We start from the raw sequence: 58,792 nt of genomic DNA, 5'->3' as shown, positions 1-58,792 counted from the left end.
TAAATTAACAGGATGACTTCAGCTATGGGCTCTAGTGTGTCAGAGATGATGATTGTACAAGGTTCTGGTCAGCTATTCTTATGGTTGCTATGAGTTGTATTCAACCTGAAATCAACAACAACAACTAGGTTTGTCTGTTTTCTATTTATAAAACATACCTTGTGTCAACTATTTTTAATAACTTTGATGGATTAATTTATTTAAGCATTCCAACTATACCATGAATTAAGTACATTTTAGAACTCTGGTGGCATAGTTCTTAGGGAGTTTTGCTGCTAAACCAAAGCTTGGAATAAATGCAACATTGGATCTACAGAAGAAAAATGAGCACTTGTCCCTGTAATTTACAGCTTGGAAAGACTGCTAAGAGTGTCATTTATGAATCAGTTCCAATTCAATGGCAGTGAGTATTGAGTAATCATTCATACAGGAGCTCTGGTGGTGTAGTACAATAGTTCGAATCCACCATTTACTCCGAACCCTGATGGAATGTTGCTGTAATCATAACACACTTGATGGAAGCTGGTTTTTATATCAACTCTACAAGAATCTTGCTGGCACAGTTGCTAAGTGATAAACAAGAGCAGATCTGCAATTTGAAACCACATAGGAAGATGTGGCTATCTTCTTCCATTAATGTATACAACCTTGGGAATTGTCTGGGGAAGTTCTACTCTGCCCATAGGTGCTCTGTGTTTGTGATGTTATGTGTCTGAAGTCATATAGTTTACCTATCCCTTTAAAGAAGATAAGATGATTTAAACATTCCTCCCATCCCCCAAATGAACTCTAGGGCACACTGGAAGATTAGAAATCATAAGAGCCTGAGAGGTAGAAGCTTCCATCCTAATGTTTGCAGAGAAGAGAAAGGAAGATATTTTTTCAGAAAAAAAATTTTCTTCTAGTTTTACACTGGTAATTTAATTTTCTTTTAAAAACTTAGTGAGTGAGGAGTTGCCTCTACTATTCAAAATGTGTGTATGATTCTTGGAGTGAGGAGTAACTGGACAAAAGAAAGCAGAATGCTAAGGTTAGGAATCATATTTTCCCTACTTCCTACCATTATATTTTCACAAGGGAATTCAGACATTTTTACTGCTTTTACAAAGCTCTATTTCATCCCACCATTAAAAATAAGTAAACCGTTATCCACACTTAACACAAGCCAATGTTTCTTTGCAGATAAGAGTTGCTCTGCGAAGAATTTACATGACTCCAAGAAAGCACTAATGAGGCACGCCTTGGGCTGACAGTTACATGCAAATGAAGAAGTTTGTTATTTAATGGAAACTCCCTTTTGAGTTCCTAGGACTGTTTTCATTTATTTCTTCTCATTATAAACCAGGAAAAGGTTTCTAGAGTTGTTCTAATAAAACTTACCCTACATTTTCTGTGGAAATGTACAAACCAACTATTTCCTCAAATGTTTTTCCCTCTTTACAATCTGTTGGGTTCCCCTCTCCCCAGCCTTCAGAAAAATCTTCATTATTTTACAAAAAAAATGTGCAAGGAGCTGGAGTCAGAAAATCAAAAGGGCCAAACTTGCTCAGCATTTCTTAAGCTCAAGGAGCTGAAGAACAAATTCAAACCTTGAGTTGCTATAATCAAGCATGCTTTAGGCAGAATATTAAATGATCCAGGAAGTATTAAAAGAAGATGGAAGGAATATACTGAGTCACTGTACCAAAAGGAATTGGCGGACAGAAGAATTTCATGAAACAACATATGAGCAAGAGCCAATGGTGATGAAGGAAGAAGTTCAGGCTGCTTTGAAAGAAATAGCCAAAAAAAAAAGAAAAAAAGAAAAAAAAACAACAACAAATGCCCCAGAAATAGATGGTATACCAATTGACATATTTCAGCTAACAAATGCTTCCCTGGACATGCTGGCCAAGTTGTGTCAAGAAATGTGGAGAACAAGCACTTGGACAACCGACTGGAAGAGATCTATATTTGTTCCCATTCCAAAGAAGGGTGACCCAATTGAGTGTGGAAACTATAGAACAATATCATTGATTTAACATGCAAGTAAGTCCTACTGAAGATCATCCAAAAATGACTGGAAGAGCCCATTAGCAGAGAACTGCTGGAAGTCCAGGCTGAGTTTAGAAGGGGTCATAGTACTAGCGATATTGTAGCTAACGTTAGATGGATCTTAGCCGAAAACAGGGAATACCAGAAGAATGTCTATCTGTGTTTCATTGACTATGAAAAGTTGTTTGACTGTGTGGATCATAAGAAACTGTGGCTGACTCTGAGAAGAATGGGAATACCAGAACACTTGATCATGCTAATGCAAAACCAATACTTGGACCAAGAGGTAGTTGTCAGAATGGAGCAAGGAAACACTGCATGGTTCAAAATTTGGAAGGGTGTATGCCAGGGATGTATCCTGTCTCCATACCTTTTCAACCTGTATGCAGGACAGATTATCTGAGAGACTGGGCTCTATGAGGAGAAGTGTGGCATCAAGATTTGTGGCAGATCTATCATCAGTCTGCATTATGCAGATGACACAACCCTGCTTGTTGAAACTGAGGAGGACCTGAAGTGCTTGCTGCAGAGGGTCAAGGACTGCAGCTTTCAGTATGGATTGAGGCTCAATATCAAGAAGACAACGATTCTCACCACTGAGCCAATTGGCAGCATCAGGATGGATGGTGAAGAGACTGAGATTTTTAACAACTTCAGTTGCTTGGCTCCACATTCAACACTCTTGGCATTAGCAGCCAGGAAATTAAAAGACATATTGAGATGGGAAAGTCTGCTATTAGGGACATCTCCAAAATATTGGCAAGCAATGGTGTCAATCTGGAGACTAAGGTGTGTCTGATTCAGAGGCCACGGTCTTTGCAATCACTTGTTATGCATCAGAGAGTTGGACAATGACTAGGGAGGATAGACGTAAAATTGATGGTCTTGAGCTGTGGTGCTGGAGAGGAGTGTTGGGTATAACACGAACTGCTAAGAAAAGATTCATCCTGGACAGAGTTAAACCGGGCTGCTCCTTGGAGGCAAGGATTCTGAGGCTTTGTCTGACATACTTTGGACATGTTGTGAGAAGGGACCGGTCCTTGGAGAAGGACATCATGCTTGGGAGGTTGGACGGATAGCACAGGAGGGGAAGACCCTCTATGAGGTGGATTGATTCAGTGACTGGGGTGGGTGTGTCAGAGAAGGTGTGATTGGCACAGGAAAGAGCAGGTTTTAGGGCTCTTGTACATAGGGTTGCTATGAGTCGCAAACAACTCGAAGGTACATAATAACAAACAACAATAATGTCCCATTGAACAGACTTCTTGAGTCATTCAATGAATAACAAGTTTTGGAGACTACAAAAATTAAGCAACTTGCTTCTGTTTGACTGATACAAATTCTCATTATCTCATTAATAAGGACATGTGCTTCAAATTGAACTGACAGTTTATCCTTTCACTGAAATGAAACACTAATTTGGTGACAAGCATAAAAGAATTCTCCTTTGTGGTTATAATTTTTTATATCACTGGAGTATATACAATCTTAATATTTAAGGCACTTTATGATATAGAAAATTATGCATATGGTTCTATTTAATTCCTATAGCTTGTTAAATGTGATCATTATGGGACTTTGCCAGAGTACTGAAGAGCAACAATGTCAGTCTTAAGACTAAGGTGTGCCAAATCCAAGCCATAGTCTTTGCAAATACTTGCTATGCATCTGAGTGCTGGACAACGACTAAGGATGATAGAAGAATTGATGTCTTTGAATTGTGGTGCTGGAGAAGAGTATTGAACATACCATGGACTGCTAAGAAGACAAAGAGGTCTCTCCTGGAGTGGTGAAACCAATCTACTCCTTGGAAGCAAGGATTTTGAAACTCCCTCTCACATACTTTTTGCAAGTTGCCAGGAGGTACCAGTCCTTGGAGAGAAACATGCTTCAAAGGATGGAGGTAGAGCACAAGAGAGGAAGACCCTGGAGAAGACAGATTGACTCAGACACTGGGGTAATGGGGATAGACATGTTAAAAGTAATGAGAATGGCAGAAGATAGGACAGAGTTCAGAGATATTGTACAAAGTATTGCTATGCGTCACAGGCAATTTGATGGCACCTAAAAACAAGAACAGCAATATTCTCAGTTTACAAATGAGAAATTGAAGTTCATTTTCACATTCCATACATGGGCAGTTTTCTAGTGAGTGAGTAGATTTTCAAGGGTTCTTTATTGACCTTGGGCCTCTAAGCAATTACAAATAGAATAAAGGTTTTGGTTTCTTTGAAACAAACAAAAAACCAAAACGAACACACCACCAAACTGATTTTATCTGTAAATATGTTGTTGTTTTTATGCGCCATCAAGTTGCTTCAACTCATAGTGACTCTATGTGTAATAGCCCTGAAACCTGCTCTATTCTGTGCCAACTTTACTATCTCTGACATACCTACCCTCATTACCCCAGTCACTGAATCAATCCATCTCATTAATGGTCTTCCTCTCTTTCTCTGTCCCTCCCCCCTTTCAAATATGATGTCCTTCTTTGTAATATGTCTAAAGTATGTCAGACAAAGCCTCAGAATCCTTGACTCAAAGGAAGAGCCTGGTTTCATGCTCTCTAGGATGAACCTATTAGTTCTCCTGGCCATCCGTGATATATTCAACACTCTTCTGTAGCACCACAGCTCAAAGGCATCAATTCTCTTTCTATCATCCCTAATCATTGTCCATCTCTCAGACACATAGCAAACAATTGGAAAGACTACACACACACACACACACACACACACACACACGCATATATACATACATACATATATACATGTTATTGTTGTTATGTACTGTTGAGTCAATACCAACTCAGCTGACCCTCTGGTGGGTTTTTAGAGGCACTAAATCTCACAGGAGGAGATTGCCCATATTTCTCCCATGAAGTAGATGATGGATTTGAACCATGTGCCTTTGAGTTGACAATGCAACTACTTACCACTAAGCCACCAGAAAGTACATATGTACAGAGAATCTATGTTGAGAAAAATGCAACCAAATTGCTCCTTTGAGCCAGTGATGGTGCAACTTCTCAAACACTTTGAGCATGTTGTCCAGAGATACCAGTTCTTGGAAAAGAATATCATGTGGGGAAAGGTAGAAGGTCAAGGACAGAGAAGAAGACCCTCAGTGAAATGGATCGATATAGATACTGCCACAAGGGGCTTGAGTGTTGTGAACATTGTGAGTGTGGTGCAATATAGGGCAAGGAGTTTATCTGTTATTCACAAGTTGACCGCAAGTCATGGTCAATTCGGTGATGCCTAAGAAAATGTCCATTGTTTTATGAGTTTACAATTATTATAAACATTTACATTTGCATTCGTTTAACAAGTAGATAATAGACAACTTTCAAGTTGGTTGAAAGACTGACATCATTGCTATTTATCACTTTGGAGAGGTCCTTAACAACAAATTTTGCCATTGCAACCTTTCTTTTTATTTTCTGACTGCTGGTGTTGATTGTGGATCCAGGTAAGATATAATCATGGACAATTTCAATATTTTCTCCACCTATAATGATGCTTCCTAGTGGAATTTTGTTTTCTTGATGTTGGTATGCAATCCATATTGATGGCTGTAGTCCTTCATCATCTGCAGCAAGTGTTTCAAGTCTTCCTCACTTTCAGTAAACAAGATTATGCCATCTGTATAATACAGGTTGTTAATGTCTTCATCCAACCTTTTCTGTTACATTCTTTTTCATAATGTCCAACTTCTCAAATGATCTATTTAGTATATAAGTTGATTAAATATGGAGAAAATATACATTCCTAAGGCACACCTTTCTTGAGTTTGAACTGAAGAGTGTTCCCTTACACTGTTTAAACAGCAGCTTCTTGGTCTTGGGATATGTTTCTTTTATAGTACTCTGTATAATTCTTGTGCTTCAGGACTATAGTCTTCCTTTTAGGGCTCTTTCATATTATTTATAAGTATTTAGAGTATGAAAATTATGATATCTATATATTATATCAACAGACAGTTGACATTCTGATTTCACGGCTATAACAACATATAAATAAAACAACAACAGAAACTCTGCTGTGGAGTGTATCTTAACAACCCTCCTCTGGGTCTTGAGGTTTTAAATCTTTAAAGGAAGACACTGTGCATCTCTCCCTAGAAGTACTTATTTGGACCGCCTTTATTGACTTTTGGGGCCACCTTTATAGACCTATATATTTGTAACCTCACATTTTATGAATAGCAACATAAATTATAAATAACAGCAATCCATTCTATCCTGACATTCTCAAAATTGAACAACTTCCTATCTTTTCCATTATTCAGTCTTCCAAGTGTAGGAGGCTTATAGCTATTTCATATTTAGTATCTCACCTCTAATAACATATTATGGTATATAATAATATTTTTGAAACATTTTGTTGTCAAAAAAGGGTTTCTATTATAGCACATAATTACTTCAAGAGTGAGTTAGCTTTTCATTTGTGGTTCCTATAATTAGACATTTATTTTCTTTAATTTCCCTTAATTTTATGCCTTTATCTCTTATTCTCTTTTCTAAAGTTACCTTTTTTATCTTTTATTTAAGTGAAGTGTTCCATCTATGAAGGTCAGATTATTTTTGTACCTTTTGATTCCTAGTGCAGAGTCTGGTACACTTTAGCATTTGGAGTCAAGTTTTCTCCATTAAACAATAACACTGCTATGCAGTTAAAAGACCATACCAGTCATGAAAACTTTCATGATGCTTTCACATTAATTCTAGAGAAAGGATTTATTCAAATGGAAAGAAATCATATAAAGGCATTTTCATCAAAGGGATGAAGTCAGTAATTTCCTCATCATTAACTCTGATTTTATCTGGTTTCTGATTACCTCATTTCTTCCTATGATTCTTTTCCAAGTATTGATGCCATTTAAAATAATTTCAATAAAGACATTTACCGAACTTCTCTGTAGGAAAAGAAATTATGCTAAACTCTGTAGGACATATTCAAGGAGTTTCAATCTACAATGGAAAAATCTTAAGTAGAAAAGTAACTATTTTGTTGTTAGATGTGTTGAGTTGAACAAGATTCATAGGAACCACGTGAATAACAGATCTAAACATTTCTGTAATTTTCAACATCCTCACGATCTCAGTCATATCTAAGTTTATTCTTGCAGTCACTGTGTCAAACCATATGAAAGAGGATCTTACTCTCTTTTTCATGCCCTCTGCTTTCCCCAGAAAAATAGCTACAACACAGAGTGAAAATAATTTATTCTCCCAATAATAATTGAGTGACAACTATATATAAATGATTTTTAACGGTTCTCAAGAGGACTGCCAAGGCTGTTTCATCTTTCTGCAGTTTGTACAATGGTCAACTCCACATCAATCCAAGTAGTTTTGGATTTTCAAAATCATGACAATTCCTAGTTGTTCTTAGGTGCTGTCAAATAGAGTGTGACCCATAGTGACTCTATAAACAGCAGATTTGAACCCTGTACTATCTTGTGCTAACCTCACACTTAATGACACACTAGAGCCCACTGTGACAGTCGCTATGTCAATCCATCTGCTCAATGGTCTTCTTCTCCTTTGCCAACCCTCTGCCTTTCTGAGAATCATGTCCTTCTCCCAGGAAAAACCCCTTCTAGCAACGTGTCAGAAATATTTGAGGGGAAACTACCACTTTGCCTCAAAAGAGCACTCTGGCTGCACTTTCTCTAAGATATATTTGTATGTTCTTTTGGCAGTCCATGGAATGTTCAGTATTCTCTCCAACAGTACCATTCAAAGGCATCAATCTTCTATCATCCTTATTCATTTTCCAGCTCTCAGACAAATAGCAAGGGAATAGAAGTAGCATAGCCTGAAACAGACCAATCTTGGTCTTCAGACTGATACTATATTGCTCCTCAATAATTTGGAGAGGTTCCTAACTTCAAACTTTCCTAGGGCAATACATCTCCTGATTTCCTGACCGTGGATCCAAGTAAGATCAAGTTGTTGTCAGTTTCAATCTTTTCTCCATCTATCATGATGTTGCCATGATGGTCCAGTGGTAAGAATCTTTGTTTCCTCGACATTGAGATCCAATCCATAATGAAGGTTGCATTCATCTTCTGCACCAAGTGTATCAAGTCCTCATTATGTTCAGCAAGCAAGGTTGTGTCATCTGTATAATTCAAGCTATTGATAAGTCTTCCCCCAATCTTGATGCCACATTCTTCTTCATCAATTCAAGCATCTCGAATAATTTGCTTAGCATACATATTGAATAGGTATGGGAAAAAATATAACCCTGACACAAATCCTTCTTAATTTCAAATCATAATGTGTCCCCTTGCTCTGTTGTACAATGGCCTCTTGGTCTAGGTATAAGTTTTGCATGAGTATAGTTATTTTGGGATTTACCTTCTTCTCAATTTTAGCCATTACTTGCTATGATTCCCAAAGTCAATTCCCTTTGCATAGTCAATAAAGCATAAACAAATATTCTTCTGCTATTCTTTACTTTCAGCCAGCAACCATCTGATATGAGCAATGATATCCCTGCTGCCACACCTCTTCTAAATCTTGCTTGAACTTCTGGTTGTTCCCTATCTGTGTACTATTCTAGCCATTTTTTAATAATCTTTAGCAGTATTTTGCTTGCACGGGTTGTTAATAATATTATTAGTTAGTTTCTGTATTCTTTTGGATCACTTTTCTAGGAAATGAGAATGAATATGGATCTCTTCCAATCCTTTGGCCAGACAGCTGTTCTTATAGACTGGTGAGTTCATCCAGGGTGCATCTGTTAGTTGAAACAAGCCAATTGGCATCTCATCCACACCCTGCACTGTCACCTATTCATACTTCCTGAAATTTTTCAGTGCCAGTCAGTTCTTTTTGGTGATTCTGTGTATTATTCTCTGCATCTTCTTTTGATGTTTTCTGGGTCATTCAATATATGGCACATAGCATCTTTCAATATTGTGACTCAATACTTAAAATGTAATTTTTTTCCCATTTCTTTCAGCTTAAGAACTGTAGATAAAGTTCTTCTTTTTGATTCTCCAATTACAGCCCTCTGCATATTTCACTGCAATACTTTTTTTCTTTCCTTCTCTCAAGCTACTCTTTGAAATCTTGTTCAGTTCTTTTATGTTGGCATGTTTTCACTTTCTTTTGGCTTCTCAATGCTCTAGTTTAATTTTCAGAGTCATTATTAACATCCTTTTTTTTTCTTTCTCCTCTATCTTTGTAATGACCTTTTGCCTTCTTAAAGGATGATATTCTTGATATCATCCCATAACTCACCAGATCTTCAATCATTCAAATCCATTCTTAAGAAGATTTGAAAATCAAATGGAATAGATTTAAGTTAATAGTTGTTTCTCATTGATTGGTTTCATTTTCTTCAGCCTCAATTTGAATTCGCCCATGAGTAACTGATAGTCTGACCCATAGTCGACCACTGACCTAGTTTTGACTGCTGATATTGAGCTTCTTTAATGATTCTTTTCAGAGATGTAGTAAATCTGATTCTTATGTAGCCCATTAGGTGATGTCCATGCATAAAGTCACAGATTGTGCTTTTATAAAAAAGGTAGTTGCAATGAGTAAATCACTGAAAAGGCAAAATTTGATCATTCTATTTCCAGCCTAATTTCTATCACAAAGACTATATTTTCCAACTAATATTTCTTCTTTATTGTTTCTGACTTTTGCATTTCAATTACCAATTATCATTAACATATCTTGATTGCATGTTTGGTCCATCTCAGACTGCAAGATTTTTTTTTTTAAATTTTTTGTGTGAGTATACCGTCAAATCAGATCTGACTGGTACAGGAGGAGATTGTCCCTCCTTCCCCAGCAGAGCATCTGGTGGATTTGAACTGTGCCCCTCTTGTAGCTCCTTGTCACTAGGCCACCAGAGCTCCCCAGACTGCAAGATTTTATATTTTTTTTTAATTTTTTTTCTCTTTGGTTCTAGATGTAGGAGCATATATTTGAACAATAGTTGTATTAACAGGTCATCCGTGTGTGCGTATGGATAAAATCCTATCACTCACAATATTATATTTCAGTATAGAACTTGAAGTTGACTTTTTGACTATGAATGTAACACTATTTTTCTTTTTATTCTCAGCATTATATAACATGTGATTACCTGATTCAAAGTGGCCAAAGCTAGCTCATCTCCTCTCATCAGTGCCTAGAATGTCGATGTTCATGTACTCCATTTCACTTTTCACAATTTCTAGTTTTCCATCATTCAAGCTATGTACATTCTCTGTTCCAGTTATTAAAGTATGTCTGCCTTTATTTTCCTGACTTCCAATATAGGCTCTGCTACTATTACTACCACTATAACTATCCAAATTCCTCTACTACTCACAGGGTTTTCACAGACCTATTATTCAAAAAGTAGATGGCCAATCCTGCTTTCTAGTGTGTCATAATCTTGGAGTTCTACTAAAACTTGTTTATTGTGGGTAATCCTTGTGGCATTTGATACACCAGTGGCATAGCTTTCAGTTTTACATGACAGCAAACTGACAGGCAGGTGTTGAATCAATTAGAACAAATTCTATCCAAACTGACAATTGAGTTTGTAACCTTAACAGCAAATCAGTCTTCACATCAGGGCTTAAGTCCACAGCCCTGAGGGCCCAATCAACTTTTAATCACAAAGTCTACCCACAGGGTCCTAATTGGCACTTTCTAAAAAAGTTACAACTAGAGATACCATTTGACTCAGCAATTCACTACTGGGAATATACCCCAAAGAGACCATAACTGACACCCAAACAGATATATGCACACCCGTGCTTTGTTCACAATAGCAAGGAGTTGGAAACAAACTAAGTGCCTATCAACAAACAAATGGATAGAGAAGCTCTGGTATATTCACACAATGGGATACTATGCTGAATTGAAAAACAAGGAACTCATGCAATATTATTCAAAATGGATGACCCTGGAGGACATTATGCTGAGTGAAGTATCTCAGTCACAAAAGGACAAGTACTGCATGGTGCCACTGTTGTGAAACAGGACTGACATTAGGATGGAGGGGAGACTGAGAAAGATGGGATAAATAATGTATGTATACAAGAGAGGGTTAAACTGGGCTGTTCCTTGGAGGCAAGGATTCTGAGGCTTTGTCTGACATACTTTGGTCATGTTGTAAGGAGAGACCAGTCCTTGGAGAAGGATATCATGCTTGGGAGGGTGGAGGGCAGGCGCAGGAGGGGAAGGCCCTCTAGGAGATGGATTGATTCAGTGACTGGTGTAATTGGGATGTGTGTGTTGGAGACAATGAGATTGGCACAGGACAGAACAGAGTTTAGGGCTGTTGTACATAGGGTGGTTATTAGTCACAAGGACCTCGACAGCACATAACAACAACAAATACTGCATTGAAACAGATGAGCGAAGGCTGCATAGTGGAGTTGATCTGGGGGGAGGGATTGTAAAACAATGAAAGAATTTTTTTTTTTTTTTTACTTTTCCAAGAAGGTAGTGTACTAGGGGGGAGGGTTGGGAAGGAAGAAAAGTGCAACAATGAGTGAATTGAAATCTATGTAAATTTTCATTGAAAGTAATAATAAATTTTAAAAAAGGGGGGGGAAAGTTGCTCCCAGTCCACAACTGATTGTTAATTAAATAAAAAAAATAGCCAACATTTTACCAATAATTAAAAAAGACCTAACTGCCCACATTTATTAATGAAATAACAAAATGAATTGCCCACATTTGACTTATCATGAAATTTAAAAAGCCCAAACAGCCCCCACCTGACTGTTAATCAAATAAAAAATATAAAAGACCTAGTCTCTAAATTGTGACTTAAAACAAAAGACTCTCAGGCAAGTCTCCAGCAACTTTTAATCACAAAGATCTAAGCTCTGGGTCCTAATTGGTTTAAACAACAGGCTCCCAGCTCACAACTGATTGTTAATTAAATAAAAAAGACAAAGCAGCCCACACATTACTGTTACTTAAAAAAAAAAAGAAAGAAAGAAATCTACATTCCGATTCCAACTGCTTAAAATAAGAGGTAGTTTCCTAGTAAATGACTGAAAAAGCTCTTGAAAACTCAAACCTAAACTCGTTGTTGAGTTCAATCCAACCCATAAATGAGGATACTGTAGGTTTTTGAAGGCTATAAATCACACAAAAGGAGATTCTACATCTTGCCCATCTTTATTCCATGGAACTGCTGGTGGATTTAAAGCACCAGAGAGACACTGCTTTAGATTAGTGGCATGACTCCCTGTGGATGAGACCACACAAGTTCCCTACTTGATCAAGAAGTACCTGTAAAATCTTTTCAGGTGGAGGGAAAAAAAAGAAAAGAAACCCATGATATTCACTAACAAACCAAACTGATCTACTCCTCTCTCTCTTAAGTCTGACATCCCAATGGGGAAGCTAGACTGTTAGCCAAAAACCCTAAAATGCAAACATTAAGTGGATGTAAATAAGTGTTGTTGTTTTGTACCATAGAGTTGGAGCCGACTGATAGCTGACCCTTCTGCTGGTTTGAATTCAGAGGCAGTTTAATCATATAGGAGAAGATTGATCATCTTTTTCCTGTGGAGCAGGTGTTATTATCTAACCTGGTGCTTTTAGGATTGTAGCACAGTTTCTCGCCACTAGACTAAACAATGTCAGAGGATGAAGAATGACAGAGTGAGAGAATAGCTTACTTCATATTTTCGATAAGAAACTCCTTCTCAGACTTGATTACATTTTAGCACAGATATGGTTGAAAAGAATGACAGCATATGTAGCTATCTGAGTGAAGAGAGTACCAACGAGATAGACAAGAGTATACAACAATTCAGAGAGAGAAGTATTCGTACTGTATTGTCAGGACCAAATGAAAGAACAACTCAAGGATAATAAGAAGGAAATCAGAAAAATGGCATGGGCTTGTACTTTTCAGAGCTTGCAAGTCCTGGTAAGAACAACAAAGTTTTCCAGGAAATACATAGAATGTATTGGGGATACTGGGCAGGGGGAGGGTAATAATTTGGGTTAGTGTTGAAAGGATCCTTGTGGTTTTTTAAGGGGTTAAGGCATTAGGAGTGCAGGACTTGGAACCAAGAGGTCATTGAGGGATTAATTCTCTACTTTAAACAAAAGAAGGTGACTTGAACAAGGTCAGTCGATTGGTAGAGAAGTTGTATTTGAAATTCCCTCTCACTGAAATATTGAAAATGCTGACAGAGTACTTAGGAGGCGAAATTAAGTCAACTACATGATCAGTAGCACTTGTTTCATTAAAATATATCACTGAGAATGATTTCCTAAACAGTCTTCAACTTTGCTTGTTAGAGAAAATAAAACTAAAAAGAAAACTCCAAAACAACAAAACCACCTCAAAGTCATTGCTTTTTAATTAGATCTATCTCCTAATTGACTCTCCAGATGAATAAAGATTGTTCATTTTTCTTCTGAGGAACCACTGAACCGCGTTTGAGTTAGCAGTGCAATAACCCACTAGAAATCTTTAAAATTTCAGAGAAGTTCCAGCTAAAGAGATAAAGCATATCTAATAGAGTATGTATGGAGACAGGACACATTCCCTCATGCACTCCCTTCCTGATTTTGCACCATGCTCTGTTCTAAGGACTGTTTCCTGGTCCAAGTGTTGTTATTGTTATGTGAAAACAAGTTGCCTGTTACTTATAGCGACCCCTATGTACAATAGTCCTAAACCCTGCTCTATCATGTGCCAATCTTATTGTGTCTGATACACCTACCTTCATTATCCCAGTCACTGAATCAATCCATCTCATCATGGGTCTTCCTCTCTTGTCCTCTCCCTCCACCCTCCCAAGTATGACTCGTCACTCTCCAAGGATTGATCCCACCTTGCAATATATCCAAAGCATGTTAGATGGAGCCTCAGAATCCTTGCCTCCAAGGAGTAGACTGGCTTCACCATCTCCAGGATGAACTTGTTTGTTCTCCTACCAGTACATGGTATATTCTATAATCTTCTCCACCACCACAGTACAAAGACATCAATTCTCCTTTTATCATTGCTAGTCATTGTCCAACTTTCTGATGCACAGCAAGTAATTGCAAAAACCATAGCCTGTATCAGGCACACTTTAGTCTCCAGACTGACATAGTTGCTCTTCAGTACTTTAGAGAGGTCTCTGACCGCAGACTTTTCCAACGCAATATGTCTTTTAATTTCCTGGCTTCTGGCACCAAAAGTGTTGATTGTAGAGCCAAACAAACTGAAGCTGATGACAGCCTCAATCTCTTCACCATCCATCATGATGCTGTCAATCAGCCGAGTGGTGAGAATCTTTGTTTTCTTGATGTTGAGCTTCAACTCATGTTGAAGGCTGCAATTCTTGTTCTTCTGGAGCAAGTGCTTCAGGTCCTCTTCAATTTTCAGCAAGCAGGGTTGTGTCATCTGCATAATACAGATTGTTGATGAGTCTACCTCCAATCCTGATGCCACATTTCTCCTCATAGAGCCCAGACTCCCGGATAATCTGTTCTGCATATAGATTGAAAAGATAAGGACATAGAACACATCCTTGATGCCCTTCCCAATTTTGAACAATATTTCCTTGCTGTTCTTACAACTGCCTCCTGGTCCAAGTATAGGTTTTACAAAAGCACAATCAAGTGTTCTGGGATTCCCATTCTTCTCAGAGTCAGCCACAGCTTATTGTGATCTACACAGTTAAATGCCTTTATACAGTCAATGAAACATAGATAGACATTCCTTTGGTACTTTGGTTCGATAATTTCTGCACTTTGTTGGATCACCTTTCTTTGGATGAGAATAAATATATATCTCTTCCAGTCTGTTGGACAAGTGGTTGTTCTCCCGATTTCTTGGTCCAAGTATAGGTTTCTCATAAGAACAATCAAGTGTTCTGGGACTCACATTCTCCTCAAGATTAACTACAATTTGTTGTGATCTACACAGTTAAATTCCTTTGTATAATCAATGAAAAACGTACAGATATCCATTTGGTACTCTGCTTTCTGCCAAGATCCATCTGACTTTGGTGATAAAGTCTGTAGTGCCGTGACCTCTTTTAAGCCCAGCTGGTATTTCTGGTAGCGCTCGGTCAATGTACTGTGTTCAGTTTCTGGAAAATATTCAGCAGGATTTTGCTTGCATGTGATATGAGTGACATTATATGATAATATCCACACTTTGCCAGGTCACTTTTTTATTGGAATGGGGGAGTAAATATGGATCTTTTACAGTCAGATGGGCAGGAAGTTGTCCTCTAGATTTCTTGGCAAAAGCTGATGAGCACATCCAGGGCAGCATCTCTTTGTTGAAATAAGTCAATTGTTATTCCATCAATTCTTGGGGTTTTATTTCCTTCAGAGCAACCTGAAGTTTTTCTTTTATGACCATTTCCTCTTGATCGTATTTTTTTTCTTTGAATTCTCTGTGCCAGCCAATTCTCTGGATATAGTGACTCTTTATACTCCTTCCATCTTCTTTTAATGCTCCCTAAATCATTCAATATTCTACCCATAGTATCCTTAAGTATTGGAACTCAAGGCTTGAATTTGTTCTTTAGTATTTCCAGTTTAAGAAATGCTGAGTGAGTTTGGGCCTTTTGATTGTCTGACTACAGTTCTTGGCACATTCCATTATGATACTTTGATATATTCTACTCAGCTCCTTCTTGATTTCCTCCCTTTGCTTTGGCTTTTAGGAGCTCTAGTGCAATATTCAGAGTCTCTTCTGACATTCATTTTGGTCTTTTCTTCTCTTCCTATCTTTTTCTACCTTTTGCATTCCTTGTGGATGATGTTCTCCCACAGCTCATCTGGTTTTCTTTCATTAGTGTTCAAGGCCTCAAACCTATTCCTGAACTGACTTTTAAATTCAGGTGGGAGAAACTCAAGGCCAAATTTAATTCCTGGACTTGCTTTGACCTTCTTTGGCCTTATTTGAACTTCCATATGAGTAGTTGTTGGTCTGTTCCATAATCAGCACCTGGTCTAGTTGTCACTGCTGATACTGAACTTCTCCAACAATTCCTTCCACAGATGTAATCAATCTGATTCCTGTGTATCCCATCAGGTGAAAACCATGTGTATAGATTGAGTTTATGTTTTTTATTAAAGATATTTGCTATGAATACATCATTGATTATACAGAATTCTATCATTCTATCCCCAACATTCCCAAATCTATATTTTCCAACTACTGACAGTTCTTTCTGGTCACCAACTTTTACATTCCTGACACTCATTATTATTTTCAATGGGTATATGTTTGATCAATTTCTGACTGCTAATGTTGGAAGAAATCATCTATTTCGTTCTATTTGGCTCTGTTTGTTCATGCATACATTTGTATGATAGTGGTATTAAATGTCTTCCTTGTATGAATATGGATATTATTCCATCACTCACAACATTATATTTCAAGATAGATCAAGAAATGGCCTTTTAAACTATGAAAATTACCTCTTTTTTTTTCTCAAAGATGTGTCCCATACTTTGTCAATCTATATGCAGAACAGATTATTCGGAAGGTTGAGCTGTATGAGGAAGACTGTGGCAAGAGGATTGGCGGAAGACTTATCAACAACCTATGTTATGCAGATGACACAATCTTGCTTGCTGAAACTAAGGATGGCAAGAAGCACATGTTGCAGAAGATCAAGGACTGTAGTCTTTAATATTGATTGAATCTCAACATCAAGAAAACAAATATTCTTACTTCTTGGCCAATTGGAAGCACTATGTTGGATGGAGAAGAGTTCGAGGTTGTTAACCATTACAAATTGCTCAACTCCGCAATCAACTCACTTAATACAAGAAGTCAGGAAATCAAAAGACGAATTGCATTAGGTGAATCTGCTCTAAGGGGGTCTCTCCAGAGTACTGAGAAGCAATGATGTCAGTTTAGAGACTAATATGTGCCTATTCCAGGCTATGGTCTTCTCAATTACTTGCTATGCATTAGAAAGCTGAATAATAACTAAGGATGATAGAAGAATTGATGTCTTTGAGTTGTGGTGCAGGAGAAGAATTATGTACATACCATGGACTGCCAAGAAAACAAATAGTTCTGTCTTAAAGAGAGTGAAACCTACTTTCTCCTTGAAGTCTAGGATTATGAAGCTCCATCTCACATACTTTGGGCATGTGGCCAGGAGGGACCGATCCTTGGAGATGCAATCATGCTTGGAAGAGTGGATGAGTAGAGATGGAGAGGATAACACCGAATGAGATGGTTGATACAATAACTAGGAGAATGGTGGTAGTTGTGTTGCCATCAATGAGAATGGTTCAGGACAGGGCAGACTTCAGTACTATTGTATGCAGGATCACTATGAGTCATGGACAACTCAATGGCCATAACAACAAACAACAACAGTAGAGTATGTTAGACTGCTTATTATTGAAGAAAAGATGCATTTTGAATAAATATATATTTAGCCTTTTAAAATATGTCATGAAAAGGTATACTGAATATTTTATGGTCCCTATAGGACCCCAATCTGACAATTGACCTCTGGTATTTTTTTTAAATATATACATTTGTACATGCTACAAATCATTAGTGTACTGGGGATTTTGTATCTCTGGATGTAAATGACCACTTTAGATGAATATTAGTATTTAATGTCAATCATCTTTTATTCAGTCTTCAAAGAAAAAAATACCTCAGCTCTTCAACTCTGCTGAACAATTATTTTGAAGAAGGGAAAGCCAAGAGTTGGTTTGCCAAATTTAAAATGAATCATTAATTTAATTTTTCACCTGGGGAAATCACAACATTGCATTATTTAGAAGTATTAGCTTATTAAGAATATTTCTTTTACAACGCACCGTGAACAATGCCAGTTTGATTCTTGTAAAGTATACAACACACTTAGAAACTGAAAACTACAGTTCTACAGTCCATGAAAACAGAATCTTTCCAAAAGCTGATGGACCTCAAAGCAGGTATACCCTCATTTCAACTTCTTTCCTGTGAAAGTCCCTAAGAGAGATGACCCAGTTAGCTCTAGCAAACTAACAGATACTGTGAGATTAATTCATATGTTTTGCTTTGTTGTTGTTGCTGCTGTTATGTGCCATTGAGTCACTTGCAACTAATAGAGACCCTATGTACAATAGCCCTAAACCCTGCTCTATCCTGTGCCAATTGCACTGCCTCTGACAGACCCATCCTGATTATCCCAGTCACTGAATCAATCAGCGCTGTCCCTCCACCTTCCCAAGCATGATGCCCCTCTCCAAGGACCAGTCCCTCCTTACAACATGTCCAAAGTATGTCAGATGAAGCCTCAGAATCCTTGCCTCCAAGGAGCAGCCCAGTTTAACCCTCTCCAGGTTGAATCTGTTTGTTTTCCTAGCAGTCCATGGTACATTCAATACTCTTCTCCAGCATCATAGCTCAAAGGTACAATCTCTCACTTGTGATTTCTAGCCTTGGAAATCTAACAGAAGATCAGCTATAAATTGATTCTGACTAGACTGCAGTGAGGGACAGAGATAGCAAAAAAATCTTGAGAGAAGCAGATTACTAGACTTCTTTACCATGCAGTTGTGGAATGAAGCTAACCTGTCAACCCTTTGGTTAGCAACTCAGCTCTTTTGAACCACCATGGCTTCTAGATTAGTGATATACAGAGGTCAACTTCAAACTGGCAACACAGAAAGAAGTGAAGCTGGCGTCTGTTCTCCTAAGAACAATGAAATTGATGACCTTATCATTGAGGAGTCTTTCTGTCAAATTCACTCCTACTTTACTCATCCTGCCACTGTTATGAGTATGGAATTATGATCTGAGTCATAGTCAGGAAAAAAAGGACTGCCATCAATGCTAAAACATGCAGAGTGATGAGATCTGTTGTTGTTAGGTGCCATGAAGTCAAGTATGACTCATACTGACCCTATGAACAATAAATCAGAACCCCATCCTATCCTGCACTATCTTCACACTTCCTGACATACAAGAGCCCATTGTAGCAGTTGCTGTATCATTCCACCTGGGTGAAGATCTTCCTCTCCTTCACTGACCCACTACCCTTCCCAGCATCATTTCCCTCTCCAAGGAATAGCACCTCCTACCAACTTGTCCAGAGTATGTGAGGCAAAGCCTCATCATCCTTGCCACCAAAGAACACTCCAGCTGTTTGTTCTCTTGGCCATTCATGGGAGGTCCAGAGCCTTTCTCCAACACCACAATTCAAAGGCATCAATTCTTCTTCTGTCATTCCTATTCATCATCCAGTGCTCAGATGCATAGCAAGTAATTAGAAAGATCACGGCCTGAATCAGATGCACCATAATCCTCAAACTGGCCTTACTCAGTAATTTGAAGTGATGACTAACTGCAGACTTTCCCAATATAATATGTCTCCTGATCTCCTGATTGCTGGTACCACGGGTGTTAATTATGGATTCAAGTAGATTAAGTTATTGATGGTTTCAGTCTCTTCTCCATTCATCATGTTGTTGTCTATCAGCCCAGTGGTAAGAAACTTTGTTTTCTTGACATTGAGATGCAATCCAAATTGAAGGCTGAACTCCTTGATCCTCTGCAACAAATGCCTCAAATCCTCCTCACTTTCAGCAAGCAAGGTTGTGTCATCTGAGTAATGCAGGTTATTGATGACTCTCCCTCCGATCCTGATGTCACATTCCTCAAGTCCAGCTTCTTGAAAAATTTGCTCAGCATACAGGTGAAACAGGTATGAAGAGAGAATACATCGCTGACACACTTCCTTCCTAATGGGGTCTAGCAAATTACAATTTTGGTACATAAGTTTTATAGTCGAATATGAGCATCACATTAAATTTACACCTGAATGCTTATGGATTATCTTTTATATTTGACTAATCATTAACCTAGTCTAGGTCCCAATGTAGAGTGAGAAAGTATCTATAAATAGTGAAATGGAAAATATATTGTTATTGATTTTTGAGTCCAGAGTCATCTGCCAAGGAGGACTCAACATGACTTCTTAGAGAGAGAAAGGGGACCCTGTTCACCTCTAGGATCATAAATTTCAAAATTAGTTGTGAAAAAAATTACTTTGTGAATGCTTACTTTTGTTGAGAAATTGGAGTAATTTGTGGCTATAAAATATAAAATGCTGGTTTTGGCAAGAATGATAAGGTTTTGCCTCACACTCTTTGGGAGGATTGCTAGTAGAGGTTATACTTTGGAGAAGGACATGATACTGGGAAGAATGGTGGAGGGTTGGAGGAGGAGAGGAAGACTCTGTGCCACGTGGATTGACATAACTGCTGCAATGGACTCTTGTGTCAGGAAGTGTGAAGATGGCACAGGATAGAAGAGAGTTCAGATCTTTTGTTCATAGGATTGCTATGGGTTTTGGGGTTTTTTTTTTTTTTGGTTTTGGGTTGGTTTTTTTTTATATATACGTGAGTATATATTTGATAGGTTCACTGACTTAAATATCAACATAATTTCATTTAGATTAATTAAAGCTCAGTTTGTAAATTTAGCCCCTCAGCCTGGGAATTAACTTCTCATACAGAATTGAGTAGTTTCTTTGCCTTGAGACTCTTCTACCTTGTATACAGCCAGATTTTCAGGGACTTTGGTCCATGCAGTATTCATTTCTTTATAGAGGGGGATGCTTCCGTAGGAAAGCATTTATCATTTGATGAGGGAAAACGCAACAAAACATTTAAAATTACCTTAAATGAAACATCATTGGAGCAGTAGCGACAGTACGTGACTTAAAAGAATACAAAATACCAATACACTGATGATGATGAAGATAAATCTAGAGAAGAAAAATAAAACTAAAGCTGCAAACTTGGGAGTAAAACCAAAATTTTTTCTTCCTATGAGGCTCCTGAACTCGAGCCCCTACTTTAATTACTGCTTGGGCTAAAAAAGACAAAAAATAATACGACTTCCCAAATGCATGGATTACAGATGAATCTTGCATGTTTCTTTGATCCCAAAGGGTTATACTTCCTACCTCCAAGTCTAAGGCAGAAATAAAAGCTCATCATATAAAAGATGTCAGGAAGGATTTTTGCCCGTCTATAACTTGGTACTTAGTTGGAAGGGAAAAGTAATATTTCCTGAGGATCTATAACCACAAGTTAACACATGAATATCGGGATGAATTTGTAATACTTATGAAATTCAAAATATTCTCAAATGGGTTTCATTTAGTCTAAACTCATTCCGTCTTCAAGGTCCAGAGGAGATTTCAAATGGGAGCTTTAAAGTGGTCTTGGATGAGCGGTGGCCTGAGGTGACTCACAGAAGCAACACAGATCCTCCCAGAGAAACACTTCCTTAAGGGAGAACAAAAGTAAACCTAAAAATAAAATTCCTAGTGAAGTTATCAGCCTAGAGAAAAGGTTAATTGGAATAAAAAGGGAAAGCAAAGGAATGAAAACAAAAATTAAGAATGAAATAATATAGTAACTTAAACACCAAAGCAGCACCAGACTTAGATGTGCAAAACTTGGAGATATTGAAACTATAAGTCATATAACAGAAAATGCTCATATTTATATGCTTATATAGAGTAATACTAGAGTACGGTTTTTGTTCACAACAGGGCATGAGCTGATTGGATTTGGACTCTTATTTAAAAAGGCTCTTGGGCCCTGGGGCCAGCTTTTTTGTGGATCTCTTGAATAAAACAGGCTTACAAGTAGAAGTGGCCTCCACTTCCAAAATAAGGTTGCCTCCAGAAACTCTATTGACTTAGAGAAAAGATGAAAGTTTTGTGTTCAAGACTTTCATTCATAGGGTCGCTGTGTGTCGTATATGACTCAATGGTACTTAAAAACATACAATAACGAGAAGTTTAAAAATACGCACAAGAAGTAAGAGGATCTTAAGAGGCAATATGCACACTTGAAAACATTTAAAACTTATAGAATTAATTAATCAAATCTACTTGTAAAGAGCCGCCTATACCAATTGCTATATAAAAAAAAAAGTAACATTGTTAAAAGGAGAAAGATGTGTTTTTTATTTTAATTTTTTTAAATTTATTTTCATATACAATAGTTTGTTTACATTGTGTTTCATTTGTGTGCTTTTTGTTTTTTTACAATATTCCATTTACACTGTGTTTGGGAATAATGTTTTTATTGTTCTATTTTTAACAGGCTTTGGTAAAACCCATTTCCATTTGAAAAATATTCATCTAGATTCCTTTGAGATATTATAACAAAAATCAATGTCAGATCCTTAGATCTGTTAAGGGAAGAATAAGAAAACTTCCAAAAAGAGAATAAATTAATTGTATTTAGATTTTTTAATCAAAACACAAATATTTATGCCTATTATACATTCCTACATCAAAAATCAAGAACTTGTGTTGATCACTAACAAAAGCATTATGAGGCCTTGTAGACTTGAGGGGAAAATAATTGCAACACAAGGATTGTAAAACCAACAGAAAGTGTATTGTGCACAGAATATCCAAAAAATTTTCACAAATTAATAAGGAAAACAGAAAATCAACAACAAAATACATATAATAAATATGCTAAAAATTCCAAAAAGCATTAAGGACAGGTTAGTTTTGGTTTGGCTTCAGTGAGGTTTCTGTTCTAAGATCAGGATGTTGATTTTAACAGTCTATTGTTTCTTTGGAAATTATTTAGACTATACTTTTATGATTTATAGGTTCTTAATATGCCTAGTATATTTGAATATACCATTTACTTAAAATGATAAAAGCACAAATTTCTTCTCAATGCCACATTTTCACCCATCTAAATAATGCAAGGCTTATCTAACTAGCAAAGGGTTTATTGTATATAGAACTACTGGTGCAGTGGTTAAGAACTCTGACACCAACTGAAAGATCAGTGGTTTAAAGCCACTAGCTACTATTCAGGAGTAAGATGGGACTGTCTGCATATGTGAATAGTTATTGTTGCTGTTATGTGCCATTGAGTCACATGCGACTCACAGCGACCCTATGTACAAGAGTTCTAAACCCTGCTCTATACTGTGCCAACCTCACCATCTCTAACACACTTACTCCTACCACCACAATCACAGAATTGATCCATCTCATTGAGCGTCTTCTTTTTCTGTGTTGTCCCTCCACTCTCCCAAACATGATGTCCCTCTCTAAGGACCAGTCTCTCCTTGCAACATGCCCAAAGTATGCCAGACGAAGCTTCATAATCCTTGCCTCCAAGGAGCAGCCCGGTTTCACCCTTTCCAGGATATACCTGTTTGTCTCCTAGCAGTCCATGGTACATTCAACACTCTTCTCTGGCACCACATCTCAAAAGCATCAATTCTCTATCATCCCTAGTCTCTGTCCAGCTCTCTGATGCATAGCATGCAATTACAAAGACTATAGCTTGGAGACGCACCTTAGTCTCTAGCCTGACTCTAAAGGGAGGTTCTACTCTATCCTAGTATAGTTAAGAGTCAGAACTGTCTCTGTAGTAACAAGAATTGGAGCATAATTCTTTCAATCGTGACTGATTTATTTTAATACAGACTATTACATTTTTTAAATCAGATAACTATTTAAATGCGGATGGCTTGATGACCATAGCCCCAAACATAATCTTCAGACAGCCTTGAACAAAAACTATGATGTCTTTTGGTTTCTAATTTCTGGTGATTTTAAAGCTAGAAAGCTGCTTTCCCTAATTTGTACATTATTACCACTTCCTTCACTTCAAACACTTAAGAGCACACCTTTCCAAGCAACTTTAGTACACGGCTCTACCATTCTAAAAATAAACTTCCATAAAGGTCTTCACAAATCATGTAAAATCCCCCATTCTCTAAATAATCAGATTGAGTGTCAACATAATCAAATGATTTCTTCAAAATAATTAATATATAATCATTGTACTTAGTTATGGACATTTTGTAAAAATTCTTAAGTTATACCCACATATACCAACTATACCACCTTAGTTGAATAGAATATTAAAAGCTATTTATTTATTTCTTGACTTTCTTAAAATATTTTACAGCTTCTAACTGCAGCAGGCAATCAATAACTGCTTACTAACTGGCAGAGACATCCTGCAGTTTTAACATTTGAATATGTAAAAATCACTTTCTTATTAGCAAAACCTGGATGTAAGTCCTACACCTCAAATGAGGAACATTCTGTTTTCTTTGCAAAACAAACTTTTAACATATTTAAGAGCAAATCTTGTGCAGGAAGTTTAGGTAACATGTATGCAGACATCAAGGTAAGTAGACCACCATTTCACTTGTTTAAGGTCACTGTTTATAATCAGATAATTTTCAATGTCTATTTTAACAATGATTTAAAAATATCTGCACTCTATGACTTTGGTAGTTACAGCGAGAAGTCACTATAGTTAGCCTACCACCAAGATCAAGAGAAAAATCAAATATGGCAATTCACCAAGAATCTGTGTTCTTTTCATCTAATGAGATTCATCATCTGTCAATGTGATTCTGCAAAATATGTGGACTAAGCAAGGGCAGTGCTGGTCAGTATTTAAAAGACATTTTCCTCAAGGCAACCTCAAGGACCCAAAAGACTGAGAAGAAATGACAATCTTTTCATAACCATATGTTTCCACCTGGACTGTTCTTGTTATTATAGCAAGATATTTTAAAAGTACTTTCTCATTTTGAAATTCTCTTTGAAACAAGTACATTTTATCTTATTTTATCTCTTAAGCAGTTAGAATTGTCATTTTAAGAAATTCCTGACCTTTTCTTGCAACTTTGAGACATGGTCAAAGTAAACATCACTACAGGCTGTCTCAGGTTGTCACTGTAATGTGGTAAGACTCAAACATTCCCAATGCAATCATTCCAGGAGGACACTAGACAGTTCATGTAGGTATATGTTTAATGTCAGAAACTACAGCCAACTGAAACAATTCTTCTCATCTAGAGATCATTAAATAGATACAAAGCTCCTGAATCTCTCCTCCTCATTTTAAGTCTTAAGAGGGGAAAAAAAAATCCCTATAATCTCTAAAGAGATATTTCTAGATAATAACAGACTACAAGAGAATTTTTGTAGGTTAAAGTTAGAAAGTGGCCAGACCTGCTTATGCAGTTTCCTTCTGGAATGGACGGGAAGGCAGAATAATATTCTAGTACGTGCGTGCGCTCGTGCGCGCGCACACACACACACACACACACACACACACACACACACACACACACACACACACTTTCTATGTTTTGTGGTTGTTAGGTGTCATCAAGTTGATCACAAATAGCGATCTCATGAACAAAGGATCTGAACTTGGCCCAATCCTGCACCACCCACACCATTTCTGATACATTTGAGTTCATTGTTATAATCACTATGTCAATCAATCTTGTTGAGAATCTTTCTTTTTTTTCTCTGACCTTTCTTAGTATGATGTCTTTTTTTCTTTTCTTCAAAGACTGTCCCTCCTAAAAACATATTCAAAGTGTGTGAGTATGTGAGACAAGATTTCACCAGGATAGTGAAATTTCCTGTGTAGCTTCCTTGAAATGAATGGTTACATGATGAAGAAAGCATGTTTCCACTTGACGAACTCAATCCTATTTGCTGATGTAAATATCTTTGTTCGTTTTAGAGAGGTTCTACTTGTATGAACAACCTTGGTTCCTTTCTAAAATTTTATCCTTGTACCTTTGGAGCAGTTAAAAAGAAATATATATTTTTTTCTTTTTGATCTGTACACTTTAAAAAGCATGCATAATTTATGATCTAAGTGAAACAAAACTTTGTTGATGTTTTGGGAATCATTGCATACTATATCCAGACTAGTCTTTTTAAAGTAAAAATAAAGAGATCACACTGTTCATGATGAAATGCATGTTTGTAAAAATGCCCTAGAACAAAGAGTAAACCCCGTGTGTATGAAAACCGTCAGAGGCTCTAGGCACAGGACTGAATTCTGTCATTCAGCTTTGAGATTGACTGTCTGTAGTTTTCACCTCCAAAATAAGGTGACTTAAACAAGGATGGTTTTGATGAGTCCTTTTCATATTATTTATAAAATATGAGATAGTAGCATTGTTTGAAATACATTAAGATATGATATTCTGTCATATAACCCTGGTCTGTTCACCTGCTGTACAGAGGTAACTTGTGGTTGCTGTGAAGCTGAACACTGTGACACTGATGAGTCAAATGCGAGAATGATTACTCATGGTAAACAGTGTTTGGCGAAGCTCCCTAATTAAAGCAAGCTTGGAAGCAGCAGTGCCATCCACTTCTACAATCGCTTGCCTCTGGAAACCCTATGAACCTGGAGAGAGGACGAAAATTATACAGGAGGTGTCCAGGGCTTTCGTTCATATAGTTGCTATGAGTCGCCTGCAACTCAATGGCACTTAACAACAACAACAACAACATTATTCTATTAATATAATTTAGACAACCTGAGGGAATTTTTTCCCCTCAACTGGTTAAGCTTTAGTTTTCTTGATGATAGGAAGGTAGACTCAAGATCTATTTATTTTACCTTTTGTCAAATTATTAACAAACACCCTCTATGACCCTGAAAATAAAATAGATCTTTTAGATTGATGTTGTAGTGTCTCATCAAAAAAAACTAAATCAAACCAACCAAACTTTTCATGTCGAACTTGATTTGACATTCTAATGGAAGGAAAGGAAAAGAAAAAGAAATACATCTTTGTGCATTGATAACTAAATGTTTGTTTCCTTTGAGCAGAAAAATGGGTAATAAGGATTTCTGAAAGTTGTAGAGAATTTCATTTTCCTTTTAATGTACATTCACTGAACCGTTCTCACCCAATTTTCAGTAAAACTCAGGGATATAAATGCTGAAACTATAAAATCAGGTTTAAATCCAGTGAGATTAAGTCTAGAGGTGCAGAAACACTGTTCCTGCCTTAAAAGTGAAATAATGGACAAAGATTGAAAGACCTACACAAAATCTCAAGGTGATTTTTATCATTAGGACTAGGATTAAAATGCACATTTCTTGTGTTATCATGCTTTCTTTCCTTAATTTAGTCATCTTTACCCTTACATAAATGGGCCTAGTGTGACCTTTGAGTTTGTCCCCACATCTCTCTCTTATGGATTTGTTTACTTTACTATTTGATTGTGTCTTTACATTTATACATACTAATACAGTATGATTTTAATTTAAGAGCTATATGTGTCAGGGAATGTCCAGAGATTGAATACTGATTGCTAACAAACTTAGGTCTATAATTACGGAGTTAATAATGTATTACATGCCTGGGAGTGAAAAAAACTTATTCTGCATTTTGAATAAAGCTATTATCATGAGAACAGTAGGTAAAAACCATGTAAGTTTTCTGAAGAGATTTGATTGTCAATAAGTAAAAATACCTGTTCAGGACAGGAAAAGATATTTAGAAGAAAATCAGGAAATTATGGTAATTCATTTATAAGATTTTAAAGAGAATCATAGGAGTAGAAGTTGTTCATCATAATATGACCTAATGTACATATTATAGGATAATGCTTTCCCCAGATGAGTTAAATGAAGAGAGGGTAGAAAAATCTCAAGTTTATACATTAAGGGAACTTGGAATCTAACTCTCTCTCAAAAAGATTGCTCAGCTGAAGAAACTCAGACCCACACTAATTCGTCATCAGACTATTAGAGCTCTGGTGGCCTAGTGGTAAGAAGCTGCCATGCAATCCTGAAGGTACATGGTTTGAGGCCATCAACTGCTCAATGGGAGAAGGACTGGCACTTTCCTCCTATGTGATTAACTGTCTCTGAAAACTTGCTGGAGCATCAGCTATGGTGTGGTTCTGACACAGTACATAACAGTTCTATAGTACATAACAACAACAAGAAGAGTAAAAAGGTATCTATAGGGAGTTCTGATAGTTTACTGGTAAGGAAATCACACTGCCAAAACAAAGGTGAATAGTTCAAATCTACCAGTTGCTCCATAGGAGAAGGATAGACAATCTTCTCCCATGCAATTTACTGCCTTTGAAAACCCACTGGAGGGTCAGCTATGGTCCTGTTAATGGCACAAAACAGCAACAAGTACAACTCAAAGATGTCTGAAGTTAAGAAGTTATAAGGACAACCAAGGTTAATAGGTGTCTTCCAGGCAACTAGAATTTACAGAGGCCCTATGAACTGCAGATCTGAATCCTCTCCTATTTTATGCTATCCTCACAATCTCAGAAATATTAAAGTAAGTCCATTGTTTCAGTCACTGTGTCAGTCCATCTGGTTGAGGATCTTCCTCTCTTTCTTCAACCTTCCACCTTTCCAAGCTTGAAGTCATTCTCCTAGTAACATGCCCAAAGTATATGAGATGAAGTTCCTTCATCTTAACCTCCAAAGAGCACTTTGGCTTCACATTCTCCAATTCATTTGTTCTTTTGGCAGTTCTTGGGATATTCAGTATTCTTCTTTAGAACCACAGTTCAAAGGCATCAATTCTTTGTCTGTCAACCCTATTCACTGAGTTGTGAGATAACAACAAAGATAACATCTATGTTGTTGTTGTTTACCATCAAATTGGAACTGATTCATAACTGACCTTATAGTAGTTTTTCAGAGGTAGTTCATTGCACAGGAGGAGATTATCTTTCTATCCTTCTTCCGTGGAGTAACTGGTGGATTTGAACTGTATACCTTTGGGATTGCAATTCAGCTAGCTTCTTACCACTAGGCCCCAGAATTCCTCAGAGAACAAAAACATTACAAAGACAAAGGAGAAAGAAAGAAACAAACAAAGACCCATAAACAAACAACCAAAAAAACCAAACCCCAAAATGGATGTCAAAAGAGACTTTTAATGCCTATAATTAAAAGAGAAGAAATAAAAATATTCTTTCAAGGTTGGCTCCAATAGCAGAGGGGAAATACAACATCAGTCCAAACTGAATTCAAGTGTCAAGACAAAAATGACATAATGAGGAGGAGATGAAAAGAAGATGGGATTCAAAGATAGAAAAAAATGTTGGCATCCAAATCCAAAAAATACTGCTTGAGCAACTAGGAACCCAGAAGTGAGTCTGGGCCACTCTGAATGATAATTTGATTCTTACAGTAAATCAACAACTGGAATGAGGTTAAAGTAAAAATCTGCCTGTCTGAATATGATGAGCAGGCAAGCTTATCAAACTTCAAGGGACTGTAGATGTCAGAATATAAGATTTTAAATGAAGATTGTTGTATTAGAATACTAAGTAATACCTCTAATGGAATAATATTGTCTCCTAAATGTTTTGTTTCATTTGTTCCAAATATTCTTTATTAATCTTCAGAGCAGAACTAAGATTGTTGCTGTGGTTTTGTTGCTTTTGTTTTGTTTTTTGTTAGGAGCATGAAGAAATGAGGTTCGTCTCCATTTACACTCTTTATGGTCTCTGGTGGTATGTTGTTGTTGTGTGCTGTTGAGTCAGAACTGACCCATAGCTGAGTCTCCAGCTGGTTTTCAGAGGCAGTAAATTGTATGGGAGGAGATTGCCTATACTTCTTTCACAGAGCAACTGGTAGATTAGAGCCACATGTACAGCTTCTTATCATTAGGTCATAGACTGTAAGAAATGTAAAAAATTGCATTGCCAACCCAAAGGCACACAATTAAAGTCTACCAATTGCTCCATGGGAGAAAAATGTGCAATGTCCTCTATTGTGATTAACTGACTCTGAAAACCCAGTAGAGGATAAGCTGTGGATTGATTTTGACTTGAGGGTACACAACAACAACAAACAACGAAAGATGGAGCCTATCTAATGGTTCAAATCTGTCAGCTACTCCACAGAAGAAGGATGGACAATCTCCTCTTGTATAATTTACAGTCTCCAGATGCTCTCTAGAGAGTCAGCTATGAGTTGATTCAATTAGGATTGATAGTTTGTTTTGAGACGGTTTCTCCATTTGCTAGCATAATTTGGGGACAGCTATTTCTTCTCCTTTCCCTGTCCTGTGTTCCTTACTTAGTCTTGTGTCTCTTTACTATCTTCTGCTTCTTCATTTTTTTTTCTTTTCATTTTAGTTATCATATGGGCGAGGGGAAAAATGCCTAGGACATACTTCTTTTATTGTTATTTACATTTAAAGGAATAATTATTCTTAAAGTTCTTTACTTTTTGATTGAAAAAGAGGAATAGAATATGCTTGTTTTTCCTTAAATATTTTTACTTGCAGCAATGTTCACTCAAAGCGAGTTAGAATATTATCTTTTATTTACGGTGTATTTAGAAATGGATGACATACTTTGTTTTTGAACTGTTTTCCTAGGCATTATGCACTGCATAGAATGAAGTGTTCCTGCAGTTTTATTTTTAAATGACAGTTCTTCATATTCTGCTACTATACTTCATCTAATTAGAGGCTTGATGCAGACAGAAAATGTGAAGAGCAAGTTGAGAAGAATGAAGATGAGAATTAAAGCAAAGACTGCATAATATCCTCAACTTTCTTGACATAAACAAACAGGCCTCTTTTCTAGTAAAGAGAGCAAAACTCAGGTTAGGGTACTTCAATGTGTCACATAGGTTTGCCAGAAAAGGATATGGAATTTCAATTATTCAAGCACATGCTAATGCTGCTGTTGTTGTAAAGTGGTGTCGAGTAGCCCGTGACTCATAGGGACCCTGTGTACAACATCTCTGAAGCTTGCCATATCCTGAACCAGTCTCACTGACTCCAACAGACCTACTCCCATTGCCCCAGTTACCATATTAATTCATATCATCTGTGGTCTTCATCTCTCCACTGTCCCTCCACCCTTCTGAGCGTGATGTCCTTCTCCAAGTATCGACCCTTCCTGGCCACATGCCCAATGTATGTGAGATGGAGCTTCAAAATCCTAGCCTCCAAGGAGAAACTTGGTTTCACCTTCTCTAAGACAGACCTATTTGTTTTCTTGGTGATCCATGATATGATCAAAACTCTGCGCTAGCACCACTACTTGAAGACATCAATTTTTCTTCTGTAATTCTTAGTCATTGTCCAGCTCTCTGATACATAGCAAGAAATTGTGAAGACCATGGCCTCAATCAGATAGATGCCTTAGCCTCTAAACTGACATCTCTGCTTCTTAATACTCTGGAAAGGTCCCTGACAGCAGATTTACCTACTGTAATTTGTCTTTTGGTTTCCTGACTTCCTGAATACTAACACTACAATTCTAATGAACTAAACCAAAAAGGGGGGGGAACTCATTGCTACTTGGTTGGAACTGACTCATAGCTGATTCTCCCTTAAGTCTCTGGGCACACCAGAAAAAAGTGTTCATCATTTTCCCTTGGAGCTACTGGTGGATTTGACCTCTGGAAGAAGTGCTACCTTGTACAACATTCTAAGGACTACCTCTAGAATTCTTTTAAGATTTTCATAGAGAACTTTACTGAATTGAACAGAATTCAAAGTTCTAGCATGGTGTTGGGTGTTTTTTTTTTGTTTGCTTGCTTTTGGTTTTTGTTTGTATTTACATGGTGTGTCTAAAACATTTTATCATTACTAAGAACACTTTACTGTATCTTCAAAAGTTGAGCATGGAATATTGGTAATACAACATTCAGAATGATCTACACTGATAAAAATGATGGTCTAAAGAAAACTGTTGGCACAGTGGTTAAGAAATCACTTGCTAATTGAAAAGTAGACAATTTTAAAGGTACCAATAATTTATGAGGGAAAGATGTGGCACTGTATGGAAATCTCTTCAGTACAGATTGTTGTTGCTGTTGTTTTGTGTCATTGAGTAGGATTGAATCATAGCTGACCATCCAGCAGGTTTTCAGAGGCAGTAAATCACATGGGAGAAGATTGCCCACCCTTTTCCCATGGAGCAGCTGATGAATTTGAATCTCGTGCATTTGGGATCGTAGCACAGCTTCTTACTACTAAGCCACTAGAGTTCTATTACAGCCTTGGAAACCCTATATTCAGAACTACTCGGTCCTGCAGAGGTTTATTTATTTTGAATTGACCCAACAGAAGTGTGTTTGCTTGTTTGTATTTTTTGTGCTGTTCCCACCCACTCCTCAATTTTAACCTGTTGAGAGAAGTCACAAAATATGCATATAAGCAAGGAGTATTTCTGAGCACTTGGCTAAGTAATGTGCACAGTGGGTTGTGGAAAAGAAAACCAGCACATTTCCTCCGTCTCAAAAATGTCAGCTTTAGAACACACTATTGACAGAAAAGCATAATAATTTTAAGATAAGAGGGCCTACATATTTTGCTGATAAACCAATATGCAATAGCTTAAAAAACACAAAGTATTATAAATCTTCATAGTGGCATGTTGCTAGGAGAGGCTATTCCTTGGAGAAGGATATGATGCTGGGAAGGGTAGAGGGTTAGGGAAGTAGAGAAAGACCCTCAAAAAGGTGGACTGACACAGTGACTGCTGCAACGGGCTCTTGTGTGTCAGCAAGTGTGAGGATGGCACAGGATAAAGCAGGGTTCAGATCTTTTGTCCATATGGTCGCTATGAGTTGCACTTGACTCAATAACACCCAACAAGAACTTAATGTTAGAGGGCCTGAGATTGAACTTTGAAGAATTATCATGAAAATGCAGAAAGAAAGAATTGGTGGAACTTACAGATGAGGATTAGTATAAGCTAAGGGATGTTGTTATTTTTGTTGTCATGTGCCATCAAGTAACTTATGACTCCCAGTGATCCTAGGTAAAACAGCTTTGAACCCTGCTCTATCCTGTGCCAACCTTTTTGTTTCTGACACACCTACCCCCATTACTCTAGTAACTGTATCAATCCAACTCATTGAGGGTCTTCCTCTCTCTCTTTTGCTGTCCCTCCACCCTCCCAAGCATGATTTCCTTCTCCTTGGGACTGGTCACTCCTTGCAATGTGCCCCAACTATGTCAGATGAAGCTTCAGAATCCTTGCTTCCAAGGAGCAGCCTGGTTTCACTCTCTTTAGGACAAACCTGTTTGTTCTTCTGTCAGTCCATGGTGTATTCAATACTCTTCTCCAGCACCACAACTCAAAGGCATCAATTCTCCTTCTATCATCCCTAGTCATTGTCCTGATTTCTGCTGCATAGCTAGTAATTGTGAAGACTATGATCTGGATCAGGACCAATACATTCGTGGTACATGTAAAACATGGACATAATGTGAGGCATCTGCTATGGCATCAAAAGCAATAATACCACTGGTTAGAAATAAAAGTGATGACAATGAAAGGTGGTTCCTCTCTCTAATGTAGTTTAGATGCTGGGAAGGTAATGTGATTGCAGGCAGTGTGGAAACGTGGACTCTGAATCAATGGAACTGAAAACAGAGTCAAGACTTTATGATGTATGAGAGTATGCATTCAGGAAAAGAAAAAGAGCACTAGATAACTTATCATAATGGGCTCAACACAGGGTTTTATTAATCTCAAGCATTTTTAGTTGTTTTGGGGTTTTTTTGAGGGGTGGGGTAAGGAGGTGGCAGCTGAAAGAACAAAAATAAAATAATGAGAAACTCAAAAGGAAAAATTACTGACTGAGGTAGTGGGTGTAGGTGTGTCAGAGACAATAGGATTGGCACAGGACAGGGCCAGATTTGGGAATGTTGTGCTTTGGGTTGCTATAAGTGGGGGGGAGGGGTGGCTCCACGGCACATAACAACGGCAACAACAACATACTTAAATCTGGAAGCAGTCGTCAGAGGGGAGCAGGGAAGCACTGCATGGTTCAGAATCAGAGCAGGTATGTGTTGGGGATGCATCTTGTCTTCATTTATTTTCGGTTTATATGTGGAACGGATTGGGAGGCTGGACTTTGTGAGGTAGAGTGTGGCATAGGGATTGGAGGAGGATTTGTCAGTAACCTGTGTTGTGCAGATGCCAGGGCTTCGCTTGCTGACACTGAGGAGGACCTGAAGTGCTTGCTTGAAGAATGTCAAGGACTGCAACCTTCAAAGTGGATCGAAACTCTACATTAAAGAAACAGGGATTTTCGCCTCTGTGACAGCTGGCAGCACCATGACAGATGGAGCTTTGGATTGTTTGGCTCCACAATCAACTCTCTTGGTACCAGTAACTGGAGTGTTAGGAGACAAATTGCATTGGAGGCATCTGTTTTCGGGGACTTTTCTGGAGTGCTGGGGAGCACCGGAGTCAGAGTGGAGACTGGGGTGCACCGGATCCAGACCATGGTCGTCACGGTTGCTTCCTATGCATCAGAGAGGTGAATGGTGAATAGGATTGATGGAGGAAAGGTTGATGCCTTTGTGTTGTGATGCAGGAGAAATGTGTTGAGCATGGCATGGACTGCCAGGGGACCAGGCGGGTCTGTCTTGGAGGTGGTGAAGCCTGGCTGCTCCTTGGTGGCAGGGACTGTGGGGCTTTGTTTCACATGCTTTGGGAGCCTGGCTGTGTGGGGGTGAGGGGAGGGAGGGACAGCACAGGTGGCCAGGGAAGACCTGTATGAGGCAGATTGATGTAATGATTGGAGTAATGAGTTTAGATGTGTCGGAGGCTGAGATTGGCTAAGGATAGGATAGAGATCCAGAATATTTTGCATGGACTGCAGGAGACAAGGATGCAAATAACATATACATAAAATATTTGAGAAAAGGAGTATTATTTTTTTAAAAAGTTGATAATAATGCAACATACTGTCAAATAAAAAATAACAACAACAATAACAAAAAACCTCAAAAGGAACAATTACAGAAAACATCTTTACCTAATTGGTAGGAAAACAAAAGGAAAAATTGCCATCAGAAGCTACAAATAGCTGTGTAAGGTAGGCCTGTCTCCCCCTGGATGGTACAGTTAACGCTTTAAGTTGCTGGTAGAAAAGTTAAACATTTGAGTCCACCAGAGGTGATTTTGAACTTAGAAGACTCATAGATCACCATTATTCAGAGTAGTCTTAACAAGCAATTTACTTGTTAAGACCCAGAATTCTGAGAAGGCCTTACCCTACTTGTGCTAGACTCTCCCAAGGGCTCTGAAGGGGCTGTTTCTAAGAGTGATCGAAGAGCTAAAGGCTAGGAGGCAACAACAAATTTAAGAGAAAAGTGACATCATTGATGCGAAGATGGTAAAAATAGCAAAAAAGCAGTAAATTGGTCTCATCTCTCTTCCTACAGTTCTATCTGCTAGAATAAAGCCTAGCACTGTGAAAACTTCACATAATGCAGACTGGCCAAAATTTCTGTGGAAGGTGATGTCTTAAAGCCTCAGCCGTACTGTGGGGGGGAAAAGTAGTACTTATGACGATTAAAAGAATTTGAGTAAAAAATGTACATGCTTGACTACTTTCCTTTCTCCCTTAATGATTAGCAGTTTTTATATCAAATATGCAATGTATTAGGAAGAAGTGAAATCTTTCCAATTGATATTGATTCTCATGCTGAGTGCGTATAGGAGGCAGGCTGTTGTTTCTTTGTTTCTTGGCTTAGATGAAGTCTCTCATGTACATTTCACGGTTAAAGTTTCTGATGTGCATTTCAGGGTTATGTGAGAGCAGCAAAACAATGGTAAGGGAGACAACTTTTAAAAATTCTTAATTTATGGATTTTCTACTTTCCTATTCCTGGTAAACAACATTACTTTACTCTATATTAGCAGATTTCTTTATCTCCCGCCTCTCCTTCCTTGCCAGACAATATGAATGATTGAAGGTGTTGTAAGGATTCCCGTTAAATAACCAGCAGCAAGAATTGATGACCACATTAGTGGTATGTGCCTGAGAGGAAAAGAGTGGAAATAGGATCACGGAGTAATTATAGCCAAGGAGAAACAGCTTATTACTCCCAATATTAGTTTTGCTTCCTTATTAGAAGCATATCAGGGAAAAATCATTTCTGTATGAGAATGTTAGACAAACCCTTACATCAAGATATTTGTCTCTAGACATATGCTTGGTCTTCACTCTTCTCCATCTCTCCTTTTTCTTCTTTCTACCCTCCCTTCCTCTCTCTTCCTACTTTTCTTTCTGAATGTCTTCCTGCCTTTCCTTAATATCATATTCAATGTTCTAGGCAAAATAATGCAGAAATATGAAAAAATGGTCCCCGGCCAAAATGACTGCAGTATTTTTGGCTGAAAGACTTTCAAGGAGCAAAGCATTGTTTATACTAATATATGCAAAGATACAGATATTTAAAAATCTCCAGTTGGAACCAACATATAATTGATCCACCAGTGAGTTCCCAAAGCTGTAAATCACAAAGGAGGAGACTGCCCATCTTTCTCCCATAGAGCTACTGATGGATACAGAGAGTCATGCATGGCCTTTGAGTCAGCAGGACAACTCCTGTAAGAGTTAATGGCTGAAAGGCAAGCACAAGGCATGTGGGAAATAATGTGGAATAACGTGGAATGATTGAATAATCTAAAGTAAAAGAGTGATGTTTAGAAGACGACTTCTGCTTAAGGTAGAATATACCAGGTGTGTGGCAAAGATGCCAACATAAAGACTATTTTATAAAATTCAGATAAGAACTTCAATGTAGTTTTCCCTAATGACATGATATAGAGGTTGCGATTTGCAGTTAATAGCCTCTGATTCTTTCAAGCCTGTGCAATACAGACAAGGAGGATGGCATAATACAAGGGTGATGCTTCATGCTATATGAGTGATGAAATAAGAGGGATGGGTTTGAAAACAGTAGAAGTGTATTCACTCTCCATTTCTGTAAAGAGTGTGTGCTACTTGTCTTCATTGCAAGAAGAATCAAAATACAGTAAAAGTAATTGCCCTGTAATTGACTGACTCTTAGAAACCCCATCTATGTGAGAGTAGAACTAAATGGCACAGAACGTTCAATGGCAAGTTTTCCTGATGTAGATCTGCTGTCAAGGAGCTCTTCAAATTCTACAGTACAAAGATGTCAGTTTAAAGACTAATCTGCACTTGACCCAAGCCATAGCACAATGAGAAAGTTAAAAAATGATAAGAAAGGTTGAAGAAGTGGTGCCTTGGAATTGTAGTGTTGTCAAATCTTGATTATACCATAGATTATCAAAACAAAAATCAAATATCCTAGAAGTGCAATCAGGGTATTCCTTAGAGACAAGGACAGTGAGATTTCATCTTATATACTTTATTTGTTGTTGCTATGTGCTATTGAGTGGACTATGACTCATAGCAACCCTATGACCCACAAATTTGAACTCTATCCTATACAGTTCTCACCATCTCCCACACATTTGAGCCCATTGTTACAGTCACTGTGACAATCCATCTTGTAATGTTTCATTTTATCCCCAGTTGTATGTTGCACTTTCATATTGTGAAAGAGTGAACCCTCATGGTATAGTGATTAAAGTAATTGGCTGCAAACCAAATGGTAGGCAGTTCAAACCCAACAACTGCTCTGTGGGAGAAAGATGGCAGTCTGTTTCCATGAAAATCACAGCCTTGGAAATACTATGAGGTCCTTCTATTTTGTCACTATTACTCAGACCTGGTTGTTATTTGTTATTGTTATGGACCATCAAGTCGTACTGGCTTATAGTTGAGCATCCGACAGGTTTTCATAGGCAGTTAATCACACAGGAGGAGATTGCCCATATTTTCTCCCTTGGCACAGTTAGTGAATTTGAATTAGGTGCCATTGGATTGGCTGCACAACTCCTTACCACAAGCCACCAGAGCATCCTAGAATTGATTATTGTTCTGGTGTGCCCTTGTATAGCATCCAACCCATAGCTGACCCTCCAATGGTTTTTCAAAGGCAGTAAATAGCCAGGGAAGAGATTGCCCATCTTTATTCATGGAGCAGCAGGTGGATTCAAACCACACGCCTTTGGGATTGCCGCACAACTTCTTACCATTAGGCCACCAGAGCTCCCTAAAATTGATTACTTAGAATCCCTTCAACAACAATACAGTTTTGAAAGAGAATGAATTGGGTGACTTAAGCAATTAAGAGCTTGACTCCTAGACAAAAGAACAGCAATTCAAACCCACCTAGAAGGTGAGTTATAGCTTTGACTGATCATCCGCTTAAAAATTCTAGATAGTTCTGCTCTGGTACATATATGTACCCCATGAGTTGCAATCAATTAGTATGTGTGTTGTAAATGTATGTTAATTTTTAATTAGAAAAGAAATGGATGATATAATTTGTGCCTCTGAGATAACAGCAATAAAACAAATGAGATTTCTCAGTTTTGTACATAAAAATACATAGAGTAATAAAATTGTTACATAAATTAGCAACAGAAATACATTTCTCTCCAAGTTCAAATTTTTCTGACAAGAGCTTTAGTTTAATGGTGCTTGTGCATTTGTATGCCATTCATCATATGTCATTCTCTTGTTAAAAGCTGTTCTCTACTTACACAAAAGCCTTGTCTGAAGAGGCTGCCCCACGAGTCATGTTAACTAGGAACAGAAAGTTCTCCAAAGACAGGCGTTTATCATTGCTCCATGAAATATTAATCCTTAAAATCAAGTAAGCTCCAGAAAAAATGTGTCTTATAAGAGAAAAAAATACATTTTAAGAAGCAGAGGTGAAGGAAAACCTCAGGCAAAAAGGAAATAATTTAATTTCTCATTAATTTATATTAAAGACATGGAGAAAACTCTTCTGGTATTTCCTCCCTCTTAAAAACCCTTTTAGTCTCTCCCAGAACTGCTCTTCTAAAAATGTAGAGCCTTTCTTGCTCTTTCTAAGACTGAAATTAGAGGAAAAAAAATTATAACTAATTCTGTACTGGGAAAGTTAGAAACCTAGGAGATAATTACAGTTGGATCCCCAATGATTCAGTATGGACACTCAAATCCTTACGAATATTCTCTACAAAAACAAAAAGGAAGAAAATGCTTCTACAGAAAACTAGAAACTAAAGGTCACCTAAAGCAACAGAGAGAGAACATGGACAATGGGAAAAGGATACTTGAAAAGTAAAATTAAACAAGAAAACAAGCAAAATTACATCTCGGTATAGGATTTCATCACCTATTTGTGATGTAAATTTAAAATGCTGAGAAACTGTAAGTGCAAATATATGATTATCAGGAGGTTTCAGTAAGCTATTAGATTTTCTTGAGCATTGGGAGGAGAGAAAAAAATTAGGTTTCTTAACATAATCTCAAATTTTTTTCTCTTGTTTTTAAGTTAGTATTTAAGTTATATGCATCTAGAAATCTGTTGTTGTTAGGTGCTATTGAGTATGACCCGTAGCAGCTCTATGAACAATAGTTCTGAGCCCTGTCTTATCCTGTGCCATCCTTAAGCTTCCTAACACACAAAAGCACATTGAAACAGTCACTGTGTCAAACCACCTGGCTGAGAGTCTTCCTTTCCTAGACCAATGCTCTACCTTTCTTAGCATCATGTCCTTCTCCAAGGAATAGCCCTTCCTAGTAACATGCCCAAAGTATGTGAGGCAAAGCCTCATCATCCATGTCTCTAGATGCACCCTGTCCAGGTTATATTTATTTGTTCTTTTGGCAGTCAATAGAATGTTCAGTACTCTCTTCCAATACCATCTCTTAAAGAAATAAATTTTTCTTTTGTCATCCTTACTCACTGTCCAATTTTCAGAGACTTAATGACTGGAAAGACCATGGTCTGAATCAGACACACCTGGTTCTCAAACTGACATCATTACTCCTTCATAATTTGGAGAGCTTCCTAACTGCAAACTTGTCCAGTGCAATGCATCTCCTCATTTCCTCCCTGCTGGTGCTAAGGGTGTTGATTGTGGATCCAATTAAGATGAAGTTGTTAGAAGTTTCAATCTTTTCTCCATCTACCATGATATTGCCTATTGGTCCAGAGGTAAGAATTTTTGTTTTCTTGACATTAAGATGCAATTCATGTTGAAGGCTCTTTACTTTGATCTTCTGCAACAAGTCTTCAAGTCTTCCACATGTTCAGTGAGTAAAGTTGTGTCGTCTGTATAATGCAAGTTATTGATGAGTCTTACTCCAATCTTGATGCTACATTCTTCTTCATAGAGTCTAGTTTCTCAAATAATTTTCTCAGCATACAGATTGAATAGATATGGAGAAAGAATACAACCCTGACACACTCCCTTCTTAATTTTAAACCCTTGCTCCATTTGTATAGCAAAAAGTATAAATTTTGCATGAGCACAATTAAGTGCTCTGGGATTCCTATCTTCTCAATGTTAGCCATAGCGTATTATGATCCACACAATAAAATGTATTTACAAAGTCAATAAAGCACACATAGATATTCTTCTGGCATTTTTTTAAATTTTATTTTCTTATTTTTTTGTGTATATCGTCAAATCAGATCTGACTGATACAGGAGGAGATTGTCCCTCCTTCTCCAGCAGAACATCTGGTGGATTTGAACCGCGCACCTCTGAGATTGCAGTACAGCTTCTTGCTACTAGGCCACCAGAGCTCGCCTCTTCTGGTATTCTTTACGTTCAATCAGAATCTATCTGACATCAGCAATGATATCCCTTGTACCAGGCCTCTTATAAATTCTGCTTAAACTTCTGGCAGTTTCCTAGCTATTTACTATTCTAGTCATTTTAAAAAAATTATCTTCAGCAGTATTTTGTTTGCATGTGATATTAATGATATTGTTCGATAGTTTCCACATTCAGCTGGATCATGTTTCTTGAGACAGAGAACAAATATGGACCTCTCCCAATCTGTTGGCCAGAGAGCTGTTCTCCAAATTTCCTGGCATAGACTGGTGAGCTCATCCAGGGCACATCTGTTAATTGAAACAAGCCAATTGGTAACCCATTGATTCTTTGGGCCTTTTTTTTTTTTGCCAATGCCTTCAACGCAGCTTCAACTTCTTCCTTCATGACCATTGGCTCTTGCTCATATTTCCTGAATTTTGTCAACGACAGTCATTTCTTTCTAGTACAGTAACTCTGTGTATTTCCTCCACCTTCATTTGATGATTTCTGGATCATTCAATATATTTCCCAAAGCATCTTTAAATATTGTGGTTCAAGGCTTAAATTTATTTTTTAGTTCTCTCAGCTTGATGAATACAAAGTTCTTCTCTTTTTATTCTCCAGTTCCAGCTCTTTGCACATTCCATTATAATTATACTTCTCTTTGTCTTCTCAATCTGCCCTTTGAAATAATCTGTTCAGCTCTTTTACTTTGGAATGTTTTCCCTTTGTTTTGGCTTCTCAATGCTCTAGTGCTATTTGCAGTCTTTTCTAGCATCCATCTAGGTTTTTTCTTTCTCCTCTGTCTTTTTAATAACATTTTGCTCTCTTCCTAAATGATATCCTTAATATCAACTCATCTGGTGTTCTATCATAGTATTCAATGCTTCAAACATATATTTTTAATGGTTTTTTTTATTTCATTATTTTTGTGTATACTGTCAAATCAGATCTGACCGATACAGGAGGAGATTGTTCCTCCTTCTCCAGCAAAGCATCTGGTGGATTTGAACCATGTACCTCTGAGATTGCAGTGCAGCTTCTTGGCATCAGGCCACCTGAGCTCGCCGATTCAAACATATTAAGAGAGTTTTGAACTCCAGATGGAATAGATTCAAGATCATATTTGGGCTCTCATGGACTAGTTTTCTTTGGCTTCAGGTTGAACTTGCTTATGAGTAATTGTACCATTACTCATCTAGAATTTAGAAGTAATAAAAACCACAGAAATCCCTCAAGAATAGCTTAATTTCCTATCCTATTGTTTGTTATTGTTCCTTAATAGTTAGGAACAACCTGAGAAAGAAAGATGAACTTAGAAATGAATGTCATTAGTTCTGACTTTCTGAAAAATATCTATAGATAATTCTGGACTTTTTTATTGACTATAAGGTCTCTCTTAAAATTTGTGTTAAAATATATTGTTTTAAATGCAGCAACCCTATAGTGTTTGCATTTTTATTGCATCTGATACTATTGCTTGAGGGGAAAAAACCCAAAATCAAACAAAGCAACAAACAAAAATCCCACACATAGATGGTTATTTGTTATTTTGGGGGAACAAGCTTTTAAATATTTTCTGTTAGTTACTTTTTAAGATTGTTTAATTAAAAATTACTAACTTATTTGTAAGTGAATGTAGTTAACATTTGGAAAACCTTAAAGGTTCTAGTATACTAAATCCTAAACAGAGACAAGGGTAAAAAATCTATTTTAAAATATTTTTATTATTGCAGTCTACATTTTATTGAATCTTGAGTGAAATAAGATAACTGGCATTGCTGTGTAATGGTGAAATATCTTTAGATGAATGTGAATTTAATATAGGAGTTGTTGTTGTTGTTATGTACCGTTGAGACACCTGTGACTCATAGTGACCCTATGTACAACAGCCCTAAACCCTGCACTATCCCTTGTCAATCTTATTATCTCCAACACACCTATACCCATTAGCCCAGTAATTGAAACAATCTATCTCATCAAGGGTCTTCCTCTCCTTCTCTGTCCCTCCACCCTCCCAAGCATGGTGTCCATCTCCAAGGACTGATCCCTCCTTGCAACATATCCAAAGTATGCTAGATGAAGCTTCAGAATCCTTGCCTTCAAGGAGCATCTTGGCTTCATCCTCTCCAATACAAACTTGTTTGTTCTTCTAGAAGTCCATGGTGTATTTTATACTCTTCTCCAGTATCACAACTCAAAGGCATCAACTCTCCTTTTATCATTGCTAGTCATTGTCCAGCTCTCTGATGCATAGAAAGTAACTGCAAAGACCATGACCTGTATCAGGCACACTTTTGTCTCCAGACTGACATCATTGCTCTTCATTATTATGGAGAGTTCTCTGACAACAGACTTTCCCAACACAATTCATCTTTTTATTTCCTGGCCACTGGTACCAAGAATGTTGTTTATAGAGTCAAGCAAACGGAAGCTGTCAACAATCTCAATCTCTTTGCCATCTATCATGATGCTGGCAAGTGGCCCATGGTGAGAAACTTTGTTTTCCATCCTTGACCTCCTGCAAGTGTTTCAGGTTCTTCTCAGTTTCAGCAAGCAGAGTTGTGTCATCTGTGTAATGCAGACGGTTGATGAGCCTACCTCCAATCCTGATGTCACACTTCTCCCCAGCCTCCCTGATAGAGCCCATCCTCCCGGATAATCTGTTCTGCATATAGATTGAAAAGATATGGAAATAGGATAGGAAAGGTGTCCCTGATGCACACCCTTCTCAATTTTGAACCATGCAGTGTTTCTTTGCTCTGTTCTGACGACTGTTTCCTGGTCCAAGTACAGGTTTCACATAAGCATATTAGTGTTCTGGGATTCTTATTCTTCTCAGAGTTAGCCACTGTTTGTTTTGACCATCAGTGTCTTTCTCATAAACTCATCATTGTACACATGTATGCTCTTCTTAATCATGTCATTTTTAAAAAAAAATATCAATTTTTGAGAGTACTTATTTTTAGAAAGCAGTAAGATGTTAGTCTCCAAAGATCACCTAACTTGATAGCAAATAATGGTTAGTTATTTCACATATAACTAAGAAGTATGTAGATAACATATTAGAGATACATCAAAATTAGGGCTCTGATTATTATTTTTTAATTTTATTTTATTATTTTTTTTGTGTGTACCATCAAATCCAATCTGACTGGTACAGGAGGAGATAGACCCTCCTTCTCCAGCAGAGCATCTGTGGACTTGAACCGCGTATCTCTGGGAGGCTCTGATTATTTTTACATCCAAATATAGAGATATATACTTGTCATTGAGTTGGAACTAATTTATAGCTGACCTTCCTTTGAGTTTCTAAGGCAATAAATCACATGGGAGTCAATTTCTTGCTTTTCTTCCATGGAGGAAAAGTCTATAAGTATTTGTATATATAAGAGTTTGATAAACATGTGATAAAGAAATAATGGTGATTAATAAAGAACAATTATTATTGAGGAATCAGAAAGTGCTGAATTTATAACTATATGTATTGTGTTGCTTAGTCTATGGTTAAGTTCATCTTTACCATTGAAGTTGTAGATTGCCTTTGGTAGAATTAGAATTTTCACAAGTTTGAGTCTTCATATCCATGAACATGGTATATTCCTTCATTTGTCTAGGTCTCTTTTTATTTCTTGTAGTAATGTTTTGTAATTTAGTATATCAGATTTATTCCCAAGTAGTTCATCTTGTGATTAACTATTGTAATTGGTATTGTTTTTCTTAGCTCATTACTAAATTCTCTTTATCACTGTAGAGAAATCCAACAGATTTTTGTATGTTAATATTGTATTATGCTACTTTATCCAATAGTTGAATCTTTAGGATTTCCTAAGAATGCTATCATATCATCTGTATATATAGTTTTACCTCCTCTTTGTCACTATATCTTATTTCCTTCTCTTGTCTTATATGCTCAAGTTCCTGGAGAGAACAAAATTAGGGAAAACCTAAATGTGTTATATTGGAGCTTTCATTATATAATTTCATTCACTGTTAGCTTTAAATATGTATTTAATAAGTTAATGTTAATACTCGCACTAACAATGGGAAAACTTAGTTTATATGACTTGTTGGAAGTTATGCAAAGTATAAGTGAAAGGACTAGAATTCAACATCATTTGACAAGCAAAGTTTGCACATTCCTATCCTATAGTTACTGAGGGATGAATGATACCATTTCCCCCCAAGAACAAAACCCTTGATTCATCAGTTCCCACATTAAGGACAAAATACTTTAAAAAATGTTGTTTCTTTTACTAATTCCTTTCTCTTTTTTTTTTTTCCTTTTAAACCTTGCTTGTTTATCTACGGAAATGAGTATCATCTATCTGTTTTCCAAGTACCTGAATATGTATCTGCTTATATATTTATACACATACACTTATTTGTGCATATGTCTTTCTATGTATACTCTGGTATTTTAAAGTCACTTTTAATGTGAGAGACTATAAAGAATGAATATTTTCTTTTGATTTTATTTAATCCTTGTAGTCAATCCTTAATCATTACACCTCATATGTTAAAAACCACTATCCATCTTCTTTTTGTTGGGTACTATTGAACCAGAACAAACACATAGTTGTACCTCCAATGGATTTTCAGATGTAAATCACATCAGAGGAGATTGTCCATCTTTATGCAGTGGAGCAGATGGTGGATTCAAACTGTGTACATGTCTGATGTCTGCACAATTCCTTATCATAAAACCACTAGAGCTCCCTTAATACTTATTATAAACCAGATAAACACAGAACAAAGTAAAAATGTGTGTCCTTCCTTATAAATTCTAACACTTGATGAACCTGAGTTATAACCACTATGTACAATCATATGGTTCTGTATTGACTTCATATTAGAGACTTGATAAATTGTATTGGAGAATGAATGGATTAATTAATTAGACAGCATCAGATGAAAAGCGCATGTGTTGATGTGAATGTATGACCTTTAAGTTCTCTGTAATTTACAATTTAATTCTCTCAGCTACCAAATTTGATACTCAGACCTGGTTTTCATTGTTTTTGGTCAAACATTCTTCTAAGTGGTATAGCACTGGTCTGTCCATTTGCTGTACAGAGGTAACTCGTGTTTGCTGTGATGCTGAACACTGTGACAATGATGTGTCAAATGAGATAATGGTTACTCATGGTGGACAGTGTTTGCTGGAGCTCCTCTGATTAAAACAAGCTTGGAAGCAGGAGTGACATCCACTTCCGAAATAGCTTGACTGTGGAAATTGAGAAATTATGAAAGTTATACAAGTGTTCCAGTCTTTCATTCATAGGATCAGTATGAGTGATTTATTTACTACTTGATGGCATTTAACACAAACAACAATCAAAATATAGACCTGTACTTCTTCTGAATAGAATGTCTCCTCCATGAATCATACCAATATTTAATAAGGTATAACTGTTCTATTTAAGCTTTCACACAGAAGCTTCTCCTATTGGAAGAACATTGTTTATTTTTTAAAAATACTGAGTTATTTGCAAAGTTCTAGTACATTGTTTTTCACACCGTATCTATCTTTCCAATTATCTGCCATTTATCTGCCTATTATCACCAATCTTTTCAAGTCCCTGTTGAATCTTCCTTCACTTCTCTATCTACCACTAACCTCTGCTATCAGAGTGATTTCTACTTTTTCATTTTTGTTCTGTTTTGTTTTAAATTATACTAGTTTATTTACAAAATTAAAATGCATTGTTTTTTTACCACAGATTCTTCCAATTTCCCTCACCCCTCCACTCAACAAATTGTCCAACTTCATGATTAATTTGTCTATCCCCTGCACACTCTCATCCTTCTTCTTCCATCCTCCCTACCCCTTGGATCCTTATACTCATTCTACAATAATAATTTTATACACGGAGACACTACACAGTTCAAAATCAAGAAGGGGCTCCATCAGGGATGTATTTTGTTGCCATACCTTTTCAATCTGTATGCAGAACAGATAATCCGAGAAGCTGGGCTGTACAAGGAGGAATGTGGCATCAGGATTGGTGGAAGAATCGTCAACAACCTGCATTATGCAGATGAAACAACTCTGCTTGCTGAAACTTAGGAGGACCTGAAGTGCTTGCTGCAGAAAGTCAAGGACTACAGCCTTCAATATGGATTGAAGCTCAACATCAAGAAAACAAAGATTCTCACCACTGGGTCAATTGGCAACATCAGTATGGGTGGTGAAGGGATTGAGATAGTTAACAGTTTTAATTTACTTGGTTCCACAGTCAGCACTCTTGGTAACAGCAGCCAGGAAATCTGGAGACGAATTTCACTGGGAAAGCCAGCTGTGAGGGATCTCTCAAGAGTACTCAAGAGCAACAATGTCAGGCTGGAGACTAACTAAGGTGTGTCTGATCCAGGCTATAGTTTTTGCATTTAGGTGCTATGCATTGGAGAGTTGGACAGTGAATAGGGGTGATAGAGAATTGATGCCTTTAAGCTGTGGTGCTGGAGAAGAGTGTTGAATATACCATGGAATGCTAGGAGAACAAACAAGTTTGTCCTGGAGAGGGTGAAGCCAGAATGCTCCCTGGAGTCAAGGTTTCTGAAGCTTTGTCTGACATAATTTGGACATGTTGTAAGGACGGACTGGTCCTTGGAGGGGGACATCATGTTTGGGAGAGTGGAGGGACAGCACAGGATAGTAAGACCCTCGATAAGATGGATCAATTCTGTGAGTGGAGTGGAGGGAATGAGTGTGTTTGAGATGGCGAGGTTGGCACAGGATAGAACGGCATTTAGGGCTTTTGTACATAGGGTCGCTATGAATCACAAGTGACTTGATGGCACATAACAACACCAATAACAACAATATTTGTCCTTGTGGGACTGAGTTAGTTCACTCAGCATAATGCTCTCCAGTCCCTCCCAAGTTAGGTAATAATTTACAAAATCATTACTCCTGAGTACTGCATAGTATTCTATTGTGTGAATGAATTTCTCAATCCATTCATCTGTGGTTGGACATCTGGTCTGTTCCCATGTTCTTGAGATGGTGAATAATGTCGCTATAAATATTGGTGTACAAATCTCCATTTGTGTCTCAGTTCTCATTATCTCAGGATATATTCCAACTAGTGGCATAGCTGGATCATATGGAATTACTCTGTTCAGTCTTTTGAGGAAGCACCAAACTGCCTTCTAGAGTGGTTGTACCATTTTACAATTCCACCAATAATGCATAAGAATTCCTATCATATCACATCCTTTCTGACATTTATCACTTCTGTCTTGTTAAACTTTTCCACTGCTACTGGAGTGAGATGGTGTCTCATTATAGTTTTGATTTGCACCTTTCTTACTGCCAGTGATCTTGAGAATTTCTTCATGTGTCTGTTGGGTATTCATATATCTTCTTCTATGAAAATTATTTTCATGTCTTTTGCCCACTTTGTAATTGGGTTATCAGCCTTTTTCTTGTGGTGTCCCAGGTGTATAAACTTCCATTATGAGACTCTTGTCTGATATGGTATTGCTAAATGTTTTTCTCCCAGTCAATAGGTTTCTTTTTCACCCTTTTGGAAAAAAGTTTTTGATGTGCACAAGGATTAAAACTTTAGAAGGTACCATTCATCAATTTTATCCTCTTCAGTATGTGCATTTCTGGCTGTATTTGGCAGTCTCTTTATACTGTAGACTAGGCCTTCTAAGCTTGGTCTCAGTTTGTGTCTTATGTACTTTATGGTTTTACACTTTACTCCCAGGTCTCTGATCCACCTTGTGTTAATGTTTGTGTATGATGTGAGATGTGGATCCTGTTTCAGCTTTCTACAGTTAGCAGTTCAGTTTTGGCAGCACCATTTGTTGAAGAGGTTGTCATTTCCCCACTTGATAGTTTTGATTTCGTTGTCAAATGTCAATTAATCATAGATAGCTGGTTCTATTTCTGGGTTCTCAGTTCTGTTCCATTGGCCCATGTGCTTGCCATTAAGCTAACATTATGCTCTTTTTATTACTATCGTCATGTAGTAGGCTTTGAGGCCAGGGAGTGTTGTGCCTCCTACTTCATTTTTGTTTCTCAAAAGTGTTTTGCCAATTTGGGATTTCTTTCCTCTCCAAATAAACCTGAAAATATCCCTTTTGATTTCCTTGGAAAATGAATTTGGTACCTGGTTTGAAATTGTGTTGAACATGTAGATTGCTTTTAGTATGATTGTAATTTTCACAATATTGAGTCTTCCCGTCCATGGACAGGGCACGGTTTTCTGTTTCTTTAGGTCTTTTATTGTGTCTTACAGAAATGTCCTGTAGTTTTCTTCATATAATGCTTTTGTATCTCTAGTTAGGTTCACTCTCAAGTATCTCAATTTGTGATTTGCTCTTGTAAATGATATTGCTTTCTTAGTTTCCTTCTCTGAGTTTTCTTTGTTACTGTAGAGGAATTCCACTGACTTTTGGATATTAATTTTATATCCTGTCACCATACTAAATTGGTCTACTGACTCTAACAGATTTGGTTTGGTTTTTTTATTGTTGTTGTTTTTGAGTCTTTGGAATTTTCTGTGTACACTATCATATCATCTGTGTATAGTAATGGCTTAACCATCTCTCTGCTGATCTGGATGTCTTTTATTTCTTTCTCTTGTTGTATTCTCCTAGGAAACACTTCAAATAGAATATTGAATGGAAGCAGAGACAATGGACTTCATTTTCTGGTTCCTGTTTGCAAGGAAAATGTTTTTAGTCTTTCTCCATTGAGAATGATGTTGACTCTTGGTTTTGCATATTTTGCACTTTTAATTACGTTGAGGAAATTCCCTTCTACTCCAATTTTGCTGTGTATCTTAATCATCAAGGTTGTTAGATTTTCTCAAGTACCTTTCCTGCAACAGTTGGTAAGATCATATGGTTCTTATTATTTGCTTTGGTAATATGGTTATTTACGTTGATTGTTTTTCTTATGGTGAACCATAATTGCACACCTACTATAAAACCCACTTGGTTATGGTGAATTGCTTTTTGATGTGATTTTGGATTCTATTGGTCAGGATTTTCTTGTGGATTTTTGCATCAATATTCATGAGAAACATTGGTTTGTAATTTTCTTTCATGGTTATATCTTTGCCAACAAGCTTGGAAGCAGGAGTGATGTCCACTTCTGAAATAGCTTGCCTCCAGAAACCCTATGAACGTGGAGAAATGAAAGTCACACAAGTTTTTAGGCAGTTTGTTCATAGGGTCACTATGCGTTGTCTACAACTCGACAGCACTTAACAACAACCACAATTACAATATCTTTGCCTGGTTTTGGTATGAGAGTTATATTTGTTTCATAGAATGACTTTGGGAGTGTTTGGAAGAAACATTGCTCAGTTTGCATGAGTTTCCGCCCCTCTGCTTTATTCTTTTTCTCTTTTATTTGAAATTGTTTACCCTTTTTAACATAGTAGTAGATATTTCAAAACTAGGTTTTGATGAAATTTATAATAGACATTTTAAAATTATTATTCTTGTTATGTTGTTATGTGCCATAGAGCTGTCTATGACTAATAGTGATTATATGTACATTAGCTCTGAACCCTGCCCTATTCTGAGCCGATCTCACCATATTGGTCACTTCTGCCCCCATTGTCCAAGTCACCATGTCAATTACCAATTTAAAATAGTTAAAGTTTACTCAATGAAGTACAACCAATTTCTCTGCAAGATGTAGTTGATTATTTCTCAAAAGACTCAAATGAAATTTAGAAACATTCAGCATTAAAACCAACAAAGAAGATTTAAATTATTATGCCTTAGTTAGGAAATATTTCCTAACTACCGTACTAAAAATTGAAGGAAATTAAGATTTTGAAGCATCTTGTAGATGAGAGGGAGTCTAAGGTTAAGTCAAGATTAGAAAAAATAATTCATCACTTCCAATTAACTTTTTAAATTCCTGCAGTCGACTACTGGCAATTACTTGCACTATGATTATCTTTCTGAAATGTTTCTTATTGTTGTTAGGTGCTGTCGAGTCATCTGCAACTCACAGTGACCCTACATGCAACAGCTCTAAACCCTGCCCTATCTGAGTCAGTCTCATTGAATCCAACACTCCTAATCCTATTACCCCAGTTATGGTGTCAATCCATCTCATCCGGAGTCTTCCTTTCCTATGCTGTCTTTCCATCCTTCCAAGTATGATGTCCTCCTCCAAGGAATGGTGCCTCCTGGCCATGTGCCCAAAGTATATGAGATGGAGCTTCAAAATCCTTGAAGCTAAGGAATAACTTAGTTTCGCTCTAAGAGAGACTTATTTGTTCTCCTGGTAGTTCATGGTATGTTCAATACTATTCTCAGGCATCAGAACTCAAAGACATCAATTCCTCTGTCATTCTTAGTCATTGTTTAGCTCTCTGATGCATAGCATGTAATTGTATGTATATGATGTATAATAGCCTGGATCAGGTACACCTTAGGCCCTGGACTGACATCATTGCTCCTCAGAACCTTGGAGAGGCCCCCCGGATGGCAAATTTCCCCAGTGAAATTCATTTTTTTAATTTCCTGACTGCTAGTGTCAAGACCATTGATTGTGGAGCCAAGCTAGCTTCTCTTTTTCATGGTACTGTATTTGGTCCAGTTTTGAGAGTCTTTGTTTTCTTGATGCTAAGCTTCAATCTATATTAAAGACTAGCTTCTTTGACTTTCTTTATTAAATTTCTCTAGTCTACAAATGCAGAGCAATGAAAATCATTGTACACAAAGTATATTCCATTACCATCATGAAACTCTAAATGCTATTTCTGTTGTTGCTGGCATCAAGTCCATTCAGACTCATAGAAACCCTAAAGAATAGAGTGTTAAATGGCAATCTTCATGCAAGTGCTTGTTTTGTGTTGTCCAGTAGACTATAAATGATAGTCACCCTGTGAATAACAGATTAAATATTGCCTTAATCTATACCTCCTCACTATCTCTGACAAACTGGAGCCTATTGTTATATACATCATGCCTGTCTATCTTGTTGCTAGTCTTCCTCTCTTTGTCTGACTCTCCACCTTTCCCAAGCATGTCTTTTCCCCTGGACTGGACCCTACTGATAACATAACATGCCCAAACTACACAAGTCAAAATCTCACCAATCTTACCTCAATGGAGCTCTCTGTTTGCATTTCCATTAAGACAGATGCCTTTGTTCTTTTGGCAATCCATGGTATACTCAGTACTCTTTGCCAACACCACAATTCAATGATATAAATTCTGCTTTAGTCGTCCTTATTTGTTGTCCAATTTTCAGATGTGTAAGAAATAATTGAAAATACTATGATTTGGATCAGGCATATCTTGGTATTTAATGAAATATCAAAAGATATATTGGGAAAATTTTCTTGCAAAAGCTTCTCTGAAAAGCTATAGAGCAAGGATGTCCAAAATTAAGGCACACTTGATGCAAGCTGCAGTATTTTCATTTGCTGTCTATCCATTTAAAGTGGTACAATAAAATAGATAGTAGTGTTTTAGAAATAAAACATCATCAATAAGTATTTACTGAGTGGACATAAATGAGAGACTTTCCTTGAGAGGAGGTGACAACATGATAAGTTTAAAAGGGGGGACTAATTATATTTTATATTAATTTTCACACAGAACAGCTGAAGTCTATTTTTGTTAACCTCAATAATATGTTTAAAGAACATACAACAAATGAAAATATTGGTTCTTCAGTACTTGTGAGAAACGAGTAAAATAAAATGACTGCATACTTAGACCACTTGAAATCATATCTCTGTTACTCAGAGTAGAAAATAATCTACTCTTTTATGACTCTATGAGATTATTCAATAATGTTGCAATGATAATAACTCAGCTGAAGCAGTACTTACAGCTCAGAGAACTATTAGAAAATTGTCAGTGACTCAAGTTGTGAGGCAGCAAGAGTGCTTCACTTGATGGAGGCACAAAGACCTTTGATGAGAAAATAGTTTCACATTTTGAACTGATATCAGCAAAAATGGTTAAACTGTCTGTGGTGTCAAAACTCTATCATTTTGGAGGAGACAGCACTAGACAGTATTATGTACCTTTGAGGCTGATGGGATCTTTTTTCTTTTCTTTCTCAAACATAACGAAGCACCAGCCAACTCATGTCCATAACACACTCTTCATTTGCCCCGTCTTGCTTTTCTGCCATGACAACTCAATCAGCATTTGAGTCATTTGCCAAAACTATCTGGGCCTTGGTTTTATCTGCCAAACAAAAAGAGAGAGTCAAGATCCTCTTCCAGGTCTTGTCCTCTTCCGGGTTTGGATATTTCACTATGGGCAATTCAGGATCAGAATCCTTCTGTTCAGGCATGGACTCAAAAAGAGCAAAGTCAAAGGCTGTGAAGGCTGAATGCACAAAGTCGTGGCCCACACGGTGCACTGATCTGTGCGTGAACTCCACCTTCCTCTCCATGTTCAGACTATTATGAAAGCAATTTCTTTTCGGGTTTTCATAGTAGTGTTTATTGATGGAAGCATTTGGGTTATGAAAAAACAAATTGCCATCAATTAGTGAATCATCCCAATCTTTGGGTCACAGCTTCAGATTTTCTTCAGTAGCTTGAGGAATTCCTTTATCGTGAGGAGAAACTCCTCCAAAATCTTGTGGGCCATTGCTTTAAAGGAGGGCTTTCACCTTGAGGAGACATTAATTGGCTTTGAGTGAATGGAAATAGATACAAGCAACTCATAGGCCAGGGGAGAAATGTGTTCTTTGCATTTGAAGAATCTATTGGATACATATGCTGTCCCTTGCTTCTGGACAAAGATGGAATCAGTGCCACTGTCCTAAGAGCAGAGTTAGCTTCCTACCAACCAAGAACTTGTCCTTGTCTCAGCAGTTAAAGGCCTTCCTGTTGAGTTTGGCTACCATATTATCAAAACTTCATATTTTATCTGCCATGATCAAAGAATCATTAAAAAGTTACTTGAAAAGTTTAGATATTATGATGGGAAGAACACATTTCCAAGAATATGTGGCAACTTTGAAAATTATGGAATTAGGAACTTAACAAAAAAGCTATGATGATTGTGAGCCTGACAAAAAAGCTGTTCTCCCGACTAGTGAAAGCATCTAAATAATCACCTTTACCTTTGCTAATGGAGGCATAGCCACCATGTAGACCTCTAGGACAAGAACCAACCCAGAATCCAGTACTATGTGGAACTGTGTGCTCCACCTGGAAAAAATGATCCCAAGCAACTAAAGAAGGAACGAGTCAGTGCTATTGAAGAACTTTTTTTCCCAATCATGGAAGTGTTCAGATGAGACAAAAGTTGCAGAATTTAGAAATATCTTACATTCTAATCAATTAATTATTTCTACAGTATTTACTGTTTACAAAGGAATTTTCATGTATTCCATTTACACAGTATTATTTCATCTTCACAATGACTACTCTGAATAATAGGAAAATAACCTTTGAGTTTCACTTACAGATAAAGATAAAATAATGCATTGTCACCCAAGTATTGGAAACTAAAATGTTGTTACCTGTAGAGTTGGAACTGACTCATAGCTTACCTTCCATCAGGTTTATAGAGACAGTTAATTGAACAGGAGATTGTCTAACATTTTCCTGCAGAGCAGCTGGTAGCCTTGAACCACATGCCTTTGAAATTGCAGCACAGCTTCTTGCCACTAGGCCACAAGAGCTCCCTGGAAAGTAAAATAGTAAGCACAAAAAGAGTATCTTAGAGAAAACAAGAGAAAGGCAAATAACAATGTAGGACCAAAATAAAGCAAGACTGCTCTATGTAACACTTCTCTGACCGGCAGGAAAGTGCATGAGTGATCAGAATGTACTACTTAAAACTTTCTTTAAAGGGAGAGGAATTCAACGGTATGTCCTCCCAACTTGTAGTTTCTCATCATTTTTATTGATACGTTTCTCATTACATAAGCAGTAAAATATGTTAACTGAACTCTAAGAATTTTTTATGGATTATTTTCTTATTTATTGACCCTCCCTGTTTTCATAACTACATCCATATCAGAAGGCATGAGAGTAAAGGTTATGCTGTACCAGGGTACAGGACTTGTTTTGCCTTTAACCCAGGCAGTTCTTGCCTCGGTCACCTTAACTCCTACAGCTCTATATTCCAGCAATATCTATATCATTCTAGCATATTGAAACTCAGTGTGAAAAAGATAAAAATGGCACATCTGTTCTACTTTAAATATATCATGGAGTATTAACCTTCAAAAAATGGGGGACTTTTCTTCTGGAAGAAGATTTTCTTTTCTTCTTTTTTTTTCTGTTGTACAGAATATCATTTTTTTAAATTAATTTTAATGGGTGTTTACAAAGACTTAGGGTTTCCATTCATTCATTGCTGCACTTTTCTCCCTGCCTTCCAACTCCCCCCCCCCAATTCACTCTTCTCTTTGAATAGTAAAATAAAAATTCTTTCATTGTTATACAATTCCTCCCCTCAAGTCCACTCCATAGTGAAGCCTTCATTCTGGACTTATGCCATGCAAAACACCATTTCTTTTTTTTTATTTTGTAAAAAATTAATTTTAATGAACGTTTACAGAGATTTTGGATTTCCATACATTCATTGCTGCATTTTTCTCCCTGCCCACCCCTCCCCCCAGTTTGCTCTTCTCTTTGAAAAGTAAAAGAAAAAATATTTCATTGGTATAGAATCCCCCTCTCCTGCCCTGGAGTACACTCCACTAAGCAATCTTCATTCTGGTCTCTTGTCATAATCATTATATCCAATCATATATTGCTTTCATACAGTTCTCTCTCTCATCTGTTTCAATGCAGTATACATAATTTATCCAATTTTTCTCAGTCTCACTCCATCCATGTTGTCAGTCCTGTTCTACAATAGTGGCACCATGCAGCATCTGTCCATTTGTGACTGAGATATTTCACTCAGCATAAAGTCCTCCAAGGTCACCCAGTTTGAATAATATTGCATGAATTCCTTGTTTTTCAATGCAGTGTAGTATTCCATTGTGTGTGTGTGAATAAACCACAGCTTCTCTATCCATTTATTTGTTGATGGGCACTTAGGTTGTTTCCAACTCTTTGCTATTGTGAACAAAGCCGCAATAAACATGGGAGTGGGTATATCTGCCTGGGTGGCAGTTGTGGTTTCTTTAGGGTATATTCCCAGTAATGGAATTGCTGGGTCAAATGATATTTCTATTTGCAACTTTTTTGAGAGAGAGCCATACAGCCTTCCATAATGGTTGCACCACCAACAGTGAATAGGGGTTCCAGTTTTTCCACAACCTCACCAGAATTTGTTGTTTGCTGCTCTGTTTAACTTTGTTATTCTTTCTGGGGTGAGATGATGGAAGAAGATTTTAACATCAGCACTACATCTCAGTGTGTAAGCCTAGCAAGTGTGGAATAACTACTAATACTTTCACAGATTGCCATCAAATTGACAGTAATCAAGAATGTTCTGGTTCTGAGAAATATTAGTTGTTTTGCTAGTTTATATTTTAAAAGTTAAATATTTTATCCTTGTTCAGGAATTGGGCTGGAAAAAAGATTACATTTAAATATGTAAAGAAATATTTTTATAATTCCAAATAGCTTATTTTAAGTGTTCTTTTACTTAGCTCTTCCTGCTTCTCTTTTCGATAAACTTACTAACTTTTCTTTTGAAATCAAACAACTAGGCAGCTGCATTTATCTGAATTGAAAATTTAGTAGAAAAGAATAAATGTGTATTTATGTTACATTTGAATGTAATAATTTTACATCTGTGCCCACATTGTCATTCCTAGATCTCTTGGTGCAGTGGTAAATTTAGCAATGGTGTCTGGATGTCAGGGTAGAAAGATTCCTTCTATTTCTATGTATTGTTATTTGATTTTTGTGGAAGGTACATAGGAATTCTAGAAATTGTCTCTAAACTTCTGATTCCAGATGTAGTTTCAATCCATTTCTAAGCAAATAGTTCTTTGGTTCAACATCTCAAAAGTTTATCAAATTTAAGAGTTAGATTTCCTAATTACTTGATTGTTAAACCTCAGAGGTTAGATCTAGGTTGATTTAATTACTAGTTGCTACTCTGATTTTTAAATTTTATTTCTTGTTATCATTTTGTGCTGTCAAGTCAGAACCAATCCATGGCAGACTTTCCAATAGGTCACAGTTAATCACATGGGAGGAGATAGATCTGACTCTTGCCCTATCTTGCACCATCCCCACCAAATCTGTGGTAATAGAACTTACTGTTAATAATCACTCTGTTAAGCCATTTGTTGGGGTCTTCCTCTCTTTTTCTGGCCCTCCACCTTTTGCAGCATGATGTCTTTTTCCAAGGCCTGGTCTAAGAGTGTGTGTGATAAAGTTTCATTATCTTTGCTACAAAGGACTACCTAAGCTGCATTTCCTCCTGATTAGTTGGAAATCAATGGGCATTCAGTACTCTTCTTAAACACTGCAATTTAAAGATATCAATTCTTCTGTTATACTTATTCATTGCCCAACTTTTACATGCACGGTAATTTAAAGACCATGGGTTGATATGTTATTGTTGATGTAAAAAAGTTGAGGAGACATAGCAAACCTATGAACAGCCTACTAAACTCCACTTTTCCCTGTCATTTCTAACACACTAGAGCCCATTGCTGAGGTCACCTTGTCAAACAATCATTTTGGATCTTCCTCTCCTTGGCTGACCCTCCATCTTTCCAAGCATAATATCTTATTTCAAGGAATAGTCTCACTTATTTACATGTCCAAAGCATGAAAAACGAAGTTTTGCCGTCTTTGATTTTAAGGAGTGCTCTGACCGCACTTTTTAAAAAACATATCTGCTTGTTCTTTTGGCAATCCACAGAATATTCAGCACTCTTCTCCAACACCACAGTTCAAAGGCACCAATTCTTCTGTCATCCTTATTCATTGTCCATCTCTCAACGCATAGCATGTGATTAAGAAGACTATGGCCTGAATCAGACACACCTTAGTCTTCAAACTGACATCATTATTCTTTATGTGTCTCCTGATTTTGTGACCACTGATGTCAAGGGTGTTGATTGTTGATTAAAGAGGAAGATTAAACCATTGAAAACTTCAATCCTTTCTTCATCTATCATAATGTTGACTGTTGGTTCTCTAGTGAGGAACTTTGTTTTCTTGATGTTAAGATGTAATTCATACTGAAAGCAGTAGCCCTTCATCTTCTCCAGCAGACATTTCATATCCTTTTCACTTTCAGCAAAGTTGTGTCATCTGCATAACACAGGTTGTCGATGAGTCTTCCTCTAATCCTGATGCCACATTCTTCTTCATAGAGTCTACCTTTGTGAATTATTTGCCCAGCATTCAGGTTGAAAAGGTATAGAAAATAATAGAACTTTGATACACACCTTTCCTGATCTTAAACTATATACAATGATCTCTTGCTGTGTTTGGACAACAGCTTCTTAGTTTGGATATAGACTAGATATAAGCACAATTAAGCACTATGGGATTCCCATTCTTCTCAATGATAGCCATAATTTGTTATTATTCACACAGTCAAATGCATTAGTATAGTCAAAAAACACAAATAGATATTCTGGTATTCTCTGCTTTCTGCCAGTATCCACCTGACATCGGCAATAATATCCCTGGTGATATGTTCTCTTCTAAAACCATCTTAAACTTATTTTGTTTGTGTGAGATATGAATGCTATTGTTCAATAATTTCCACATTTTATTGAATCACGTTTCTTGAGAACAGGACAAACTACAGCTGTCTTGAACAGTCAGTTGGCCAGGTTGCTGTCCTCCAAGTTTTCTGGCATAAATTGTTGAGCACATCTACTAGGTGAACACATTGACCTAAACTGGTGAACCTGGAGGCATCTGTTAGGTGAAACATGTTAATGGGTAATCCATAGATTCCTGGGCCCTTGTTTTTTGCCAATATGTTAAGTGCAGCTTGAAATTCATCTTTCATCACCATTGGCTCTTATTTATATGGTATTTCCTGAAATTTTTTGTTAATAACTAATTATTTGGTACTTTGATTCTGTGTATTCCTCTCATCTATTTTAAATGCTTCCTAGATCATTTAAGATTGTTCCCATAGTATCTCTCAATATTGTAACTTGAGGCTGGAATTTGTTTTCAATTCTTTCAAGCTTGCGAATTGACAAGTGAGTTCTTGCCTTTTCATTCTCTGACTCCAGCTACCTGCACAGTTCATAATAATATTTTGATTAATCTTCTGAACTGCCCTTTAAAATCTTCTTTCTGCTCCCTCACCTCAACATCTTTTCTTTTTGTTTTGGCTTCTTAATGTTATAATGAAATTTTCATTGTTTGCTCTTATATTCATTTTGTTTTGTTTCTTTTCTTTCTCTTCACTCATTGTAATGACCCTTTGCTCTCTTCATGGATGGTATCTTTGATTTCCTCCCACAGTTCCCCTGGCCTTTGATCATGAATGTTCAATGCCTTAAATCTATTTTTAGAAGATTCTTACTATGAAAAACTATACTCAAACAAATATGAAAATCTAGAGGAAATGGACAAATACTTAGAAAAACACAACCTACCTAAACTGACACAAACTG

The 58,792-nt window shown here is 37.1% G+C and overlaps 1 pseudogene; it reads left to right on the top strand.

Moving 5' to 3' along the window:
• Positions 1-18,605: 18,605 nt before the first annotated feature.
• On the top strand, positions 18,606-53,521 carry LOC102851467 (annotated as a pseudogene).
• The last annotated feature ends 5,271 nt before the right edge of the window (positions 53,522-58,792 follow it).

Source organism: Elephantulus edwardii, unplaced genomic scaffold (genome assembly GCF_000299155.1).
Source record: "Elephantulus edwardii isolate Elephantulus edwardi_28Jun2011 unplaced genomic scaffold, EleEdw1.0 scaffold00017, whole genome shotgun sequence".
In the NCBI taxonomy this organism is placed as follows: domain Eukaryota; kingdom Metazoa; phylum Chordata; class Mammalia; order Macroscelidea; family Macroscelididae; genus Elephantulus; species Elephantulus edwardii.
This window is presented reverse-complemented; position numbering and strand designations above follow the sequence as displayed.